Genomic DNA, 72,089 nt, shown 5'->3' on the forward strand with positions numbered 1-72,089 from the left:
ATATGTGGATGTAGTGTGAAAGTTGTGGGAGTCATGACCGTTTAAGAAAATTGAATATTTAGTGACAATCACAGCCTCTACAGTCTGTAGAGTCTGCTAGAGTGCGTGATGACATCACGCACTCTAGCATTTGAACAGTCCTCCCATAGACTTACATTGTAAAATAGAAAAATAGAAAAAAGTAGAATATTTTAAAAAGTAGAAATCAGATTGCTTATAAAAATACAAGCACGCATCTCCTAAAGAAGCCGGACAGTGGAAAGTTTGAACGGAGTCTCTAGGTGAAAGTATGTGGAAGGAGTTAGGTGCCGAAGAAATGTACGGTGGGGAATATTATCTGCAATACTAGAAAGGTGCATTTTCTGGAGAAAATGCGTGTGATTGCTGAGCGTGCAAACTGTTGCTCGTGACAGCCCATAGTAACGAATACCTAGCATATGTGGTGTGTGTAGGCACGTGTGTGCGTGGGCGTGTCCGTGTGCGTGTTTCTTAACATGACTGACCGTGTATCGTCTGTTTAAATTGAAACGGCTGAACCAAAGTATATGTGTATGTAATGTTAAAACTGTGGGAAATGTGGCAGTTTAAAACACATCTTTGAAGGAGCTGTAATGAGTGTCCAAGTGATAAGTAATGATGTTAGAAATGTACTAAAATGTAAAAATAGTGAGAAGAAAAGGGTGAGCAAATGTGTAAAAGACACATTAAAATGGAGAAGAGTGAAAAAATGAGAAGTGTGTGTGTCCAACAACGTGAGTGAGAAATGCTGGAAGGTACTAGAAGTATGAAAAGTAGGAAGAGTAAGAAGGCAGTGACAAGTAGTAATGTTAGAAATGTACTAAAATGTAATAATACTAATAAGTAAAAAAGGTATAAAAATGTGCAGTTGGTAGGAAGAGTAGGAAGGCTTATGTGAAAAGCTGGAAGGTACTGGTAGTATGAAGAGTAGGAAAGCAGTGACAAGTAATAATGTTAGAAATGTACTAAAATGTAATAATACTAACAAGTAAAAAAGGTATGAAAGTATGTAAAAGACATGTTGAAATGGAGAAGAGTGAAATAAGCAGAAGAGCTGCATGTGTAAGAGAGCAGCAGAAACTACTGTGAAATAGAGTGGAAATGTACTAAAATATACTAAAATGTAACAATACTAAGAAGTAAAAAGGTATAAAAATGTGCAGCTGGTAGGAAGAGTAGGAAGGCTTATGTGAAAAGCTGGAAGGTACTAGTAGTATGAAGAGTAGGAAGGCAGTGACAAGTAATAATTTTAGAAATGTACTAAAATGTAATAATACTAAGAAGTAAAAAAGGTATGAAAATATGTAAAAGACATGTTGAAATGGAGAAGAGTGAAATAAGCACAAGAGCTGCATGTGTAAGAGAGCAGCAGAGCAGCAGAAACTACTGTGAAAGAGTGGAAATGTACTAAAATGTACTAAAATGTAACAATACTAAGAAGCAAAAAGGTATAAAAATATGTAGTTGGTAGGAAGACTATGAAGGCGAACAAACTATCTGTTAGGAAGGCTGATGTGAAAAGCTGGAGGGTACTAGTAGTATGAAGAGTAGGAAGGCAGTGACAAGTAATAATGTTAAAAATGTACTAAAATGTATTAATACTAACAAGTAAAAAAGGTATGAAAATATGTTAAAGATATGTTGAAATGGAGAAGAGTGAAATAAGCAGAAGAGCTGCATGTGTAAGAGAGCAGCAGAGCAGCAGAAACTACTGTGAAAAAGAGTGGAACACTAGTGTCAAACAAACGTTAATATCTCAAAAACTATACATCGCATCGCTTATATATTGACATTGTGAGTGAGAGCAGAAGCAGCTGAAGGGTTTGGTGTATAATATGTGTATGTAGTATTAAAGTTGTGTGAACTGTCACAGTTTAAAAATGTGTGAATTTAGTAAAAAGTACAGCCTGTAAAGTCTGCTAGAGTGAATTGTGACATCACGCACTCTAGCGTAGCTCCATAGGCTGCCATTATAAAGGTTTAAAAAAGTATAAAACTTAAACTGTGATTACTCAAAAAGTACAAAAGGTATGAAAAAGCTGAATAAGAGTAATAAAGTACTAAAAGTGGTGACCCGTTTAAAGTTTGAATGGAGTGTCTAGCTTAAAGTATGAAAGAGTAGTTAGAGTTCAAAGAGGGCATGGTTTGAACATTCCGCCCATAGACTCCCATTGTAAAAAAAAGTCGAAAAAAGTAGAATAGTTTAAAAAGTAGAATAGATATCAAAAAGTTGAATACACGCGCCTATGTCCTAAACAAGCTGAACATTTTAAAGTTTGAACGGAGTTTCTAGCTAAAAGTATGAAGGAGGAGATAGGTGCCAAAAAAGTGTACGGATTAATAATAATAATAATAATAATAATAATAATAATAATAAATAGTGGGAATATTATACCTGTGATTGCTGAGTCAGCAATCACACAATAATAATAATAAATAGTGGGAATATTATACCTGTGATTGCTGAGTCAGCAATCACACAACTAGAAAGGTGCATTTTCTGGAGAAAATGCGTGTGATTGCTGAGAGTGCAAACTGTGGCACTGGTGCAGTTTAGTGTGGGTACAGCTCACCCTTTCTGTTGGCTGTCTGTGACTGGTCTATCACTCTCCTCTTTCCCTCTTTCTTATCCTATGGCTGTATCTATGTCACATATTTCTGTCTGTGTGTGTGTGTGTGTGTGTGTGTGCGTGCGGGTGGATGTGTACGTACCAGCAGCTGTATGTGTGTGTGTGTGTGTGTGTGTGTGTGTGTGTGCGCGTGTTTTTGAACATGACTGTGGATCATCTGTTCAAACTGAAACGGCTGAAGCAAAGTATAATATGTGTATGTAATGTTAAAACTGTGAGAAATGTGGCAGTTTAAAACACTTCTGTGAAGGAGCTGTAATGAGTGTTAAAGTGATAAGTACTAATGTTAGAAATGTACTAAAATTTCATAATAGTAACAAGTACAAAAGTAAGAAAATATGTAGGAAGGCTTATGTGTAAAATGTGGAAGGAGATAGTAGTATTTTGTAAAATCTGAAAGGTACAAGGAGTATGAATAGCAGGTATGAAAAGTTGGTATATATTCAGTGGAAAAAAACAGAAAATATGAAAGTGACAATTAATAATGTTAGAAATGTACTAAAATGTAACAGTACTAAGAAGTAAAAAGGTATAAAAATATGTAGTTGGTAGGAAGACTACGAAGGCTAACAAACTATCTGTTAGTAGGAAGGCTTATGTGAAAAGCTGGAAGGTACTAGTAGTATGAACAGTAGGAAAAGTAGGAAGGCTTATATTTAAAAGCTGAAAGGTACAAGAAGTATGAATAGTATGAAAAGTAGGTATATATTCAGTAGAAAAAAACAGAAAGTAAGAAAGTGACAAGTAATAATGTTAGAAAAGTACTAAAATGTAAAAAGAGTGGGAATGTTCTAAAATGTACTAAAATGTAACAGTACTAAGAAGTAAAAAGGTATAAAAATATGTAGTTGGTAGGAAGACTACGAAGGCTAAAAAAACGTTCTGTTAGTAGGAAGGCTTATGTGAAAAGCTGGAAGGTACTGGTAGTATGAAGAGTAGGAAGGCAGTGACAAGTAATAATGTTAGAAATGTACTAAAATGTAATAATACTAAGAAGTAAAAAAGGTATGAAAGTATGTAAAAGACACGTTGAAATGGAGAAGTGTGAAATAAGCAGAAGAGCTGCATGTGTAAGAGAGCAGCAGAAACTACTGTGAAATAGAGTGGAAATGTACTAAAATATACTAAAATGTAACTACTAAGAAGTAAAAAGGTATAAAAATGTGCAGCTGGTAGGAAGAGTAGGAAGGCTTATGTGAAAAGCTGGAAGGTACTAGTAGTATGAAGAGTAGGAAGGCAGTGACAAGTAATAATTTTAGAAATGTACTAAAATGTAATAATACTAAGAAGTAAAAAAGGTATGAAAATATGTAAAAGACATGTTGAAATGGAGAAGAGTGAAATAAGCAGAACAGCTGCATGTGTAAGAGAGCAGCAGAGCAGCAGAAACTACTGTGAAAAAGACTGGAACACTAGTGTCAAACAAACGTTAATATCTCAAAAACTATACATCGCATCGCTTATATATTGACATTGTGAGTGAGAGCAGAAGTAGCTGAAGGGTTTGATGTATAATATGTGTATGTAGTATTAAAGTTGTGTGAACTGCCACAGTTTTAAAATGTGTGAATTTAGTGAAAAGTATGGCCTGTAAAGTCTGCTAGAGTGAGTTGTGACATCACGCACTCTAGCGTAGCTCCATAGGGTCCCATTATAAAGGTTTAAAAAAGTATAAAACTTAAACTGTGATTACTCAAAAAGTACAAAGGGTATCAAAAAGCTGAATTAAATTGATAAAGTACTAAAAGTGGTGACCTGTTTAAAGTTTGAATGGAGTTTCTAGCTTAAAGTATGAAAGAGTAGTTAGAGTTCAAAGAGGGCATGGTTTGAACATTCCGCCCATAGACTCCCATTATAAAAAAAAGTAGAAAAAAGTAGAATAGTTTAAAAAGTATAAAAGATATCAAAAAGTTGAATACACCCGCGCATGTCCTAAACAAGCTGAACATTTTAAAGTTTGAATGGAGTTTCTAGCTGAAAGTATGAAGGAGGAGATAGGTGCCAAAAAAGTGTACGGAATAAAAATAATAATAATAAAGAGCGACAATATTATACCTGTGATTGCTGAGTCAGCAATCACACAACTAGAAAGGTGCATTTTCTGGAGAAAATGCGTGTGATTGCTGAGCGTGCAAACTGTGGCATATGTGGTGTGTGTAGGCACGTGTGGGCGTGGGTGTGTCCGTGTGCGTGTTTCTTAACATGACTGACCGTGGATCGTCTGTTTAAATTGAAACGGCTGAACCAAAGTATATGTGTATGTAATGTTAAAACTGTGGGAAATGTGGCAGTTTAAAACACTTCTTTGAAGGAGCTGTAATGAGTGTCCAAGTGATAAGTAATGATGTTAGAAATGTACTAAAATGTAAAAATAGTGAGAAGAAAAGGGTGAGCAAATGTGTAAAAGACACGTTAAAATGGAGAAGAGTGAAAAAATGAGAAGTGTGTGTGTCCAACAACGTGAGTGAGAGAAATGCTGGAAGGTAAGTATGAAAAGTAGGAAGAGTAAGAAGGCAGTGACAAGTAGTAATGTTAGAAATGTACTAAAATGTAATAATACTAACAAGTAAAAAGGTATGAAAATATGTAAAAGACATGTTAAAATGGAGAAGAGTGAAAAAAGGACAAGTGGAGAAGAGCTGCATGTGTAAGAGAGCAGCAGTGGAACAGAAAGTAGTGTGACAGAGTGGAGCCCTAGTGTCGAACAAACGTTAATAACTCAAAAACTATACATCATATTGCTTATATATTTACATTGTGAGTGAGAGCAGAAGTAGCTGAAGAGTTTAATATATAACATATGTATGTAATGTTAAAGTTGTGGAAGTGATTGAAGGTTAAAAGACAAAATCTGTTCAAAAAAGGCACACACAATATAGCACTGGTGTCGAACAAACATCCATATCTCAAAAACTACAAATCCCATCACTTAGATATTTACATTGTGATACACAGAAGAAGTATGTGAAGAGTTTGATATGTAATATAATTATGTAGTGTGAAAATTGTGGGAAGTACTACAGTTTAAATACTGCAAGTGTAAAAAGAAAAAGCTGTTTAAAGTAGTCAAAAAACTGTAAAGCAGTAGTGTTGAACAAACGTCCCTAACTCAAAAACTACAAGTGCTATCACTTAAATATTTACATTGTGAGTGACAGAAGAAATAGCCAAAGACTTTGATGTAAAATGTATGTCTGTAGTGTGAAAATTGTGGGAATAGTGACAGTTTTGAAAAGTGTACAAACAAGGCTGTTCAAAGGAGAGAAACGTACTGTAAAACACAGTTTTGCACTAGTGTTGAACAAACAGCCCTAACTCAAAAAGCATAAACATTATGGCTTAGATATTGACATTGTGAGTGGCAGAAGAAGTAGCAGAACAGTTTGATATCTAATATGTGGATGTAGTGTGAATGTTGTGGGAGTGATGACAGTTTAAGAAAATTGAATATTTAGTGACAATCACAGCCTCTACAGTCTGTAGAGTCTGCTAGAAAGCGTGATGACATCACACACTCTAGCGTTTGAACAGTCCTCCCATAGACTTACATTGTAAAATAGAAAAATAGAAAAAAGTAGAATATTTTAAAAAGTAGAAATCAGATTGCTTATAAAAATACAAGCACGCATCTCCTAAAGAAGCCGAACAGTGGAAAGTTTGAACGGAGTCTCTAGGTGAAAGTATGTGGAAGGAGTTAGGTGCCGAAGAAATGTACGGCGGGGAATATTATCTGCAATACTAGAAAGGTGCATTTTCTGGAGAAAATGCGTGTGATTGCTGAGCGTGCAAACTGTGGCACTGGTGCAGTTTAGTGTGGGTACAGCTCACCCTTTCTGTTGGCTGTCTGTGACTGGTCTATCACTCTCCTCTTTCCCTCTTTCTTATCCTATGGCTGTCATGGTATGTAGTGTTAAAGTTGTGGAAGTGGTTGAAGTTTCAAAGAAACAATCTGTTCAAAATAAGCACACCTGGTATAGCACTGGTGTTGAACAAACATTCATATCTCAAAAACTGAAAGATAGTCTATTAAAAAGCTAGAGAGTAGAGTGAGACAGACAGACAGACAGACAGAGAGAGTGTGTGTGTGGCCCCCCACGTGTGTATGAAAATGGACAAGTGCAGAGCGCTGCATTAGGAGACCAGCAGTGGCCCAAGTGGAGCTCAAACATTCATAATTCAAAAACTACAAATCCCATCACTTAGATGTTTACACTGTGAGAGAGAGCAGGACTGGCTGAACATTTTAATGTGTAAAATATGCATGTAGTGTTAACATTTTGGAAATTGTGACAGTTCAAATATGTGTAAACAGAAAAAAGCTGTTCATAACAGCCAAAAACAGTATAGCACTAGTGTTGAACAAACCATCATAGCTAAAAAACTACAAATCCCACAACTTAGGTATTTACATTGTGAGAGACAGAAGAAGTATGTGAACATTTTGATATATAATATATGTATGTAGTGTGTATTGTGGGAACTACTACAGTTTAAATACTGCATGTGTAAAAAGAAAAAGCTGTTTAAAATAGGCAAAATTACTGTAAAGCACTAGTGTTGAACAAACAGCCCTAACTCAAAAAGTATAAACGTTATGGCTTAGATATTGACATTGTGAGTGGCACAAGAAGTAGCTGAACAGTTTGATATCTAATATGTGGATGTAGTGTGAAAGTTGTGGGAGTCATGACAGTTTAAGAAAATTGAATATTTAATGAAAATCACAGCCTCTACAGTCTATAGAGTCTGCTAGAGTGTGTGATGACATCACGCGCTCTAGCGTAGCTCCATAGGCTGCCATTATAAAGATTGAAAAAAGTCTAAAACTTAAACTGTGATTACTCAAAAAGTACAAAGGGTATCAAAAAGCTGAATTAAAGTGATAAAGTACTAAAAGTGGTGACCTGTTTAAAGTTTGAATGGAGTTTGTAGCTGAAAGTATGAAAGAGTAGTTAGAGTTCAAACGGGGCATGGTTTGAACAGTCCTCCCATAGACTTACATTGTAAAATAGAAAAATAGAAAAAAGTAGAATATTTTAAAAAGTATAAAAGATATCAAAAAGTTGAATACAAGCACGCATGTCCTAAGCAAGCTGAACATTTTAAAGTTTGAACGGAGTCTCTAGGTGAAAGTATGTGGAAGGAGTTAGGTGCCGAAGAAATGTACAGTGGGGAATATTATCTGCAATACTAGAAAGGTGCATTTTCTGGAGAAAATGCGTGTGATTGCTGAGAGTGCAAACTGTGGCACTGGTGCAGTTTAGTGTGGGTACAGCTCACCCTTTCTGTTGGCTGTCTGTGACTGGTCTATCACTCTCCTCTTTCCCTCTTTCTTATCCTATGGCTGTATCTATGTCACATATTTCTGTCTGTGTGTGTGTGTGCGTGGGGGTGGATGTGTACGTACCAGCAGCTGTATGTGTGTGTCTGTGTGCGCGCGTGTTTTTGAACATGACTGTCTGTTCAAACTGAAACGGCTGAAGCAAAGTATAATATGTGTATGTAATGTTAAAACTGTGAGAAATGTGGCAGTTTAAAACACTTCTGTGAAGGAGCTGTAATGAGTGTCAAAGTGATAAGTAATAATGTTAGAAATGTACTAAAATTCATAATAGTAACAAGTACAAAAGTAAGAAAATATGTAGGAAGGCTTATGTGTAAAATGTGGAAGGAGATAGTAGGAAGACTATTTTGTCAAATCTGAAAGGTACAAGGAGTATGAATAGCAGGTATGAAAAGTAGGTATATATTCAGTGGAAAAAAACAGAAAATATGAAAGTGACAAGTAATCATGTTAGAAATGTACTAAAATGTAACAGTACTAAGAAGTAAAAAGGTATGAAAATATGTAGTTGGTAGGAAGACTATGAAGGCTAACAAACTATCTGTTAGTAGGAAGGCTTATGTGAAAAGCTGGAAGGTACTAGTAGTATGAACAGTAGGAAAAGTATGAAGGCTTATATATAAAAGCTGAAAGGTACAAGAAGTATGAATAGAATGAAGAGTAGGTATATATTCAGTAGAAAAAAAACAGAAAGTAATAAAGTGACAAGTAATAATGTTAGAAAAGTACTAAAATGTAAAAATACTAAGAAGTAAACAGGTATGAAAATATGTAGTTGTTAGGAAGACTATGAAGGCTAACAAACTATCTGTTATTAGGAAGGCTTATGTGAAAAGCTGGAAGGTACTAGTAGTATGAAGAGTAAGAAGGCAGTGGCAAGTAATAATGTTAGAAATGTACTAAAATGTAATAATACTAAGAAGTAAAAAAGGTATGAAAATATGTAAGACATGTTGAAATGGAGAAGAGTGAAATAAGCAGAAGAACAGCAGAAACTACTGTGAAAAAGAGTGGAACACTAGTGTCAAACAAAAGTTAATATCTCAAAAACTATACATCGCATCGCTTATATATTGACATTGTGAGTGAGAGCAGAAGTAGCTGAAGGGTTTGATGTATAATATGTGTATGTAGTATTAAAGTTGTGTGAACTGTCACAGTTTGAAAAAGTGTGAATTTAGTAAAAAGTAGTAGTAGTAGTTAGTAAAGTAAAGTCTGCTAGAGTGAATTGTGACATCACGCACTCTAGCGTAGCTCCATAAGCTGCCATTATAAAGTTTGAAAAAAGTATAAAACTTAAACTGCGATTACTCAAAAAGCACAAAAGTTGTCAAAAAGCTGAATTAAAGTGATAAAATACTAAAAGTGGTGACCCGTTTAAAGTTTGAATGAAGTTTCTAGCTTAAAGTATGAAAGAGTAGTTAAAGTTCAAAGAGGGCATGGTTTGAACATTCCGCCCATAGACTTCCATTATAAAAAAAAGTAGAAAAAAGTAGAATATCTTAAAAAGTAAAAGTCAAATCACTGAGAAAAATAATAGCACACCATTCCTGAAGAAGCTGAACATTTTAAAGTTTGAACGGAGTCTCTAGGTGAAAGTATGAAGGAGTTGAAACTCGGCAAAAAACGTACGGAATAATAATAATAATAATAATAATAATAATAATAATAAAGAGCGAGAATATTATACCTGTGATTGCTGGGGCAGCAATCACACAACTAGAAAGGTGCATTTTCTGGAGAAAATGCGTGTGATTGCTGAGCGTGCAAACGGTTGCTCGTGACAGCCCATAGTAACGAATACCTAGCATATGTGGTGTGTGTAGGCACGTGTGGGCGTGGGCGTGTGCGTGTTTCTTAACATGACTGACCGTGGATCGTCTGTTCAAATTGAAACGGCTGAACCAAAGTATAATATGTGTATGTAATGTTAAAACTGTGAGAAATGTGGCAGTTTAAAACACTTCTGTGAAGGAGCTGTAATGAGTGTCAAAGTGATAAGTAATAATGTTAGAAATGTACTAAAATTTCATAATAGTAACAAGTACAAAAGTAAGAAAATATGTAGGGAGGCTTATGTGTAAAAGGTGGAAGGAGATAGTAGGAAGACTATTTTGTAAAATCTGGAAGGTACAAGGAGTATGAATAGCAGGTATGAAGAGTAGATATATATTCAGTTGAAAAAAACAGAAAATACGAAAGTGACAAGTAATAATGTTAGAAATGTACTAAAATGTAACAGTACTAAGAAGTAAAAAGGTATAAAAATATGTAGTTGGTAGGAAGACTACGAAGGCTAACAAACTATCTGTTAGTAGGAAGGCTTATGTGAAAAGCTGGAAGGTACTAGTAGTATGAAGAGTAGGAAGGCAGTGACAAGTAATAATGTTAGAAATGTACTAAAATGTAATAATACTAACAAGTAAAAAAGGTATGAAAATATGTAAAAGACATGTTGAAATGAAGAAGAGTGAAATAAGCACAAGTGCTGCATGTGTAAGAGAGGAGGAGTGCAGCAGAAAATACTGTGAAATAGAGTGGGAATGTTCTAAAATGTACTAAAATGTAACAGTACTAAGAAGTAAAAAGGTATAAAAATATGTAGTTGGTAGGAAGACTACGAAGGCTAAAAAAACTTTCTGTTAGTAGGAAGGCTTATGTGAAAAGCTGGAAGGTACTGGTAGTATGAAGAGTAGGAAGGCAGTGACAAGTAATAATGTTAGAAATGTAGTAAAATGTAATAATACTAAGAAGTAAAAAATGTATGAAAGTATGTAAAAGACATGTTGAAATGGAGAAGAGTGAAATAAGCAGAAGAGCTGCATGTGTAAGAGAGCAGCAGAAACTACTGTGAAATAGAGTGGAAATGTACTAAAATATACTAAAATGTAACAATACTAAGAAGTAAAAAGGTATAAAAATGTGCAGCTGGTAGGAAGAGTAGGAAGGCTTATGTGAAAAGCTGGAAGGTACTAGTAGTATGAAGAGTAGGAAGGCAGTGACAAGTAATAATTTTAGAAATGTACTAAAATGTAATAATACTAAGAAGTAAAAAAGGTATGAAAATATGTAAAAGACATGTTGAAATGGAGAAGAGTGAAATAAGCACAAGAGCTGCATGTGTAAGAGAGCAGTAGAGCAGCAGAAACTACTGTGAAAGAGTGGAAATGTACTAAAATGTACTAAAATGTAACAATACTAAGAAGCAAAAAGGTATAAAAATATGTAGTTGGTAGGAAGACTATGAAGGCGAACAAACTATCTGTTAGGAAGGCTGATGTGAAAAGCTGGAGGGTACTAGTAGTATGAAGAGTAGGAAGGCAGTGACAAGTAATAATGTTAAAAATGTACTAAAATGTATTAATACTAACAAGTAAAAAAGGTATGAAAATATGTTAAAGATATGTTGAAATGGAGAAGAGTGAAATAAGCAGAAGAGCTGCATGTGTAAGAGAGCAGCAGAGCAGCAGAAACTACTGTGAAAAAGAGTGGAACACTAGTGTCAAACAAACGTTAATATCTCAAAAAGTATACATCGCATCGCTTATATATTGACATTGTGAGTGAGAGCAGAAGCAGCTGAAGGGTTTGATGTATAATATGTGTATGTAGTATTAAAGTTGTGTGAACTGTCACAGTTTAAAAATGTGTGAATTTAGTAAAAAGTACAGCCTGTAAAGTCTGCTAGAGTGAATTGTGACATCACGCACTCTAGCGTAGCTCCATAGGCTGCCATTATAAAGGTTGAAAAAAGCATAAAACTTAAACTGTGATTACTCAAAAAGTACAAAAGGTATGAAAAAGCTGAATAAGAGTAATAAAGTACTAAAAGTGGTGACCCGTTTAAAGTTTGAATGGAGTGTCTAGCTTTAAGTATGAAAGAGTAGTTAGAGTTCAAAGAGGGCATGGTTTGAACATTCCGCCCATAGACTCCCATTGTAAAAAAAAGTCGAAAAAAGTAGAATAGTTTAAAAAGTAGAATAGATATCAAAAAGTTGAATACACGCGCCTATGTCCTAAACAAGCTGAACATTTTAAAGTTTGAACGGAGTTTCTAGCTAAAAGTATGAAGGAGGAGATAGGTGCCAAAAAAGTGTACGGATTAATAATAATAATAATAATAATAACTAGAAAGGTGCATTTTCTGGAGAAAATGCGTGTGATTGCTGAGCGTGCAAACTGTTGCTCGTGACAGCCCATAGTAACGAATACCTAGCATATGTGGTGTGTGTAGGCACGTGTGTGCGTGGGCGTGTCCGTGTGCGTGTTTCTTAACATGACTGACCGTGTATCGTCTGTTTAAATTGAAACGGCTGAACCAAAGTATATGTGTATGTAATGTTAAAACTGTGGGAAATGTGGCAGTTTAAAACACATCTTTGAAGGAGCTGTAATGAGTGTCCAAGTGATAAGTAATGATGTTAGAAATGTACTAAAATGTAAAAATAGTGAGAAGAAAAGGGTGAGCAAATGTGTAAAAGACACATTAAAATGGAGAAGAGTGAAAAAATGAGAAGTGTGTGTGTCCAACAACGTGAGTGAGAAATGCTGGAAGGTACTAGAAGTATGAAAAGTAGGAAGAGTAAGAAGGCAGTGACAAGTAGTAATGTTAGAAATGTACTAAAATGTAATAATACTAATAAGTAAAAAAGGTATAAAAATGTGCAGTTGGTAGGAAGAGTAGGAAGGCTTATGTGAAAAGCTGGAAGGTACTGGTAGTATGAAGAGTAGGAAAGCAGTGACAAGTAATAATGTTAGAAATGTACTAAAATGTAATAATACTAACAAGTAAAAAAGGTATGAAAGTATGTAAAAGACATGTTGAAATGGAGAAGAGTGAAATAAGCAGAAGAGCTGCATGTGTAAGAGAGCAGCAGAAACTACTGTGAAATAGAGTGGAAATGTACTAAAATATACTAAAATGTAACAATACTAAGAAGTAAAAAGGTATAAAAATGTGCAGCTGGTAGGAAGAGTAGGAAGGCTTATGTGAAAAGCTGGAAGGTACTAGTAGTATGAAGAGTAGGAAGGCAGTGACAAGTAATAATTTTAGAAATGTACTAAAATGTAATAATACTAAGAAGTCAAAAAGGTATGAAAATATGTAAAAGACATGTTGAAAAGGAGATGAGTGAAATAAGCAGAAGAGCTGCATGTGTAAGAGAGCAGCAGAGCAGCAGAAACTACTGTGAAAGAGTGGAAATGTACTAAAATGTACTAAAATGTAACAATACTAAGAAGCAAAAAGGTATAAAAACATGTAGTTGGTAGGAAGACTATGAAGGCGAACAAACTATCTGTTAGGAAGGCTGATGTGAAAAGCTGGAGGGTACTAGTAGTATGAAGAGTAGGAAGGCAGTGACAAGTAATAATGTTAAAAATGTACTAAAATGTATTAATACTAACAAGTAAAAAAGGTATGAAAATATGTTAAAGATATGTTGAAATGGAGAAGAGTGAAATAAGCAGAACAGCTGCATGTGTAAGAGAGCAGCAGAGCAGCAGAAACTACTGTAAAAGAGACTGGAACACTAGTGTCAAACAAACGTTAATATCTCAAAAAGTATACATCGCATCGCTTATATATTGACATTGTGAGTGAGAGCAGAAGCAGCTGAAGGGTTTGATGTATAATATGTGTATGTAGTATTAAAATTGTGTGAACTGTCACAGTTTAAAAATGTGTGAATTTAGTAAAAAGTACAGCCTGTAAAGTCTGCTAGAGTGAATTGTGACATCACGCACTCTAGCGTAGCTCCATAGGCTGCCATTATAAAGGTTTAAAAAAGTATAAAACTTAAACTGTGATTACTCAAAAAGTACAAAAGGTATGAAAAAGCTGAATAAGAGTAATAAAGTACTAAAAGTGGTGACCCGTTTAAAGTTTGAATGGAGTGTCTAGCTTAAAGTATGAAAGATTAGTTAGAGTTCAAAGAGGGCATGGTTTGAACATTCCGCCCATAGACTCCCATTGTAAAAAAAAGTCGAAAAAAGTAGAATAGTTTAAAAAGTAGAATAGATATCAAAAAGTTGAATACACGCGCCTATGTCCTAAACAAGCTGAACATTTTAAAGTTTGAACGGAGTTTCTAGCTAAAAGTATGAAGGAGTAGATAGGTGCCAAAAAAGTGTACGGATTAATAATAATAATAATAATAATAATAATAAATAGTGGGAATATTATACCTGTGATTGCTGAGTCAGCAATCACACAACTAGAAAGGTGCATTTTCTGGAGAAAATGCGTGTGATTGCTGAACGTGCAAACTGTTGCTCGTGACAGCCCATAGTAACGAATACCTAGCACATGTGATGTGTGTAGGCACGTGTGTGTGTCGGCGTGTCCGTGTGCGTGTTTCTTAACATGACTGACCGTGTATCAAATTGAAACGGCTGAACCAAAGTATATGTGTATGTAATGTTAAAACTGTGGGAAATGTGGCAGTTTGTGTGTCCAACAACGTGAGTGAGAGAAATGCTGGAAGGTACTAGTAGTATGAAAAGTAGGAAGAGTAAGAAGGCAGTGACAAGTAGTAATGTTAGAAATGTAATAAAATGTAATAATACTAACAAGTAAAAAGGTATGAAAATATGTAAAAGACATGTTAAAATGGAGAAGAGTGAAAAAAGGACAAGTGGAGAAGAGCTGCATGTGTAAGAGAGCAGCAGTGGAACAGAAAGTAGTGTGACAGAGTGGAGCCCTAGTGTCGAACAAACGTTAATAACTCAAAAACTATACATCATATTGCTTATATATTTACATTGTGAGTGAGAGCAGAAGTAGCTGAAGAGTTTAATATATAACATATGTATGTAATGTTAAAGTTGTGGAAGTGATTGAAGGTTGAAAGACAAAATCTGTTCAAAAAAGGCACACACAATATAGCACTGGTGTCGAACAAACATCCATATCTCAAAAACTACAAATCCCATCACTTAGATATTTACATTGTGATACACAGAAGAAGTATGTGAAGAGTTTGATATATAATATAAGTACGTAGTGTTAAAATTGTGGGAGGTACTACAGTTTAAATACTGCAAGTGTAAAAAGAAAAAGCTGTTTAAAGTAGTCAAAAGACTGTAAAGCAGTAGTGTTGAACAAACGTCCCTAACTCAAAAACTACAAGTGCTATCACTTAGATATTTACATTGTGAGTGACAGAAGAAATAGCCAAAGACTTTGATGTAAAATATATGTCTGTAGTGTGAAAATTGTGGGAATAGTGACAGTTTTGACAAGTGTACAAGACAAGGCTGTTCAAAGGAGAGAAAAGTACTGTAAAACACAGTTTTGCACTAGTGTTGAACAAACGTCCCTAACTCAAAAAGTATAAAAGCTATGAGTTAGATATTGACATTGTGAGTGGCAGAAGAAGTAGCAGAACAGTTTGATATCTAATATGTGGATGTAGTGTGAATGTTGTGGGAGTGATGACAGTTTAAGAAAATTGAATATTTAGTGACAATCACAGCCTCTACAGTCTGTAGAGTCTGCTAGAGTGTGTGATGACATCACGCACTCTAGCGTTTGAACAGTCCTCCCATAGACTTACATTGTAAAACAGAAAAATAGAAAAAAGTAGAATATTTTAAAAAGTAGAAATCAGATTGCTTATAAAAATACAAGCACGCATCTCCTAAAGAAGCCGAACAGTGGAAAGTTTGAACGGAGTCTCTAGGTGGAAGTATGTGGAAGGAGTTAGGTGCCGAAGAAATGTACGGTGGGGAATATTATCTGCAATACTAGAAAGGTGCATTTTCTGGAGAAAATGCGTGTGATTGCTGAGCGTGCAAACTGTGGCACTGGTGCAGTTTAGTGTGGGTACAGCTCACCCTTTCTGTTGGCTGTCTGTGACTGGTCTATCACTCTCCTCTTTCCCTCTTTCTTATCCTATGGCTGTATCTATGTCACATATTTCTGTCTGTGTGTGTGTGTGTGTGTGTGTGTGTGTGTGCGCGTGTTTTTGAACATGACTGTGGATCGTCTGTTCAAACTGAAACGGCTGAACCAAAGTATAATATGTGTATGTAATGTTAAAACTGTGAGAAATGTGGCAGTTTAAAACACTTCTTTGAAGGAGCTGTAATGAGTGTCCAAGTGATAAGTAATGATGTTAGAAATGTACTAAAATGTAAAAATAGTGAGAAGAAAAGGGTGAGCAAATGTGTAAAAGACACATTAAAATGGAGAAGATTGAAAAAATGAGAAGTGTGTGTCCAACAACGTGAGTGAGAGAAATGTTGGAAGGTACTAGTAGTATGAAAAGTAGGAAGAGTAAGAAGGCAGTGACAAGTAATAATGTTAGAAATGTACTAAAATGTAATAATACTAATAAGTAAAAAAGGTATAAAAATGTGCAGTTGGTAGGAAGAGTAGGAAGGCTTATGTGAAAAGCTGGAAGGTACTGGTAGTATGAAGAGTAGGAAAGCAGTGACAAGTAATAATGTTAGAAATGTACTAAAATGTAATAATACTAAGAAGTAAAAAAGGTATGAAAGTATGTAAAAGACATGTTGAAATGGAGAAGAGTGAAATAAGCAGAAGAGCTGCATGTGTAAGAGAGCAGCAGAAACTACTGTGAAACAGAGTGGAAATGTACTAAAATATACTAAAATGTAACAATACTAAGAAGTAAAAAGGTATAAAAATGTGCAGCTGGTAGGAAGAGTAGGAAGGCTTATGTGAAAAGCTGGAAGGTACTAGTAGTATGAAGAGTAGGAAGGCAGTGACAAGTAATAATTTTAGAAATGTACTAAAATGTAATAATACTAAGAAGTCAAAAAGGTATGAAAATATGTAAAAGACATGTTGAAAAGGAGATGAGTGAAATAAGCACAAGAGCTGCATGTGTAAGAGAGCAGCAGAGCAGCAGAAACTACTGTGAAAGAGTGGAAATGTACTAAAATGTACTAAAATGTAACAATACTAAGAAGCAAAAAGGTATAAAAATATGTAGTTGGTAGGAAGACTATGAAGGCGAACAAACTATCTGTTAGGAAGGCTTATGTGAAAAGCTGGAGGGTACTAGTAGTATGAAGAGTAGGAAGGCAGTGACAAGTAATAATGTTAGAAATGTACTAAAATGTATTAATACTAACAAGTAAAAAAGGTATGAAAATATGTTAAAGATATGTTGAAATGGAGAAGAGTGAAATAAGCAGAACAGCTGCATGTGTAAGAGAGCAGCAGAGCAGCAGAAACTACTGTGAAAAAGACTGGAACACTAGTGTCAAACAAACGTTAATATCTCAAAAAGTATACATCGCATCGCTTATATATTGACATTGTGAGTGAGAGCAGAAGCAGCTGAAGGGTTTGATGTATAATATGTGTATGTAGTATTAAAGTTGTGTGAACTGTCACAGTTTTAAAATGTGTGAATTTAGTAAAAAGTGCAGCCTGTAAAGTCTGCTAGAGTGAATTGTGACATCACGCACTCTAGCGTAGCTCCATAGGGTCCCATTATAAAGGTTGAAAAAAGTATAAAACGTAAACTGCGATTACTCAAAAAGTACAAAAGGTATGAAAAAGCTGAATTAAAGTGATAAAGTACTAAAAGTGGTGACCCGTTTAAAGTTTGAATGGAGTTAATAGCTTAAAGTATGAAAGAGTAGTTAGAGTTCAAAGAGGGCATGGTTTTAACATTCCGCCCATAGACTTCCATTATAAAAAAAAGTAGAAAAAAGTAGAATAGTTTAAAAAGTAGAATAGATATCAAAAAGTTGAATACACGCGCCTATGTCCTAAACAAGCTGAACATTTTAAAGTTTGAACGGAGTTTCTAGCTAAAAGTATGAAGGAGTAGATAGGTGCCAAAAAAGTGTACGGATTAATAATAATAATAATAATAATAACTAGAAAGGTGCATTTTCTGGAGAAAATGCGTGTGATTGCTGAGCGTGCAAACTGTTGCTCGTGACAGCCCATAGTAACGAATACCTAGCATATGTGGTGTGTGTAGGCACGTGTGGGCGTGGGCGTGTGCGTGTTTCTTAACATGACTGACCGTGGATCGTCTGTTCAAATTGAAACGGCTGAACCAAAGTATAATATGTGTATGTAATGTTAAAACTGTGAGAAATGTGGCAGTTTAAAACACTTCTGTGAAGGAGCTGTAATGAGTGTCAAAGTGATAAGTAATAATGTTAGAAATGTACTAAAATTTCATAATAGTAACAAGTACAAAAGTAAGAAAATATGTAGGGAGGCTTATGTGTAAAAGGTGGAAGGAGATAGTAGGAAGACTATTTTGTAAAATCTGGAAGGTACAAGGAGTATGAATAGCAGGTATGAAGAGTAGATATATATTCAGTTGAAAAAAACAGAAAATACGAAAGTGACAAGTAATAATGTTAGAAATGTACTAAAATGTAACAGTACTAAGAAGTAAAAAGGTATAAAAATATGTAGTTGGTAGGAAGACTACGAAGGCTAACAAACTATCTGTTAGTAGGAAGGCTTATGTGAAAAGCTGGAAGGTACTAGTAGTATGAAGAGTAGGAAGGCAGTGACAAGTAATAATGTTAGAAATGTACTAAAATGTAATAATACTAACAAGTAAAAAAGGTATGAAAATATGTAAAAGACATGTTGAAATGGAGAAGAGTGAAATAAGCACAAGTGCTGCATGTGTAAGAGAGGAGGAGTGCAGCAGAAAATACTGTGAAATTGAGTGGGAATGTTCTAAAATGTACTAAAATGTAACAGTACTAAGAAGTAAAAAGGTATAAAAATATGTAGTTGGTAGGAAGACTACGAAGGCTAACAAACTATTTGTTAGTAGGAAGGCTTATGTGAAAAGCTGGAAGGTACTAGTAGTATGAAGAGTAGGAAGGCAGTGACAAGTAATAATGTTAGAAATGTACTAAAATGTAATAATACTAACAAGTAAAAAAGGTATGAAAATATGTAAAAGACATGTTGAAATGAAGAAGAGTGAAATAAGCACAAGTGCTGCATGTGTAAGAGAGGAGGAGTGCAGCAGAAAATACTGTGAAATAGAGCGGGAATGTTCTAAAATGTACTAAAATGTAACAGTACTAAGAAGTAAAAAGGTATAAAAATATGTAGTTGGTAGGAAGACTACGAAGGCTAAAAAAACTTTCTGTTAGTAGGAAGGCTTATGTGAAAAGCTGGAAGGTACTGGTAGTATGAAGAGTAGGAAGGCAGTGACAAGTAATAATGTTAGAAATGTACTAAAATGTAATAATACTAACAAGTAAAAAAGGTATGAAAGTATGTAAAAGACACGTTGAAATGAAGAAGAGTGAAATAAGCAGAACAGCTGCATGTGTAAGAGAGCAGCAGAGCAGCAGAAACTACTGTGAAAAAGACTGGAACACTAGTGTCAAACAAACGTTAATATCTCAAAAAGTATACATCGCATCGCTTATATATTGACATTGTGAGTGAGAGCAGAAGCAGCTGAAGGGTTTGATGTATAATATGTGTATGTAGTATTAAAATTGTGTGAACTGTCACAGTTTTAAAATGTGTGAATTTAGTAAAAAGTGCAGCCTGTAAAGTCAGCTAGAGTGAATTGTGACATCACGCACTCTAGCGTAGCTCCATAGGGTCCCATTATAAAGGTTGAAAAAAGTATAAAACGTAAACTGCGATTACTCAAAAAGTACAAAAGGTATGAAAAAGCTGAATTAAAGTGATAAAGTACTAAAAGTGGTGACCCGTTTAAAGTTTGAATGGAGTTAATAGCTTAAAGTATGAAAGAGTAGTTAGAGTTCAAAGAGGGCATGGTTTTAACATTCCGCCCATAGACTTCCATTGTAAAAAAAAGTAGAAAAAAGTAGAATAGTTTAAAAAGTAGAATAGATATCAAAAAGTTGAATACACGCGCCTATGTCCTAAACAAGCTGAACATTTTAAAGTTTGAACGGAGTTTCTAGCTAAAAGTATGAAGGAGTAGATAGGTGCCAAAAAAGTGTACGGATTAATAATAATAATAATAATAATAATAATAATAAATAGTGGGAATATTATACCTGTGATTGCTGAGTCAGCAATCACACAATAATAATAAATAGTGGGAATATTATACCTGTGATTGCTGAGTCAGCAATCACACAACTAGAAAGGTGCATTTTCTGGAGAAAATGCGTGTGATTGCTGAGCGTGCAAACTGTGGCACTGGTGCAGTTTAGTGTGGGTACAGCTCACCCTTTCTGTTGGCTGTCTGTGACTGGTCTATCACTCTCCTCTTTCCCTCTTTCTTATCCTATGGCTGTATCTATGTCACATATTTCTGTCTGTGTGTGTGTGTGTGTGTGTGTGTGTGTGTGTGTGTGCGTGCGGGTGGATGTGTACGTACCAGCAGCTGTATGTGTGTGTGTGTGTGTGTGTGTGTGTGCGCGCGTGTTTTTGAACATGACTGTGGATCGTCTGTTCAAACTGAAACGGCTGAAGCAAAGTATAATATGTGTATGTAATGTTAAAACTGTGAGAAATGTGGCAGTTTAAAACACTTCTGTGAAGGAGCTGTAATGACTGTCAAAGTGATAAGTAATAATGTTAGAAATGTACTAAAATTTCATAATAGTAACAAGTACAAAAGTAAGAAAATATGTAGGAAGGCTTATGTGTAAAAGGTGGAAGGAGATAGTAGGAAGGCTATTTTTTAAAATCTGAAAGGAATAAGGAGTATGAATAGCAGGTATGAAGAGTAGGTATATATTCAGTAGAAAAAAACAGAAAGTAAGAAAGTGGCAAGTATGAAAATATGTAAAAGACATGTTAAAATGGAGAAGAGTGAAAAAAGGACAAGTGGAGAAGAGCTGCATGTGTAAGAGAGCAGCAGTGGAACAGAAAGTAGTGTGACAGAGTGGAGCCCTAGTGTCGAACAAACGTTAATAACTCAAAAACTATACATCATATTGCTTATATATTTACATTGTGAGTGAGAGCAGAAGTAGCTGAAGAGTTTAATATATAACATATGTATGTAATGTTAAAGTTGTGGAAGTGATTGAAGGTTAAAAGACAAAATCTGTTCAAAAAAGGCACACACAATATAGCACTGGTATCGAACAAACATCCATATCTCAAAAACTACAAATCCCATCACTTAGATATTTACATTGTGATACACGGAAGAAGTATGTGAAGAGTTTGATATATAATATAAGTATGTAGTGTGAAAATTGTGGGAGGTACTACAGTTTAAATACTGCAAGTGTAAAAAGAAAAAGCTGTTTAAAGTAGTCAAAAGACTGTAAAGCAGTAGTGTTGAACAAACGTCCCTAACTCAAAAACTACAAGTGCTATCACTTAGATATTTACATTGTGAGTGACAGAAGAAATAGCCAAAGAATTTGATGTAAAATATATGTCTGTAGTGTGAAAATTGTGGGAATAGTGACAGTTTAGAAAAGTGTACAAGACAAGGCTGTTCAAAGGAGAGAAAAGTACTGTAAAACACAGTTTTGCACTAGTGTTGAACAAACGTCCCTAACTCAAAACATATAAAAGCTATGAGTTAGATATTGACATTGTGAGTGGCAGAAGAAGTAGCTGAACAGTTTGATAACTAATATGTGGATGTAGTGTGAAAGTTGTGGGAGTCATGACTGTTTAAGAAAATTGAATATTTAGTGACAATCACAGCCTCTACAGTCTGTAGAGTCTGCTAGAGTGCGTGATGACATCACGCACTCTAGCATTTGAACAGTCCTCCCATAGACTTACATTGTAAAATAGAAAAATAGAAAAAAGTAGAATATTTTAAAAAGTAGAAATCAGATTGCTTAGAAAAATACAAGCACGCATCTCCTAAAGAAGCCGAACAGTGGAAAGTTTGAACGGAGTCTCTAGGTGAAAGTATGTGGAAGGAGTTAGGTGCCGAAGAAATGTACGGTGGGGAATATTATCTGCAATACTAGAAAGGTGCATTTTCTGGAGAAAATGCGTGTGATTGCTGAGCGTGCAAACTGTGGCACTGGTGCAGTTTAGTGTGGGTACAGCTCACCCTTTCTGTTGGCTGTCTGTGACTGGTCTATCACTCTCCTCTTTCCCTCTTTCTTATCCTATGGCTGTATCTATGTCACATATTTCTGTCTGTGTGTGTGTGTGTGTGTGTGTGTGTGTGTGTGTGTGTGCGCGTGTTTTTGAACATGACTGTGGATCGTCTGTTCAAACTGAAACGGCTGAAGCAAAGTATAATATGTGTATGTAATGTTAAAACTGTGAGAAATGTGGCAGTTTAAAACACTTCTGTGAAGGAGCTGTAATGACTGTCAAAGTGATAAGTAATAATGTTAGAAATGTACTAAAATTTCATAATAGTAACAAGTACAAAAGTAAGAAAATATGTAGGAAGGCTTATGTGTAAAAGGTGGAAGGAGATAGTAGGAAGGCTATTTTTTAAAATCTGAAAGGAATAAGGAGTATGAATAGCAGGTATGAAGAGTAGGTATATATTCAGTAGAAAAAAACAGAAAGTAAGAAAGTGGCAAGTATGAAAATATGTAAAAGACATGTTAAAATGGAGAAGAGTGAAAAAAGGACAAGTGGAGAAGAGCTGCATGTGTAAGAGAGCAGCAGTGGAACAGAAAGTAGTGTGACAGAGTGGAGCCCTAGTGTCGAACAAACGTTAATAACTCAAAAACTATACATCATATTGCTTATATATTTACATTGTGAGTGAGAGCAGAAGTAGCTGAAGAGTTTAATATATAACATATGTATGTAATGTTAAAGTTGTGGAAGTGATTGAAGGTTAAAAGACAAAATCTGTTCAAAAAAGGCACACACAATATAGCACTGGTATCGAACAAACATCCATATCTCAAAAACTACAAATCCCATCACTTAGATATTTACATTGTGATACACGGAAGAAGTATGTGAAGAGTTTGATATATAATATAAGTATGTAGTGTGAAAATTGTGGGAGGTACTACAGTTTAAATACTGCAAGTGTAAAAAGAAAAAGCTGTTTAAAGTAGTCAAAAGACTGTAAAGCAGTAGTGTTGAACAAACGTCCCTAACTCAAAAACTACAAGTGCTATCACTTAGATATTTACATTGTGAGTGACAGAAGAAATAGCCAAAGAATTTGATGTAAAATATATGTCTGTAGTGTGAAAATTGTGGGAATAGTGACAGTTTAGAAAAGTGTACAAGACAAGGCTGTTCAAAGGAGAGAAAAGTACTGTAAAACACAGTTTTGCACTAGTGTTGAACAAACGTCCCTAACTCAAAAAGTATAAAAGCTATGAGTTAGATATTGACATTGTGAGTGGCAGAAGAAGTAGCTGAACAGTTTGATATCTAATATGTGGATGTAGTGTGAAAGTTGTGGGAGTCATGACCGTTTAAGAAAATTGAATATTTAGTGACAATCACAGCCTCTACAGTCTGTAGAGTCTGCTAGAGTGCGTGATGACATCACGCACTCTAGCATTTGAACAGTCCTCCCATAGACTTACATTGAAAAATAGAAAAATAGAAAAAAGTAGAATATTTTAAAAAGTAGAAATCAGATTGCTTATAAAAATACAAGCACGCATCTCCTAAAGAAGCCGGACAGTGGAAAGTTTGAACGGAGTCTCTAGGTGAAAGTATGTGGAAGGAGTTAGGTGCCGAAGAAATGTACGGTGGGGAATATTATCTGCAATACTAGAAAGGTGCATTTTCTGGAGAAAATGCGTGTGATTGCTGAGCGTGCAAACTGTGGCACTGGTGCAGTTTAGTGTGGGTACAGCTCACCCTTTCTGTTGGCTGTCTGTGACTGGTCTATCACTCTCCTCTTTCCCTCTTTCTTATCCTATGGCTGTATCTATGTCACATATTTCTGTGTGTGTGTGTGTGTGTGTGTGTGTGTGCGTGTGCGTGTTTTTGAACATGACTGTGGATCGTCTGTTCAAACTGAAACGGCTGAACCAAAGTATAATATGTGTATGTAATGTTAAAACTGTGAGAAATGTGGCAGTTTAAAACACTTCTGTGAAGGAGCTGTAATGAGTGTCAAAGTGATAAGTAATAATGTTAGAAATGTACTAAAATTTCATAATAGTAACAAGTACAAAAGTAAGAAAATATGTAGGAAGGCTTATGTGTAAAAGGTGGAAGGAGATAGTAGGAAGACTATTTTGTAAAATCTGAAAGGAATAAGGAGTATGAATAGCAGGTATGAAGAGTAGGTATATATTCAGTAGAAAAAAACAAAGTAAGAAAGTGGCAAGTATGAAAATATGTAAAAGACATGTTAAAATGGAGAAGAGTGAAAAAAGGACAAGTGGAGAAGAGCTGCATGTGTAAGAGAGCAGCAGTGGAACAGAAAGTAGTGGTAGTAGTAGAGTGGAGCCCTAGTGTCGAACAAACGTTAATAACTCAAAAACTATACATCATATTGCTTATATATTTACATTGTGAGTGAGAGCAGAAGTAGCTGAAGAGTTTAATATATAACATATGTATGTAATGTTAAAGTTGTGGAAGTGATTGAAGGTTAAAAGACAAAATCTGTTCAAAAAAGGCACACACAATATAGCACTGGTGTCGAACAAACATCCATATCTCAAAAACTACAAATCCCATCACTTAGATATTTACATTGTGATACACGGAAGAAGTATGTGAAGAGTTTGATATATAATATAAGTATGTAGTGTGAAAATTGTGGGAGGTACTACAGTTTAAATACTGCAAGTGTAAAAAGAAAAAGCTGTTTAAAGTAGTCAAAAGACTGTAAAGCAGTAGTGTTGAACAAACGTCCCTAACTCAAAAACTACAAGTGCTATCACTTAGATATTTACATTGTGAGTGACAGAAGAAATAGCCAAAGACTTTGATGTAAAATATATGTCTGTAGTGTGAAAATTGTGGGAATAGTGACAGTTTAGAAAAGTGTACAAGACAAGGCTGTTCAAAGGAGAGAAAAGTACTGTAAAACACAGTTTTGCACTAGTGTTGAACAAACGTCCCTAACTCAAAAAGTATAAAAGCTATGAGTTAGATATTGACATTGTGAGTGGCAGAAGAAGTAGCAGAACAGTTTGATATCTAATATGTGGATGTAGTGTGAAAGTTGTGGGAGTCATGACCATTTAAGAAAATTGAATATTTAGTGAAAATCACAGCCTCTACAGTCTGTAGAGTCTGCTAGAGTGCGTGATGACATCACACACTCTAGCATTTGAACAGTCCTCCCATAGACTTACATAGTAAAATAGAAAAATAGAAAAAAGTAGAATATTTTAAAAAGTAGAAATCAGATTGCTTATAAAAATACAAGCACGCATCTCCTAAAGAAGCCGAACAGTGGAAAGTTTGAACGGAGTCTCTAGGTGAAAGTATGTGGAAGGAGTTAGGTGCCGAAGAAATGTACGGTGGGGAATATTATCTGCAATACTAGAAAGGTGCATTTTCTGGAGAAAATGCGTGTGATTGCTGAGCGTGCAAACTGTGGCACTGGTGCAGTTTAGTGTGGGTACAGCTCACCCTTTCTGTTGGCTGTCTGTGACTGGTCTATCACTCTCCTCTTTCCCTCTTTCTTATCCTATGGCTGTCATGGTATGTAGTGTTAAAGTTGTGGAAGTGGTTGAAGTTTCAAAGAAACAATCTGTTCAAAATAAGCACACCTGGTATAGCACTGGTGTTGAACAAACATTCATATCTCAAAAACTGAAAGATAGTCTATTAAAAAGCTAGAGAGTAGAGTGAGACAGACAGACAGACAGACAGAGAGAGTGTGTGTGTGGCCCCCCACGTGTGTATGAAAATGGACAAGTGCAGAGCGCTGCATTAGGAGACCAGCAGTGGCCCAAGTGGAGCTCAAACATTCATAATTCAAAAACTACAAATCCCATCACTTAGATGTTTACACTGTGAGAGAGAGCAGGACTGGCTGAACATTTTAATGTGTAAAATATGCATGTAGTGTTAACATTTTGGAAATTGTGACAGTTCAAATATGTGTAAACAGAAAAAAGCTGTTCATAACAGCCAAAAACAGTATAGCACTAGTGTTGAACAAACCATCATAGCTAAAAAACTACAAATCCCACAACTTAGGTATTTACATTGTGAGAGACAGAAGAAGTATGTGAACATTTTGATATATAATATATGTATGTAGTGTGTATTGTGGGAACTACTACAGTTTAAATACTGCATGTGTAAAAAGAAAAAGCTGTTTAAAATAGGCAAAATTACTGTAAAGCACTAGTGTTGAACAAACAGCCCTAACTCAAAAAGTATAAACGTTATGGCTTAGATATTGACATTGTGAGTGGCACAAGAAGTAGCTGAACAGTTTGATATCTAATATGTGGATGTAGTGTGAAAGTTGTGGGAGTCATGACAGTTTAAGAAAATTGAATATTTAATGAAAATCACAGCCTCTACAGTCTGTAGAGTCTGCTAGAGTGTGTGATGACATCACGCGCTCTAGCGTAGCTCCATAGGCTGCCATTATAAAGATTGAAAAAAGTCTAAAACTTAAACTGTGATTACTCAAAAAGTACAAAGGGTATCAAAAAGCTGAATTAAAGTGATAAAGTACTAAAAGTGGTGACCTGTTTAAAGTTTGAATGGAGTTTGTAGCTGAAAGTATGAAAGAGTAGTTAGAGTTCAAACGGGGCATGGTTTGAACAGTCCTCCCATAGACTTACATTGTAAAATAGAAAAATAGAAAAAAGTAGAATATTTTAAAAAGTATAAAAGATATCAAAAAGTTGAATACAAGGACGCATGTCCTAAGCAAGCTGAACATTTTAAAGTTTGAACGGAGTCTCTAGGTGAAAGTATGTGGAAGGAGTTAGGTGCCGAAGAAATGTACAGTGGGGAATATTATCTGCAATACTAGAACGGTGCATTTTCTGGAGAAAATGCGTGTGATTGCTGAGCGTGCAAACTGTTGCTCGCGACAGCCCATAGTAACGAATACCTAGCATATGTGGTGTGTGTAGGCACGTGTGTGTGTGGGCGTGTCCGTGTGCGTGTTTCTTAACATGACTGACCGTGTATTTTCTGTTCAAATTAAAACGGCTGAACCAAAGTATATGTGTATGTAATGTTAGAACTGTGGGAAATGTGGCAGTTTAAAACACTTCTTTGAAGGAGCTGTAATGAGTGTCCAAGTGATAAGTAATGATGTTAGAAATGTACTAAAATGTAAAAATAGTGAGAAGAAAAGGGTGAGCAAATGTGTAAAAGACACATTAAAATGGAGAAGATTGAAAAAATGAGAAGTGTGTGTCCAACAACGTGAGTGAGAGAAATGTTGGAAGGTACTAGTAGTATGAAAAGTAGGAAGAGTAAGAAGGCAGTGACAAGTAATAATGTTAGAAATGTACTAAAATGTAATAATACTAATAAGTAAAAAAGGTATAAAAATGTGCAGTTGGTAGGAAGAGTAGGAAGGCTTATGTGAAAAGCTGGAAGGTACTGGTAGTATGAAGAGTAGGAAAGCAGTGACAAGTAATAATGTTAGAAATGTACTAAAATGTAATAATACTAACAAGTAAAAAAGGTATGAAAGTATGTAAAAGACATGTTGAAATGGAGAAGAGTGAAATAAGCAGAAGAGCTGCATGTGTAAGAGAGCAGCAGAAACTACTGTGAAATAGAGTGGAAATGTACTAAAATATACTAAAATGTAACAATACTAAGAAGTAAAAAGGTATAAAAATGTGCAGCTGGTAGGAAGAGTAGGAAGGCTTATGTGAAAAGCTGGAAGGTACTAGTAGTATGAAGAGTAGGAAGGCAGTGACAAGTAATAATTTTAGAAATGTACTAAAATGTAATAATACTAAGAAGTCAAAAAGGTATGAAAATATGTAAAAGACATGTTGAAAAGGAGATGAGTGAAATAAGCAGAAGAGCTGCATGTGTAAGAGAGCAGCAGAGCAGCAGAAACTACTGTGAAAGAGTGGAAATGTACTAAAATGTACTAAAATGTAACAATACTAAGAAGCAAAAAGGTATAAAAACATGTAGTTGGTAGGAAGACTATGAAGGCGAACAAACTATCTGTTAGGAAGGCTGATGTGAAAAGCTGGAGGGTACTAGTAGTATGAAGAGTAGGAAGGCAGTGACAAGTAATAATGTTAAAAATGTACTAAAATGTATTAATACTAACAAGTAAAAAAGGTATGAAAATATGTTAAAGATATGTTGAAATGGAGAAGAGTGAAATAAGCAGAACAGCTGCATGTGTAAGAGAGCAGCAGAGCAGCAGAAACTACTGTGAAAGAGACTGGAACACTAGTGTCAAACAAACGTTAATATCTCAAAAAGTATACATCGCATCGCTTATATATTGACATTGTGAGTGAGAGCAGAAGCAGCTGAAGGGTTTGATGTATAATATGTGTATGTAGTATTAAAGTTGTGTGAACTGTCACAGTTTTAAAATGTGTGAATTTAGTAAAAAGTGCAGCCTGTAAAGTCTGCTAGAGTGAATTGTGACATCACGCACTCTAGCGTAGCTCCATAGGGTCCCATTATAAAGGTTGAAAAAAGTATAAAACGTAAACTGCGATTACTCAAAAAGTACAAAAGGTATGAAAAAGCTGAATTAAAGTGATAAAGTACTAAAAGTGGTGACCCGTTTAAAGTTTGAATGGAGTTAATAGCTTAAAGTATGAAAGAGTAGTTAGAGTTCAAAGAGGGCATGGTTTTAACATTCCGCCCATAGACTTCCATTGTAAAAAAAAGTAGAAAAAAGTAGAATAGTTTAAAAAGTAGAATAGATATCAAAAAGTTGAATACACGCGCCTATGTCCTAAACAAGCTGAACATTTTAAAGTTTGAACGGAGTTTCTAGCTAAAAGTATGAAGGAGTAGATAGGTGCCAAAAAAGTGTACGGATTAATAATAATAATAATAACTAGAAAGGTGCATTTTCTGGAGAAAATGCGTGTGATTGCTGAGTGTGCAAACTGTGGCACTGGTGCAGTTTAGTGTGGGTACAGCTCACCCTTTCTGTTGGCTGTCTGTGACTGGTCTATCACTCTCCTCTTTCCCTCTTTCTTATCCTATGGCTGTATCTATGTCACATATTTCTGTGTGTGTGTGTGTGTGTGTGCGTGTGCGTGCGGGTGGATGTGTACGTACCAGCAGCTGTATGTGTGTGTGTGTGTATGTGTGTGTGTGTGTGTGTCTGCGCGCGTGTTTTTGAACATGACTGTGGATCGTCTGTTCAAACTGAAACGGCTGAAGCAAAGTATAATACGTGTATGTAATGTTAAAACTGTGAGAAATGTGGCAGTTTAAAACACTTCTGTGAAGCTGTAATGAGTGTCAAAGTGATAAATAATAATGTTAGAAATGTACTAAAATTTCATAATAATAAGTACAAAAGTAAGAAAGGTATGAAAATATGTAAAAGACATGTTGAAATGGAGAAGAGTGAAATAAGCACAAGAGCTGCATGTGTAAGAGAGCAGCAGAGCAGCAGAAACTACTGTGAAATAGAGTGGAAATGTACTAAAATATACTAAAATGTAACAATACTAAGAAGTAAAAAGGTATAAAAATGTGCAGCTGGTAGGAAGAGTAGGAAGGCTTATGTGAAAAGCTGGAAGGTACTAGTAGTATGAAGAGTAGGAAGGCAGTGACAAGTAATAATTTTAGAAATGTACTAAAATGTAATAATACTAACAAGTAAAAAAGGTATGAAAATATGTAAAAGACATGTTGAAATGGAGAAGAGTGAAATAAGCAGAAGAGAAACTACTGTGAGAAAGAGTGGAAATGTACTAAAATATACTAAGGTACTAGTAGTATGAACAGTAGGAAAAGTAGGAAGGCTTATATATAAAAGCTGGAAGGTACAAGAAGTATGAATAATATGAAGAGTAGGTATATATTCAGTAGAAAAAACAGAAAATACGAAAGTGACAAGTAATAATGTTAGAAATGTACTAAAATGTAATAATACTAAGAAGTAAAAAAGGTATGAAAATATGTAAAAGACATGTTGAAATGGAGAAGAGTGAAATAAGCAGAAGAACTGCATGTGTAAGAGAGCAGCAGTGCAGCAGAAACTACTGTGAAAAAGAGTGGAAATGTACTAAAATATATTAAAATGTAACAATACTAAGAAGTAAAAAGGTATAAAAAATGTGCAGTTGGTAGGAAGAGTAGGAAGGCTTATGTGAAAAGCTGGAAGGTACAAGAAGTATGACGCATGAAGAGTGTATATATATTCATTTGAAAAAACAGAAAATACGAAGGTGACAAGTAATAGTTAGAAATGTACTAAAATTTAACAGTACTAAGAAGTAAAGAGGTATAAAAATGTGCAGTTGGTAGGAAGACTATGAAGGTGAAGGGCATCAGGACAGATAGTTAGTAGGAAGGGTTATGTGAAAAGCTGGAGGGTACTAGTAGTATGAAGAGTAGGAAGGCAGTGACAAGTAATAATGTTAGAAATGCACTAAAATGTAATAATACTAACAAGTAAAAAGGTATGAAAATATGTAAAAGACATGTTAAAATGGAGAAGAGTGAAATAAGCAGAAGAGCTGCATGTGTAAGAGAGCAGCAGAAACTACTGTGAAATAGAGTGGAACACTAGCGTCAAACAAACGTTAATAACTCAAAAACTATACATCATATTGCTTATATATTTACATTGTGAGTGAGAGCAGAAGTAGCTGAAGAGTTTAATATATAACATATGTATGTAATGTTAAAGTTGTGGAAGTGATTGAAGGTTGAAAGACAAAATCTGTTCAAAAAAGGCACACACAATATAGCACTGGTGTCGAACAAACATCCATATCTCAAAAACTACAAATCCCATCACTTAGATATTTACATTGTGATACACAGAAGAAGTATGTGAAGAGTTTGATATATAATATAATTATGTAGTGTGAAAATTGTGGGAAGTACTACAGTTTAAATACTGCAAGTGTAAAAAGAAAAAGCTGTTTAAAGTAGTCAAAAGACTGTAAAGCAGTAGTGTTGAACAAACGTCCCTAACTCAAAAACTACAAGTGCTATCACTTAGATATTTACATTGTGAGTGACAGAAGAAATAGCCAAAGACTTTGATGTAAAATGTATGTCTGTAGTGTGAAAATTGTGGGAATAGTGACAGTTTTGAAAAGTGTACAAGACAAGGCTGTTCAAAGGAGAGAAAAGTACTGTAAAACACAGTTTTGCACTAGTGTTGAACAAACGTCCCTAACTCAAAAAGTATAAAAGCTATGAGTTAGATATTGACATTGTGAGTGGCAGAAGAAGTAGCAGAACAGTTTGATATCTAATATGTGGATGTAGTGTGAAAGTTGTGGGAGTCATGACCGTTTAAGAAAATTGAATATTTAGTGAAAATCACAGCCTCTACAGTCTGTAGAGTCTGCTAGAGTGTGTGATGACATCACGCACTCTAGCATTTGAACAGTCCTCCCATAGACTTACATTGTAAAATAGAAAAATAGAAAAAAGTAGAATATTTTAAAAAGTAGAAATCAGATTGCTTATAAAAATACAAGCACGCATCTCCTAAAGAAGCCGAACAGTGGAAAGTTTGAACGGAGTCTCTAGGTGAAAGTATGTGGAAGGAGTTAGGTGCCGAAGAAATGTACGGTGGGGAATATTATCTGCAATACTAGAAAGGTGCATTTTCTGGAGAAAATGCGTGTGATTGCTGAGCGTGCAAACGGTTGCTCGTGACAGCCCATAGTAACGAATACCTAGCATATGTGGTGTGTGTAGGCACGTGTGGGCGTGGGTGTGTCCGTGTGCGTGTTTCTTAACATGACTGACCGTGGATCGTCTGTTTAAATTGAAACGGCTGAACCAAAGTATATGTGTATGTAATGTTAAAACTGTGGGAAATGTGGCAGTTTAAAACACTTCTGTGAAGGAGCTGTAATGAGTGTCAAAGTGATAAGTAATAATGTTAGAAATGTACTAAAATTTCATAATAGTAACAAGTACAAAAGTAAGAGAATATGTAGGAAGGCTTATGTGTAAAAGGTGGAAGGAGATAGTAGGAAGACTATTTTGTAAAATCTGAAAGGAATAAGGAGTATGAATAGCAGGTATGAAGAGTAGGTATATATTCAGTAGAAAAAAACAGAAAGTAAGAAAGTGGCAAGTATGAAAATATGTAAAAGACATGTTAAAATGGAGAAGAGTGAAAAAAGGACAAGTGGAGAAGAGCTGCATGTGTAAGAGAGCAGCAGTGGAACAGAAAGTAGTGTGACAGAGTGGAGCCCTAGTGTTGAACAAACGTTAATAACTCAAAAACTATACATCATATTGCTTATATATTTACATTGTGAGTGAGAGCAGAAGTAGCTGAAGAGTTTAATATATAACATATGTATGTAATGTTAAAGTTGTGGAAGTGATTGAAGGTTAAAAGACAAAATCTGTTCAAAAAAGGCACACACAATATAGCACTGGTGTCGAACAAACATCCATATCTCAAAAACTACAAATCCCATCACTTAGATATTTACATTGTGATACACGGAAGAAGTATGTGAAGAGTTTGATATATAATATAAGTACGTAATGTGAAAATTGTGGGAGGTACTACAGTTTAAATACTGCAAGTGTAAAAAGAAAAAGCTGTTTAAAGTAGTCAAAAGACTGTAAAGCAGTAGTGTTGAACAAACGTCCCTAACTCAAAAACTACAAGTGCTATCACTTAGATATTTACATTGTGAGTGACAGAAGAAATAGCCAAAGACTTTGATGTAAAATATATGTCTGTAGTGTGAAAATTGTGGGAATAGTGACAGTTTAGAAAAGTGTACAAGACAAGGCTGTTCAAAGGAGAGAAAAGTACTGTAAAACACAGTTTTGCACTAGTGTTGAACAAACGTCCCTAACTCAAAAAGTATAAAAGCTATGAGTTAGATATTGACATTGTGAGTGGCAGAAGAAGTAGCAGAACAGTTTGATATCTAACATGTGGATGTAGTGTGAATGTTGTGGGAGTGATGACAGTTTAAAAAAATTGAATATTTAGTAAAAATCACAGCCTCTACAGTCTGTAGAGTCTGCTAGAGTGAGTGATGACATCACGCACTCTAGCGTTCGAACAGTCCTCCCATAGACTTACATTGTAAAACAGAAAAATAGAAAAAAGTAGAATATTTTAAAAAGTAGAAATCAGATTGCTTATAAAAATACAAGCACGCATCTCCTAAAGAAGCCGAACAGTGGAAAGTTTGAACAGAGTCTCTAGGTGAAAGTATGTGGAAGGAGTTAGGTGCCGAAGAAATGTACGGTGGGGAATATTATCTGCAATACTAGAAAGGTGCATTTTCTGGAGAAAATGCGTGTGATTGCTGAGCGTGCAAACGGTTGCTCGTGACAGCCCATAGTAACGAATACCTAGCATATGTGGTGTGTGTAGGCACGTGTGGGCGTGGGTGTGTCCGTGTGCGTGTTTCTTAACATGACTGACCGTGGATCGTCTGTTTAAATTGAAACGGCTGAACCAAAGTATATGTGTATGTAATGTTAAAACTGTGGGAAATGTGGCAGTTTAAAACACTTCTGTGAAGGAGCTGTAATGAGTGTCAAAGTGATAAGTAATAATGTTAGAAATGTACTAAAATTTCATAATAGTAACAAGTACAAAAGTAAGAGAATATGTAGGAAGGCTTATGTGTAAAAGGTGGAAGGAGATAGTAGGAAGACTATTTTGTAAAATCTGAAAGGAATAAGGAGTATGAATAGCAGGTATGAAGAGTAGGTATATATTCAGTAGAAAAAAACAGAAAGTAAGAAAGTGGCAAGTATGAAAATATGTAAAAGACATGTTAAAATGGAGAAGAGTGAAAAAAGGACAAGTGGAGAAGAGCTGCATGTGTAAGAGAGCAGCAGTGGAACAGAAAGTAGTGTGACAGAGTGGAGCCCTAGTGTTGAACAAACGTTAATAACTCAAAAACTATACATCATATTGTTTATATATTTACATTGTGAGTGAGAGCAGAAGTAGCTGAAGAGTTTAATATATAACATATGTATGTAATGTTAAAGTTGTGGAAGTGATTGAAGGTTAAAGACAAAATCTGTTCAAAAAAGGCACACAAGGAAAAGCACTGGTGTCGAACAAACATCCATATCTCAAAAACTACAAATCCCATCACTTAGATATTTACATTGTGATACACAGAAGAAGTATGTGAAGAGTTTGATATGTAATATAATTATGTAGTGTGAAAATTGTGGGAGGTACTACAGTTTAAATACTGCAAGTGTAAAAAGAAAAATCTGTTTAAAGTAGTCAAAAAACTGTAAAGCAGTAGTGTTGAACAAACGTCCCTAACTCAAAAACTACAAGTGCTATCACTTAGATATTTACATTGTGAGTGACAGAAGAAATAGCCAAAGACTTTGATGTAAAATATATGTCTGTAGTGTAAAAATTGTGGGAATAGTGACAGTTTTGAAAAGTGTACAAGACAAGGCTGTTCAAAGGAGAGAAAAGTACTGTAAAACAGTTTTGCACTAGTGTTGAACAAACGTCCCTAACTCAAAAAGTATAAAAGCTATGAGTTAGATATTTACATTGTGAGTGTCAGAAGAAGTAGCTGAACAGTTTGATATCTAATATGTGGATGTAGTGTGAAAGTTGTGGGAGTCATGACCGTTTAAGAAAATTGAATATTTAGTGAAAATCACAGCCTCTACAGTCTGTAGAGTCTGCTAGAGTGTGTGATGACATCACGCACTCTAGCATTTGAACAGTCCTCCCATAGACTTACATTGTAAAATAGAAAAATAGAAAAAAGTAGAATATTTTAAAAAGTAGAAATCAGATTGCTTATAAAAATACAAGCATGCATCTCCTAAAGAAGCCGAACAGTGGAAAGTTTGAACGGAGTCTCTAGGTGAAAGTATGTGGAAGGAGTTAGGTGCTGAAGAAATGTACGGTGGGGAATATTATCTGCAATACTAGAAAGGTGCATTTTCTGGAGAAAATGCATGTGATTGCTGAGTGTGCAAACTGTTGCTCGTGACAGCCCATAGTAACGAATACCTAGCATATGTGGTGTGTGTAGGCACGTGTGGGCGTGGGCGTGTGCGTGTTTCTTAACATGACTGACCGTGGATCGTCTGTTCAAATTGAAACGGCTGAACCAAAGTATAATATGTGTATGTAATGTTAAAACTGTGAGAAATGTGGCAGTTTAAAACACTTCTGTGAAGGAGCTGTAATGAGTGTCAAAGTGATATGTAATAATGTTAGAAATGTACTAAAATTTCATAATAGTAACAAGTACAAAAGTAAGAAAATATGTAGGGAGGCTTATGTGTAAAAGGTGGAAGGAGATAGTAGGAAGACTATTTTGTAAAATCTGGAAGGTACAAGGAGTATGAATAGCAGGTATGAAGAGTAGATATATATTCAGTTGAAAAAAACAGAAAATACGAAAGTGACAAGTAATAATGTTAGAAATGTACTAAAATGTAACAGTACTAAGAAGTAAAAAGGTATAAAAATATGTAGTTGGTAGGAAGACTACGAAGGCTAACAAACTATCTGTTAGTAGGAAGGCTTATGTGAAAAGCTGGAAGGTACTAGTAGTATGAAGAGTAGGAAGGCAGTGACAAGTAATAATGTTAGAAATGTACTAAAATGTAATAATACTAACAAGTAAAAAAGGTATGAAAATATGTAAAAGACATGTTGAAATGAAGAAGAGTGAAATAAGCACAAGTGCTGCATGTGTAAGAGAGGAGGACTGCAGCAGAAAATACTGTGAAATAGAGTGGGAATGTTCTAAAATGTACTAAAATGTAACAGTACTAAGAAGTAAAAAGGTATAAAAATATGTAGTTGGTAGGAAGACTACGAAGGCTAAAAAAACTTTCTGTTAGTAGGAAGGCTTATGTGAAAAGCTGGAAGGTACTGGTAGTATGAAGAGTAGGAAGGCAGTGACAAGTAATAATGTTAGAAATGTACTAAAATGTAATAATACTAAGAAGTAAAAAAGGTTTGAAAGTATGTAAAAGACACGTTGAAATGGAGAAGAGTGAAATAAGCAGAAGAGCTGCATGTGTAAGAGAGCAGCAGAAACTACTGTGAAATAGAGTGGAAATGTACTAAAATATACTAAAATGTAACAATACTAAGAAGTAAAAAGGTATAAAAATGTGCAGCTGGTAGGAAGAGTAGGAAGGCTTATGTGAAAAGCTGGAAGGTACTAGTAGTATGAAGAGTAGGAAGGCAGTGACAAGTAATAATTTTAGAAATGTACTAAAATGTAATAATACTAACAAGTAAAAAAGGTATGAAAATATGTAAAAGACATGTTGAAATGGAGAAGAGTGAAATAAGCAGAACAGCTGCATGTGTAAGAGAGCAGCAGAGCAGCAGAAACTACTGTGAAAAAGACTGGAACACTAGTGTCAAACAAACATTAATATCTCAAAAAGTATACATCGCATCGCTTATATATTGACATTGTGAGTGAGAGCAGAAGTAGCTGAAGGGTTTGATGTATAATATGTGTATGTAGTATTAAAGTTGTGTTAACTGTCACAGTTTTAAAATGTGTGAATTTAGTAAAAAGTACAGCCTGTAAAGTCTGCTAGAGTGAATTGTGACATCACGCACTCTAGCGTAGCTCCATAGGGTCCCATTATAAAGGTTGAAAAAAGTATAAAACGTAAACTGCGATTACTCAAAAAGTACAAAAGGTATCAAAAAGCTGAATTAAAGTGATAAAGTACTAAAAGTGGTGACCCGTTTAAAGTTTGAATGGAGTTAATAGCTTAAAGTATGAAAGAGTAGTTAGAGTTCAAAGAGGGCATGGTTTTAACATTCCGCCCATAGACTTCCATTGTAAAAAAAAGTAGAAAAAAGTAGAATAGTTTAAAAAGTAGAATAGATATCAAAAAGTTGAATACACGCGCCTATGTCCTAAACAAGCTGAACATTTTAAAGTTTGAACGGAGTTTCTAGCTAAAAGTATGAAGGAGTAGATAGGTGCCAAAAAAGTGTACGGATTAATAATAATAATAATAATAATAATAATAATAAATAGTGGGAATATTATACCTGTGATTGCTGAGTCAGCAATCACACAATAATAACTAGAAAGGTGCATTTTCTGGAGAAAATGCGTGTGATTGCTGAGCGTGCAAACTGTGGCACTGGTGCAGTTTAGTGTGGGTACAGCTCACCCTTTCTGTTGGCTGTCTGTGACTGGTCTATCACTCTCCTCTTTCCCTCTTTCTTATCCTATGGCTGTATCTATGTCACATATTTCTGTCTGTGTGTGTGTGTGTGTGTGTGTGTGTGTGTGTGTGCGCGTGTTTTTGAACATGACTGTGGATCGTCTGTTCAAACTGAAACGGCTGAACCAAAGTATAATATGTGTATGTAATGTTAAAACTGTGAGAAATGTGGCAGTTTAAAACACTTCTGTGAAGGAGCTGTAATGAGTGTTAAAGTGATAAGTACTAATGTTAGAAATGTACTAAAATTTCATAATAGTAACAAGTACAAAAGTAAGAAAATATGTAGGAAGGCTTATGTGTAAAAGGTGGAAGGAGATAGTAGGAAGACTATTTTGTAAAATCTGAAAGGTATAAGGAGTATGAATAGCAGGTATGAAGAGTAGGTATATATTCAGTAGAAAAAAACAGAAAGTAAGAAAGTGGCAAGTATGAAAATATGTAAAAGACATGTTAAAATGGAGAAGAGTGAAAAAAGGACAAGTGGAGAAGAGCTGCATGTGTAAGAGAGCAGCAGTGGAAAGTAGTGTGACAGAGTGGAGCCCTAGTGTCGAACAAACGTTAATAACTCAAAAACTATACATCATATTGCTTATATATTTATATTGTGAGTGAGAGCAGAAGTAGCTGAAGAGTTTAATATATAACATATGTATGTAATGTTAAAGTTGTGGAAGTGATTGAAGGTTGAAAGACAAAATCTGTTCAAAAAAGGCACACACAATATAGCACTGGTGTCGAACAAACATCCATATCTCAAAAACTACAAATCCCATCACTTAGATATTTACATTGTGATACACAGAAGAAGGATGTGAAGAGTTTGATATATAATATAAGTATGTAGTGTGAAAATTGTGGGAGGTACTACAGTTTAAATACTGCAAGTGTAAAAAGAAAAAGTTGTTTAAAGTAGTCAAAATACTGTAAAGCAGTAGTGTTGAACAAACGTCCCTAACTCAAAAACTACAAGTGCTATCACTTAGATATTTACATTGTGAGTGACAGAAGAAATAGCCAAAGACTTTGATGTAAAATATATGTCTGTAGTGTGAAAATTGTGGGAATAGTGACAGTTTAGAAAAGTGTACAAGACAAGGCTGTTCAAAGGAGAGAAAAGTACTGTAAAACACAGTTTTGCACTAGTGTTGAACAAACGTCCCTAACTCAAGAAGTATAAAAGCTATGAGTTAGATATTGACATTGTGAGTGGCAGAAGAAGTAGCAGAACAGTTTGATATCTAATATGTGGATGTAGTGTGAATGTTGTGGGAGTGATGACAGTTTAAGAAAATTGAATATTTAGTAAAAATCACAGCCTCTACAGTCTGTAGAATCTGCTAGAGTGCGTGATGACATCACGCACTCTAGCGTTTTAACAGTCCTCCCATAGACTTACATTGTAAAACAGAAAAATAGAAAAAAGTAGAATATTTTAAAAAGTAGAAATCAGATTGCTTATAAAAATACAAGCACGCATCTCCTAAAGAAGCCGAACAGTGGAAAGTTTGAACGGAGTCTCTAGGTGAAAGTATGTGGAAGGAGTTAGGTGCCGAAGAAATGTACGGTGGGGAATATTATCTGCAATACTAGAAAGGTGCATTTTCTGGAGAAAATGCGTGTGATTGCTGAGCGTGCAAACGGTTGCTCGTGACAGCCCATAGTAACGAATACCTAGCATATGTGGTGTGTGTAGGCACGTGTGGGCGTGGGCGTGTGCGTGTTTCTTAACATGACTGACCGTGGATCGTCTGTTCAAATTGAAACGGCTGAACCAAAGTATAATATGTGTATGTAATGTTAAAACTGTGAGAAATGTGGCAGTTTAAAACACTTCTGTGAAGGAGCTGTAATGAGTGTCAAAGTGATAAGTAATAATGTTAGAAATGTACTAAAATTTCATAATAGTAACAAGTACAAAAGTAAGAAAATATGTAGGGAGGCTTATGTGTAAAAGGTGGAAGGAGATAGTAGGAAGACTATTTTGTAAAATCTGGAAGGTACAAGGAGTATGAATAGCAGGTATGAAGAGTAGATATATATTCAGTTGAAAAAAACAGAAAATACGAAAGTGACAAGTAATAATGTTAGAAATGTACTAAAATGTAACAGTACTAAGAAGTAAAAAGGTATAAAAATATGTAGTTGGTAGGAAGACTACGAAGGCTAACAAACTATCTGTTAGTAGGAAGGCTTATGTGAAAAGCTGGAAGGTACTAGTAGTATGAAGAGTAGGAAGGCAGTGACAAGTAATAATGTTAGAAATGTACTAAAATGTAATAATACTAACAAGTAAAAAAGGTATGAAAATATGTAAAAGACATGTTGAAATGAAGAAGAGTGAAATAAGCACAAGTGCTGCATGTGTAAGAGAGGAGGAGTGCAGCAGAAAATACTGTGAAATAGAGTGGGAATGTTCTAAAATGTACTAAAATGTAACAGTACTAAGAAGTAAAAAGGTATAAAAATATGTAGTTGGTAGGAAGACTACGAAGGCTAAAAAAACTTTCTGTTAGTAGGAAGGCTTATGTGAAAAGCTGGAAGGTACTGGTAGTATGAAGAGTAGGAAGGCAGTGACAAGTAATAATGTTAGAAATGTACTAAAATGTAATAATACTAAGAAGTAAAAAAGGTATGAAAGTATGTAAAAGACACGTTGAAATGGAGAAGAGTGAAATAAGCACAAGAGCTGCATGTGTAAGAGAGCAGCAGAAACTACTGTGAAATAGAGTGGAAATGTACTAAAATATACTAAAATGTAACAATACTAAGAAGTAAAAAGGTATAAAAATGTGCAGCTGGTAGGAAGAGTAGGAAGGCTTATGTGAAAAGCTGGAAGGTACTAGTAGTATGAAGAGTAGGAAGGCAGTGACAAGTAATAATTTTAGAAATGTACTAAAATGTAATAATACTAAGAAGTAAAAAAGGTATGAAAATATGTAAAAGACATGTTGAAACGGAGAAGAGTGAAATAAGCACAAGAGCTGCATGTGTAAGAGAGCAGCAGAGCAGCAGAAACTACTGTGAAAGAGTGGAAATGTACTAAAATGTACTAAAATGTAACAGTACTAAGAAGCAAAAAGGTATAAAAACATGTAGTTGGTAGGAAGAGTAGGAAGGCGAACAAACTATCTGTCCTGATGCCCCTCCTGGGCATCAGGACAGATAGTTAGTAGGAAGGCTGATGTGAAAAGCTGGAGGGTACTAGTAGTATGAAGAGTAGGAAGGCAGTGACAAGTAATAATGTTAGAAATGTACTAAAATGTATTAATACTAACAAGTAAAAAAGGTATGAAAATATGTTAAAGATATGTTGAAATGGAGAAGAGTGAAATAAGCAGAACAGCTGCATGTGTAAGAGAGCAGCAGAGCAGCAGAAACTACTGTGAAAAAGACTGGAACACTAGTGTCAAACAAACGTTAATATCTCAAAAAGTATACATCGCATCGCTTATATATTGACATTGTGAGTGAGAGCAGAAGCAGCTGAAGGGTTTGATGTATAATATGTGTATGTAGTATTAAAGTTGTGTGAACTGTCACAGTTTTAAAATGTGTGAATTTAGTAAAAAGTGCAGCCTGTAAAGTCTGCTAGAGTGAGTTGTGACATCACGCACTCTAGCGTAGCTCCATAGGGTCCCATTATAAAGGTTGAAAAAAGTATAAAACGTAAACTGCGATTACTCAAAAAGTACAAAAGGTATGAAAAAGCTGAATTAAAGTGATAAAGTACTAAAAGTGGTGACCCGTTTAAAGTTTGAATGGAGTTAATAGCTTAAAGTATGAAAGAGTAGTTAGAGTTCAAAGAGGGCATGGTTTTAACATTCCGCCCATAGACTTCCATTGTAAAAAAAAGTAGAAAAAAGTAGAATAGTTTAAAAAGTAGAATAGATATCAAAAAGTTGAATACACGCGCCTATGTCCTAAACAAGCTGAACATTTTAAAGTTTGAACAGAGTCTCTAGCTAAAAGTATGAAGGAGTAGATAGGTGCCAAAAAAGTGTACGGATTAATAATAATAATAACTAGAAAGGTGCATTTTCTGGAGAAAATGCGTGTGATTGCTGAGCGTGCAAACTGTGGCATATGTGGTGTGTGTAGGCACGTGTGGGCGTGGGTGTGTCCGTGTGCGTGTTTCTTAACATGACTGACCGTGGATCGTCTGTTTAAATTGAAACGGCTGAACCAAAGTATATGTGTATGTAATGTTAAAACTGTGGGAAATGTGGCAGTTTGAAACACTTCTTTGAAGGAGCTGTAATGAGTGTCCAAGTGATAAGTAATGATGTTAGAAATGTACTAAAATGTAAAAATAGTGAGAAGAAAAGGGTGAGCAAATGTGTAAAAGACACGTTAAAATGGAGAAGAGTGAAAAAATGAGAAGTGTGTGTGTCCAACAACGTGAGTGAGAGAAATGCTGGAAGGTAAGTATGAAAAGTAGGAAGAGTAAGAAGGCAGTGACAAGTAGTAATGTTAGAAATGTACTAAAATGTAATAATACTAACAAGTAAAAAGGTATGAAAATATGTAAAAGACATGTTAAAATGGAGAAGAGTGAAAAAAGGACAAGTGGAGAAGAGCTGCATGTGTAAGAGAGCAGCAGTGGAACAGAAAGTAGTGTGACAGAGTGGAGCCCTAGTGTCGAACAAACGTTAATAACTCAAAAACTATACATCATATTGCTTATATATTTACATTGTGAGTGAGAGCAGAAGTAGCTGAAGAGTTTAATATATAACATATGTATGTAATGTTAAAGTTGTGGAAGTGATTGAAGGTTAAAAGACAAAATCTGTTCAAAAAAGGCACACACAATATAGCACTGGTATCGAACAAACATCCATATCTCAAAAACTACAAATCCCATCACTTAGATATTTACATTGTGATACACGGAAGAAGTATGTGAAGAGTTTGATATATAATATAAGTACGTAGTGTGAAAATTGTGGGAGGTACTACAGTTTAAATACTGCAAGTGTAAAAAGAAAAAGCTGTTTAAAGTAGTCAAAAGACTGTAAAGCAGTAGTGTTGAACAAACGTCCCTAACTCAAAAACTACAAGTGCTATCACTTAGATATTTACATTGTGAGTGACAGAAGAAATAGCCAAAGAATTTGATGTAAAATATATGTCTGTAGTGTGAAAATTGTGGGAATAGTGACAGTTTAGAAAAGTGTACAAGACAAGGCTGTTCAAAGGAGAGAAAAGTACTGTAAAACACAGTTTTGCACTAGTGTTGAACAAACGTCCCTAACTCAAAAAGTATAAAAGCTATGAGTTAGATATTGACATTGTGAGTGGCAGAAGAAGTAGCTGAACAGTTTGATATCTAATATGTGGATGTAGTGTGAAAGTTGTGGGAGTCATGACCGTTTAAGAAAATTGAATATTTAGTGACAATCACAGCCTCTACAGTCTGTAGAGTCTGCTAGAGTGCGTGATGACATCACGCACTCTAGCATTTGAACAGTCCTCCCATAGACTTACATTGAAAAATAGAAAAATAGAAAAAAGTAGAATATTTTAAAAAGTAGAAATCAGATTGCTTATAAAAATACAAGCACGCATCTCCTAAAGAAGCCGGACAGTGGAAAGTTTGAACGGAGTCTCTAGGTGAAAGTATGTGGAAGGAGTTAGGTGCCGAAGAAATGTACGGTGGGGAATATTATCTGCAATACTAGAAAGGTGCATTTTCTGGAGAAAATGCGTGTGATTGCTGAGCGTGCAAACTGTGGCATATGTGGTGTGTGTAGGCACGTGTGGGCGTGGGTGTGTCCGTGTGCGTGTTTCTTAACATGACTGACCGTGGATCGTCTGTTTAAATTGAAACGGCTGAACCAAAGTATATGTGTATGTAATGTTAAAACTGTGGGAAATGTGGCAGTTTAAAACACTTCTTTGAAGGAGCTGTAATGAGTGTCCAAGTGATAAGTAATGATGTTAGAAATGTACTAAAATGTAAAAATAGTGAGAAGAAAAGGGTGAGCAAATGTGTAAAAGACACGTTAAAATGGAGAAGAGTGAAAAAATGAGAAGTGTGTGTGTCCAACAACGTGAGTGAGAGAAATGCTGGAAGGTAAGTATGAAAAGTAGGAAGAGTAAGAAGGCAGTGACAAGTAGTAATGTTAGAAATGTACTAAAATGTAATAATACTAACAAGTAAAAAGGTATGAAAATATGTAAAAGACATGTTAAAATGGAGAAGAGTGAAAAAAGGACAAGTGGAGAAGAGCTGCATGTGTAAGAGAGCAGCAGTGGAACAGAAAGTAGTGTGACAGAGTGGAGCCCTAGTGTCGAACAAACGTTAATAACTCAAAAACTATACATCATATTGCTTATATATTTACATTGTGAGTGAGAGCAGAAGTAGCTGAAGAGTTTAATATATAACATATGTATGTAATGTTAAAGTTGTGGAAGTGATTGAAGGTTAAAAGACAAAATCTGTTCAAAAAAGGCACACACAATATAGCACTGGTATCGAACAAACATCCATATCTCAAAAACTACAAATCCCATCACTTAGATATTTACATTGTGATACACGGAAGAAGTATGTGAAGAGTTTGATATATAATATAAGTACGTAGTGTGAAAATTGTGGGAGGTACTACAGTTTAAATACTGCAAGTGTAAAAAGAAAAAGCTGTTTAAAGTAGTCAAAAGACTGTAAAGCAGTAGTGTTGAACAAACGTCCCTAACTCAAAAACTACAAGTGCTATCACTTAGATATTTACATTGTGAGTGACAGAAGAAATAGCCAAAGACTTTGATGTAAAATATATGTCTGTAGTGTGAAAATTGTGGGAATAGTGACAGTTTAGAAAAGTGTACAAGACAAGGCTGTTCAAAGGAGAGAAAAGTACTGTAAAACACAGTTTTGCACTAGTGTTGAACAAACGTCCCTAACTCAAAAAGTATAAAAGCTATGAGTTAGATATTGACATTGTGAGTGGCACAAGAAGTAGCTGAACAGTTTGATATCTAATATGTGGATGTAGTGTGAAAGTTGTGGGAGTGATGACCGTTTAAGAAAATTGAATATTTAGTGACAATCACAGCCTCTACAGTCTGTAGAGTCTGCTAGAGTGCGTGATGACATCACGCACTCTAGCGTTCGAACAGTCCTCCCATAGACTTACATTGTAAAACAGAAAAATAGAAAAAAGTAGAATATTTTAAAAAGTAGACATCAGATTGCTTATAAAAATACAAGCACGCATCTCCTAAAGAAGCCGAACAGTGGAAAGTTTGAACGGAGTCTCTAGGTGAAAGTATGTGGAAGGAGTTAGGTGCCGAAGAAATGTACGGTGGGGAATATTATCTGCAATACTAGAAAGGTGCATTTTCTGGAGAAAATGCGTGTGATTGCTGAGCGGGCAAACTGTGGCACTGGTGCAGTTTAGTGTGGGTACAGCTCACCCTTTCTGTTGGCTGTCTGTGACTGGTCTATCACTCTCCTCTTTCCCTTTTTCTTATCCTATGGCTGTCATGGTATGTAGTGTTAAAGTTGTGGAAGTGGTTGAAGTTTCAAAGAAACAATCTGTTCAAAATAAGCACACCTGGTATAGCACTGGTGTTGAACAAACATTCATATCTCAAAAACTGAAAGATAGTCTATTAAAAAGCTAGAGAGTAGGGTGAGACAGACAAACAGACAGACAGAGAGAGTGTGTGTGTGGCCCCCCACGTGTGTATGAAAATGGACAAGTGCAGAGCGCTGCATTAGGAGACCAGCAGTGGCCCAAGTGGAGCTCAAACGTTCATAATTCAAAAACTACAAATCCCATCACTTAGATGTTTACACTGTGAGAGAGAGCAGGACTGGCTGAACATTTTAATGTGTAAAATATGCATGTAGTGTTAACATTTTGGAAATTGTGACAGTTCAAATATGTGTAAACAGAAAAAAGCTGTTCATAACAGCCAAAAACAGTATAGCACTAGTGTTGAACAAACCATCATAGCTAAAAAACTACAAATCCCACAACTTAGGTATTTACATTGTGAGAGACAGAAGAAGTATGTGAACATTTTGATATATAATATATGTATGTAGTGTGTATTGTGGGAACTACTACAGTTTAAATACTGCATGTGTAAAAAGAAAAAGCTGTTTAAAATAGGCAAAATTACTGTAAAGCACTAGTGTTGAACAAACAGCCCTAACTCAAAAAGTATAAACGTTATGGCTTAGATATTGACATTGTGAGTGGCACAAGAAGTAGCTGAACAGTTTGATATCTAATATGTGGATGTAGTGTGAAAGTTGTGGGAGTCATGACCGTTTAAGAAAATTGAATATTTAATGAAAATCACAGCCTCTACAGTCTGTAGAGTCTGCTAGAGTGTGTGATGACATCACGCGCTCTAGCGTAGCTCCATAGGCTGCCATTATAAAGATTGAAAAAAGTCTAAAACTTAAACTGTGATTACTCAAAAAGTACAAAGGGTATCAAAAAGCTGAATTAAAGTGATAAAGTACTAAAAGTGGTGACCTGTTTAAAGTTTGAATGGAGTTTGTAGCTGAAAGTATGAAAGAGTAGTTAGAGTTCAAACGGGGCATGGTTTGAACAGTCCTCCCATAGACTTACATTGTAAAATAGAAAAATAGAAAAAAGTAGAATATTTTAAAAAGTATAAAAGATATCAAAAAGTTGAATACAAGCACGCATGTCCTAAGCAAGCTGAACATTTTAAAGTTTGAACGGAGTCTCTAGGTGAAAGTATGTGGAAGGAGTTAGGTGCCGAAGAAATGTACAGTGGGGAATATTATCTGCAATACTAGAAAGGTGCATTTTCTGGAGAAAATGCGTGTGATTGCTGAGCGTGCAAACTGTTGCTCGTGACAGCCCATAGTAACGAATACCTAGCATATGTGGTGTGTGTAGGCACGTGTGTGCGTGGGCGTGTCCGTGTGCGTGTTTCTTAACATGACTGACCGTGTATCGTCTGTTTAAATTGAAACGGCTGAACCAAAGTATATGTGTATGTAATGTTAAAACTGTGGGAAATGTGGCAGTTTAAAACACATCTTTGAAGGAGCTGTAATGAGTGTCCAAGTGATAAGTAATGATGTTAGAAATGTACTAAAATGTAAAAATAGTGAGAAGAAAAGGGTGAGCAAATGTGTAAAAGACACATTAAAATGGAGAAGAGTGAAAAAATGAGAAGTGTGTGTGTCCAACAACGTGAGTGAGAAATGCTGGAAGGTACTAGAAGTATGAAAAGTAGGAAGAGTAAGAAGGCAGTGACAAGTAGTAATGTTAGAAATGTACTAAAATGTAATAATACTAATAAGTAAAAAAGGTATAAAAATGTGCAGTTGGTAGGAAGAGTAGGAAGGCTTATGTGAAAAGCTGGAAGGTACTGGTAGTATGAAGAGTAGGAAAGCAGTGACAAGTAATAATGTTAGAAATGTACTAAAATGTAATAATACTAACAAGTAAAAAAGGTATGAAAGTATGTAAAAGACATGTTGAAATGGAGAAGAGTGAAATAAGCAGAAGAGCTGCATGTGTAAGAGAGCAGCAGAAACTACTGTGAAATAGAGTGGAAATGTACTAAAATATACTAAAATGTAACAATACTAAGAAGTAAAAAGGTATAAAAATGTGCAGCTGGTAGGAAGAGTAGGAAGGCTTATGTGAAAAGCTGGAAGGTACTAGTAGTATGAAGAGTAGGAAGGCAGTGACAAGTAATAATTTTAGAAATGTACTAAAATGTAATAATACTAAGAAGTCAAAAAGGTATGAAAATATGTAAAAGACATGTTGAAAAGGAGATGAGTGAAATAAGCAGAAGAGCTGCATGTGTAAGAGAGCAGCAGAGCAGCAGAAACTACTGTGAAAGAGTGGAAATGTACTAAAATGTACTAAAATGTAACAATACTAAGAAGCAAAAAGGTATAAAAACATGTAGTTGGTAGGAAGACTATGAAGGCGAACAAACTATCTGTTAGGAAGGCTTATGTGAAAAGCTGGAAGGTACTAGTAGTATGAAGAGTAGGAAGGCAGTGACAAGTAATAATGTTAAAAATGTACTAAAATGTATTAATACTAACAAGTAAAAAAGGTATGAAAATATGTTAAAGATATGTTGAAATGGAGAAGAGTGAAATAAGCAGAACAGCTGCATGTGTAAGAGAGCAGCAGAGCAGCAGAAACTACTGTAAAAGAGACTGGAACACTAGTGTCAAACAAACGTTAATATCTCAAAAAGTATACATCGCATCGCTTATATATTGACATTGTGAGTGAGAGCAGAAGCAGCTGAAGGGTTTGATGTATAATATGTGTATGTAGTATTAAAGTTGTGTGAACTGTCACAGTTTAAAAATGTGTGAATTTAGTAAAAAGTACAGCCTGTAAAGTCTGCTAGAGTGAATTGTGACATCACGCACTCTAGCGTAGCTCCATAGGCTGCCATTATAAAGGTTTAAAAAAGTATAAAACTTAAACTGTGATTACTCAAAAAGTACAAAAGGTATGAAAAAGCTGAATAAGAGTAATAAAGTACTAAAAGTGGTGACCCGTTTAAAGTTTGAATGGAGTGTCTAGCTTAAAGTATGAAAGAGTAGTTAGAGTTCAAAGAGGGCATGGTTTTAACATTCCGCCCATAGACTTCCATTGTAAAAAAAAGTAGAAAAAAGTAGAATAGTTTAAAAAGTAGAATAGATATCAAAAAGTTGAATACACGCGCCTATGTCCTAAACAAGCTGAACATTTTAAAGTTTGAACGGAGTTTCTAGCTAAAAGTATGAAGGAGTAGATAGGTGCCAAAAAAGTGTACGGATTAATAATAATAATAATAATAATAATAATAACTAGAAAGGTGCATTTTCTGGAGAAAATGCGTGTGATTGCTGAGCGTACAAACTGTGGCATATGTGGTGTGTGTAGGCACGTGTGGGCGTGGGTGTGTCCGTGTGCGTGTTTCTTAACATGACTGACCGTGGATCGTCTGTTTAAATTGAAACGGCTGAACCAAAGTATATGTGTATGTAATGTTAAAACTGTGGGAAATGTGGCAGTTTGAAACACTTCTTTGAAGGAGCTGTAATGAGTGTCCAAGTGATAAGTAATGATGTTAGAAATGTACTAAAATGTAAAAATAGTGAGAAGAAAAGGGTGAGCAAATGTGTAAAAGACACGTTAAAATGGAGAAGAGTGAAAAAATGAGAAGTGTGTGTGTCCAACAACGTGAGTGAGAGAAATGCTGGAAGGTAAGTATGAAAAGTAGGAAGAGTAAGAAGGCAGTGACAAGTAGTAATGTTAGAAATGTACTAAAATGTAATAATACTAACAAGTAAAAAGGTATGAAAATATGTAAAAGACATGTTAAAATGGAGAAGAGTGAAAAAAGGACAAGTGGAGAAGAGCTGCATGTGTAAGAGAGCAGCAGTGGAACAGAAAGTAGTGTGACAGAGTGGAGCCCTAGTGTCGAACAAACGTTAATAACTCAAAAACTATACATCATATTGCTTATATATTTACATTGTGAGTGAGAGCAGAAGTAGCTGAAGAGTTTAATATATAACATATGTATGTAATGTTAAAGTTGTGGAAGTGATTGAAGGTTAAAAGACAAAATCTGTTCAAAAAAGGCACACACAATATAGCACTGGTATCGAACAAACATCCATATCTCAAAAACTACAAATCCCATCACTTAGATATTTACATTGTGATACACGGAAGAAGTATGTGAAGCGTTTGATATATAATATAAGTATGTAGTGTAAAAATTGTGGGAGGTACTACAGTTTAAATACTGCAAGTGTAAAAAGAAAAAGCTGTTTAAAGTAGTCAAAAGACTGTAAAGCAGTAGTGTTGAACAAACGTCCCTAACTCAAAAACTACAAGTGCTATCACTTAGATATTTACATTGTGAGTGACAGAAGAAATAGCCAAAGAATTTGATGTAAAATATATGTCTGTAGTGTGAAAATTGTGGGAATAGTGACAGTTTAGAAAAGTGTACAAGACAAGGCTGTTCAAAGGAGAGAAAAGTACTGTAAAACACAGTTTTGCACTAGTGTTGAACAAACGTCCCTAACTCAAAAAGTATAAAAGCTATGAGTTAGATATTGACATTGTGAGTGGCAGAAGAAGTAGCTGAACAGTTTGATATCTAATATGTGGATGTAGTGTGAAAGTTGTGGGAGTCATGACAGTTTAAGAAAATTGAATATTTAGTGACAATCACAGCCTCTACAGTCTGTAGAGTCTGCTAGAGTGCGTGATGACATCACGCACTCTAGCATTTGAACAGTCCTCCCATAGACTTACATTGTAAAATAGAAAAATAGAAAAAAGTAGAATATTTTAAAAAGTAGAAATCAGATTGCTTATAAAAATACAAGCACGCATCTCCTAAAGAAGCCGGACAGTGGAAAGTTTGAACGGAGTCTCTAGGTGAAAGTATGTGGAAGGAGTTAGGTGCCGAAGAAATGTACGGTGGGGAATATTATCTGCAATACTAGAAAGGTGCATTTTCTGGAGAAAATGCGTGTGATTGCTGAGCGGGCAAACGGTTGCTCGTGACAGCCCATAGTAACGAATACCTAGCATATGTGGTGTGTGTAGGCACGTGTGGGCGTGGGTGTGTCCGTGTGCGTGTTTCTTAACATGACTGACCGTGGATCGTCTGTTTAAATTGAAACGGCTGAACCAAAGTATATGTGTATGTAATGTTAAAACTGTGGGAAATGTGGCAGTTTAAAACACTTCTGTGAAGGAGCTGTAATGAGTGTCAAAGTGATAAGTAATAATGTTAGAAATGTACTAAAATTTCATAATAGTAACAAGTACAAAAGTAAGAGAATATGTAGGAAGGCTTATGTGTAAAAGGTGGAAGGAGATAGTAGGAAGACTATTTTGTAAAATCTGAAAGGAATAAGGAGTATGAATAGCAGGTATGAAGAGTAGGTATATATTCAGTAGAAAAAAACAGAAAGTAAGAAAGTGGCAAGTATGAAAATATGTAAAAGACATGTTAAAATGGAGAAGAGTGAAAAAAGGACAAGTGGAGAAGAGCTGCATGTGTAAGAGAGCAGCAGTGGAACAGAAAGTAGTGTGACAGAGTGGAGCCCTAGTGTTGAACAAACGTTAATAACTCAAAAACTATACATCATATTGTTTATATATTTACATTGTGAGTGAGAGCAGAAGTAGCTGAAGAGTTTAATATATAACATATGTATGTAATGTTAAAGTTGTGGAAGTGATTGAAGGTTAAAGACAAAATCTGTTCAAAAAAGGCACACAAGGAAAAGCACTGGTGTCGAACAAACATCCATATCTCAAAAACTACAAATCCCATCACTTAGATATTTACATTGTGATACACGGAAGAAGTATGTGAAGAGTTTGATATATAATATAATTATGTAGTGTGAAAATTGTGGGAGGTACTACAGTTTAAATACTGCAAGTGTAAAAAGAAAAATCTGTTTAAAGTAGTCAAAAAACTGTAAAGCAGTAGTGTTGAACAAACGTCCCTAACTCAAAAACTACAAGTGCTATCACTTAGATATTTACATTGTGAGTGACAGAAGAAATAGCCAAAGACTTTGATGTAAAATATATGTCTGTAGTGTAAAAATTGTGGGAATTGTGACAGTTTTGAAAAGTGTACAAGACAAGGCTGTTCAAAGGAGAGAAAAGTACTGTAAAACAGTTTTGCACTAGTGTTGAACAAACATCCCTAACTCAAAAAGTATAAAAGCTATGAGTTAGATATTTACATTGTGAGTGTCAGAAGAAGTAGCTGAACAGTTTGATATCTAATATGTGGATGTAGTGTGAAAGTTGTGGGAGTCATGACCGTTTAAGAAAATTGAATATTTAGTGAAAATCACAGCCTCTACAGTCTGTAGAGTCTGCTAGAGTGTGTGATGACATCACGCACTCTAGCATTTGAACAGTCCTCCCATAGACTTACATTGTAAAACAGAAAAATAGAAAAAAGTAGAATATTTTAAAAAGTAGAAATCAGATTGCTTATAAAAATACAAGCACACATCTCCTAAAGAAGCTGAACAGTGGAAAGTTTGAACGGAGTCTCTAGGTGAAAGTATGTGGAAGGAGTTAGGTGCCGAAGAAATGTACGGTGGGGAATATTATCTGCAATACTAGAAAGGTGCATTTTCTGGAGAAAATGCGTGTGATTGCTGAACGTGCAAACTGTTGCTCGTGACAGCCCATAGTAACGAATACCTAGCATATGTGATGTGTGTAGGCACGTGTGTGTGTCGGCGTGTCCGTGTGCGTGTTTCTTAACATGACTGACCGTGTATCAAATTGAAACGGCTGAACCAAAGTATATGTGTATGTAATGTTAAAACTGTGGGAAATGTGGCAGTTTGTGTGTCCAACAACGTGAGTGAGAGAAATGCTGGAAGGTACTAGTAGTATGAAAAGTAGGAAGAGTAAGAAGGCAGTGACAAGTAGTAATGTTAGAAATGTACTAAAATGTAATAATACTAACAAGTAAAAAGGTATGAAAATATGTAAAAGACATGTTAAAATGGAGAAGAGTGAAAAAAGGACAAGTGGAGAAGAGCTGCATGTGTAAGAGAGCAGCAGTGGAACAGAAAGTAGTGGTAGTAGTAGAGTGGAGCCCTAGTGTCGAACAAACGTTAATAACTCAAAAACTATACATCATATTGCTTATATATTTACATTGTGAGTGAGAGCAGAAGTAGCTGAAGAGTTTAATATATAACATATGTATGTAATGTTAAAGTTGTGGAAGTGATTGAAGGTTAAAAGACAAAATCTGTTCAAAAAAGGCACACACAATATAGCACTGGTGTCGAACAAACATCCATATCTCAAAAACTACAAATCCCATCACTTAGATATTTACATTGTGATACACAGAAGAAGTATGTGAAGAGTTTGATATATAATATAAGTACGTAGTGTTAAAATTGTGGGAGGTACTACAGTTTAAATACTGCAAGTGTAAAAAGAAAAAGCTGTTTAAAGTAGTCAAAAGACTGTAAAGCAGTAGTGTTGAACAAACGTCCCTAACTCAAAAACTACAAGTGCTATCACTTAGATATTTACATTGTGAGTGACAGAAGAAATAGCCAAAGACTTTGATGTAAAATATATGTCTGTAGTGTGAAAATTGTGGGAATAGTGACAGTTTTGACAAGTGTACAAGACAAGGCTGTTCAAAGGAGAGAAAAGTACTGTAAAACACAGTTTTGCACTAGTGTTGAACAAACGTCCCTAACTCAAAAAGTATAAAAGCTATGAGTTAGATATTGACATTGTGAGTGGCAGAAGAAGTAGCAGAACAGTTTGATATCTAATATGTGGATGTAGTGTGAATGTTGTGGGAGTGATGACAGTTTAAGAAAATTGAATATTTAGTGACAATCACAGCCTCTACAGTCTGTAGAGTCTGCTAGAGTGTGTGATGACATCACGCACTCTAGCGTTTGAACAGTCCTCCCATAGACTTACATTGTAAAACAGAAAAATAGAAAAAAGTAGAATATTTTAAAAAGTAGAAATCAGATTGCTTATAAAAATACAAGCACGCATCTCCTAAAGAAGCCGAACAGTGGAAAGTTTGAACGGAGTCTCTAGGTGAAAGTATGTGGAAGGAGTTAGGTGCCGAAGAAATGTACGGTGGGGAATATTATCTGCAATACTAGAAAGGTGCATTTTCTGGAGAAAATGCGTGTGATTGCTGAGAGTGCAAACTGTGGCACTGGTGCAGTTTAGTGTGGGTACAGCTCACCCTTTCTGTTGGCTGTCTGTGACTGGTCTATCACTCTCCTCTTTCCCTCTTTCTTATCCTATGGCTGTCATGGTATGTAGTGTTAAAGTTGTGGAAGTGGTTGAAGTTTCAAAGAAACAATCTGTTCAAAATAAGCACACCTGGTATAGCACTGGTGTTGAACAAACATTCATATCTCAAAAACTGAAAGATAGTCTATTAAAAAGCTAGAGAGTAGAGTGAGACAGACAGACAGACAGACAGAGAGAGTGTGTGTGTGGCCCCCCACGTGTGTATGAAAATGGACAAGTGCAGAGCGCTGCATTAGGAGAGCAGCAGTGGCCCAAGTGGAGCTCAAACGTTCATAATTCAAAAACTACAAATCCCATCACTTAGATGTTTACACTGTGAGAGAGAGCAGGACTGGCTGAACATTTTAATGTGTAAAATATGCATGTAGTGTTAACATTTTGGAAATTGTGACAGTTCAAATATGTGTAAACAGAAAAAAGCTGTTCATAACAGCCAAAAACAGTATAGCACTAGTGTTGAACAAGCCATCATAGCTAAAAACCTACAAATCCCACAACTTAGGTATTTACATTGTGAGAGACAGAAGAAGTATGTGAACATTTTGATATATAATATATGTATGTAGTGTGTATTGTGGGAACTACTACAGTTTAAATACTGCATGTGTAAAAAGAAAAAGCTGTTTAAAATAGGCAAAATTACTGTAAAGCACTAGTGTTGAACAAACAGCCCTAACTCAAAAAGTATAAACGTTATGGCTTAGATATTGACATTGTGAGTGGCACAAGAAGTAGCTGAACAGTTTGATATCTAATATGTGGATGTAGTGTGAATGTTGTGGGAGTGATGACAGTTTAAGAAAATTGAATATTTAATGAAAATCACAGCCTCTACAGTCTGTAGAGTCTGCTAGAGTGAGTGATGACATCAGGTGCTCTAGCGTAGCTCCATAGGCTGCCATTATAAAGATTGAAAAAAGTCTAAAACTTAAACTGTGATTACTCAAAAAGTACAAAAGATATCAAAAAGCTGAATTAAAGTGATAAAGTACTAAAAGTGGTGACCTGTTTAAAGTTTGAATGGAGTTTATAGCTGAAAGTATGAAAGAGTAGTTAGAGTTAAAACGGGGCATGGTTTGAACAGTCCTCCCATAGACTTACATTGTAAAACAGAAAAATAGAAAAAAGTAGAATATTTTAAAAAGTAGAAATCAGATTGCTTAGAAAAATACAAGCACGCATCTCCTAAAGAAGCCGAACAGTGGAAAGTTTGAACGGAGTCTCTAGGTGAAAGTATGTGGAAGGAGTTAGGTGCCGAAGAAATGTACGGTGGGGAATATTATCTGCAATACTAGAAAGGTGCATTTTCTGGAGAAAATGCGTGTGATTGCTGAGCGTGCAAACTGTTGCTCGTGACAGCCCATAGTAACGAATACCTAGCATATGTGGTGTGTGTAGGCACGTGTGGGCGTGGGCGTGTGCGTGTTTCTTAACATGACTGACCGTGGATCGTCTGTTCAAATTGAAACGGCTGAACCAAAGTATAATATGTGTATGTAATGTTAAAACTGTGAGAAATGTGGCAGTTTAAAACACTTCTGTGAAGGAGCTGTAATGAGTGTCAAAGTGATAAGTAATAATGTTAGAAATGTACTAAAATTTCATAATAGTAACAAGTACAAAAGTAAGAAAATATGTAGGGAGGCTTATGTGTAAAAGGTGGAAGGAGATAGTAGGAAGACTATTTTGTAAAATCTGGAAGGTACAAGGAGTATGAATAGCAGGTATGAAGAGTAGATATATATTCAGTTGAAAAAAACAGAAAATACGAAAGTGACAAGTAATAATGTTAGAAATGTACTAAAATGTAACAGTACTAAGAAGTAAAAAGGTATAAAAATATGTAGTTGGTAGGAAGACTACGAAGGCTAACAAACTATCTGTTAGTAGGAAGGCTTATGTGAAAAGCTGGAAGGTACTAGTAGTATGAAGAGTAGGAAGGCAGTGACAAGTAATAATGTTAGAAATGTACTAAAATGTAATAATACTAACAAGTAAAAAAGGTATGAAAATATGTAAAAGACATGTTGAAATGAAGAAGAGTGAAATAAGCACAAGTGCTGCATGTGTAAGAGAGGAGGAGTGCAGCAGAAAATACTGTGAAATAGAGTGGGAATGTTCTAAAATGTACTAAAATGTAACAGTACTAAGAAGTAAAAAGGTATAAAAATATGTAGTTGGTAGGAAGACTACGAAGGCTAACAAACTATCTGTTAGTAGGAAGGCTTATGTGAAAAGCTGGAAGGTACTAGTAGTATGAAGAGTAGGAAGGCAGTGACAAGTAATAATGTTAGAAATGTACTAAAATGTAATAATACTAACAAGTAAAAAAGGTATGAAAATATGTAAAAGACATGTTGAAATGAAGAAGAGTGAAATAAGCACAAGTGCTGCATGTGTAAGAGAGGAGTGCAGCAGAAAATACTGTGAAATAGAGTGGGAATGTTCTAAAATGTACTAAAATGTAACAGTACTAAGAAGTAAAAAGGTATAAAAATATGTAGTTGGTAGGAAGACTACGAAGGCTAACAAACTATCTGTTAGTAGGAAGGCTTATGTGAAAAGCTGGAAGGTACTAGTAGTATGAAGAGTAGGAAGGCAGTGACAAGTAATAATGTTAGAAATGTACTAAAATGTAATAATACTAACAAGTAAAAAAGGTATGAAAATATGTAAAAGACATGTTGAAATGAAGAAGAGTGAAATAAGCACAAGTGCTGCATGTGTAAGAGAGGAGGAGTGCAGCAGAAAATACTGTGAAATAGAGTGGGAATGTTCTAAAATGTACTAAAATGTAACAGTACTAAGAAGTAAAAAGGTATAAAAATATGTAGTTGGTAGGAAGACTACGAAGGCTAACAAACTATCTGTTAGTAGGAAGGCTTATGTGAAAAGCTGGAAGGTACTAGTAGTATGAAGAGTAGGAAGGCAGTGACAAGTAATAATGTTAGAAATGTACTAAAATGTAATAATACTAACAAGTAAAAAAGGTATGAAAATATGTAAAAGACATGTTGAAATGAAGAAGAGTGAAATAAGCACAAGTGCTGCATGTGTAAGAGAGGAGGAGTGCAGCAGAAAATACTGTGAAATAGAGTGGGAATGTTCTAAAATGTACTAAAATGTAACAGTACTAAGAAGTAAAAAGGTATAAAAATATGTAGTTGGTAGGAAGACTACGAAGGCTAAAAAAACTTTCTGTTAGTAGGAAGGCTTATGTGAAAAGCTGGAAGGTACTGGTAGTATGAAGAGTAGGAAGGCAGTGACAAGTAATAATGTTAGAAATGTAGTAAAATGTAATAATACTAAGAAGTAAAAAATGTATGAAAGTATGTAAAAGACATGTTGAAATGGAGAAGAGTGAAATAAGCAGAAGAGCTGCATGTGTAAGAGAGCAGCAGAAACTACTGTGAAATAGAGTGGAAATGTACTAAAATATACTAAAATGTAACAATACTAAGAAGTAAAAAGGTATAAAAATGTGCAGCTGGTAGGAAGAGTAGGAAGGCTTATGTGAAAAGCTGGAAGGTACTAGTAGTATGAAGAGTAGGAAGGCAGTGACAAGTAATAATTTTAGAAATGTACTAAAATGTAATAATACTAACAAGTAAAAAAGGTATGAAAATATGTAAAAGACATGTTGAAATGGAGAAGAGTGAAATAAGCACAAGAGCTGCATGTGTAAGAGAGCAGCAGAGCAGCAGAAACTACTGTGAAAGAGTGGAAATGTACTAAAATGTACTAAAATGTAACAATACTAAGAAGCAAAAAGGTATAAAAATATGTAGTTGGTAGGAAGACTATGAAGGCGAACAAACTATCTGTTAGGAAGGCTGATGTGAAAAGCTGGAGGGTACTAGTAGTATGAAGAGTAGGAAGGCAGTGACAAGTAATAATGTTAAAAATGTACTAAAATGTATTAATACTAACAAGTAAAAAAGGTATGAAAATATGTTAAAGATATGTTGAAATGGAGAAGAGTGAAATAAGCAGAAGAGCTGCATGTGTAAGAGAGCAGCAGAGCAGCAGAAACTACTGTGAAAAAGAGTGGAACACTAGTGTCAAACAAACGTTAATATCTCAAAAACTATACATCGCATCGCTTATATATTGACATTGTGAGTGAGAGCAGAAGCAGCTGAAGGGTTTGGTGTATAATATGTGTATGTAGTATTAAAGTTGTGTGAACTGTCACAGTTTAAAAATGTGTGAATTTAGTAAAAAGTACAGCCTGTAAAGTCTGCTAGAGTGAATTGTGACATCACGCACTCTAGCGTAGCTCCATAGGCTGCCATTATAAAGGTTTAAAAAAGTATAAAACTTAAACTGTGATTACTCAAAAAGTACAAAAGGTATGAAAAAGCTGAATAAGAGTAATAAAGTACTAAAAGTGGTGACCCGTTTAAAGTTTGAATGGAGTGTCTAGCTTAAAGTATGAAAGAGTAGTTAGAGTTCAAAGAGGGCATGGTTTGAACATTCCGCCCATAGACTCCCATTGTAAAAAAAAGTCGAAAAAAGTAGAATAGTTTAAAAAGTAGAATAGATATCAAAAAGTTGAATACACGCGCCTATGTCCTAAACAAGCTGAACATTTTAAAGTTTGAACGGAGTTTCTAGCTAAAAGTATGAAGGAGGAGATAGGTGCCAAAAAAGTGTACGGATTAATAATAATAATAATAATAATAATAATAATAATAATAAATAGTGGGAATATTATACCTGTGATTGCTGAGTCAGCAATCACACAATAAATAGTGGGAATATTATACCTGTGATTGCTGAGTCAGCAATCACACAACTAGAAAGGTGCATTTTCTGGAGAAAATGCGTGTGATTGCTGAGCGTGCAAACTGTGGCATATGTGGTGTGTGTAGGCACGTGTGGGCGTGGGTGTGTCCATGTGCGTGTTTCTTAACATGACTGACCGTGGATCGTCTGTTTAAATTGAAACGGCTGAACCAAAGTATATGTGTATGTAATGTTAAAACTGTGGGAAATGTGGCAGTTTAAAACACTTCTTTGAAGGAGCTGTAATGAGTGTCCAAGTGATAAGTAATGATGTTAGAAATGTACTAAAATGTAAAAATAGTGAGAAGAAAAGGGTGAGCAAATGTGTAAAAGACACGTTAAAATGGAGAAGAGTGAAAAAATGAGAAGTGTGTGTGTCCAACAACGTGAGTGAGAGAAATGCTGGAAGGTAAGTATGAAAAGTAGGAAGAGTAAGAAGGCAGTGACAAGTAGTAATGTTAGAAATGTACTAAAATGTAATAATACTAACAAGTAAAAAGGTATGAAAATATGTAAAAGACATGTTAAAATGGAGAAGAGTGAAAAAAGGACAAGTGGAGAAGAGCTGCATGTGTAAGAGAGCAGCAGTGGAACAGAAAGTAGTGTGACAGAGTGGAGCCCTAGTGTCGAACAAACGTTAATAACTCAAAAACTATACATCATATTGCTTATATATTTACATTGTGAGTGAGAGCAGAAGTAGCTGAAGAGTTTAATATATAACATATGTATGTAATGTTAAAGTTGTGGAAGTGATTGAAGGTTAAAAGACAAAATCTGTTCAAAAAAGGCACACACAATATAGCACTGGTATCGAACAAACATCCATATCTCAAAAACTACAAATCCCATCACTTAGATATTTACATTGTGATACACGGAAGAAGTATGTGAAGCGTTTGATATATAATATAAGTATGTAGTGTAAAAATTGTGGGAGGTACTACAGTTTAAATACTGCAAGTGTAAAAAGAAAAAGCTGTTTAAAGTAGTCAAAAGACTGTAAAGCAGTAGTGTTGAACAAACGTCCCTAACTCAAAAACTACAAGTGCTATCACTTAGATATTTACATTGTGAGTGACAGAAGAAATAGCCAAAGAATTTGATGTAAAATATATGTCTGTAGTGTGAAAATTGTGGGAATAGTGACAGTTTAGAAAAGTGTACAAGACAAGGCTGTTCAAAGGAGAGAAAAGTACTGTAAAACACAGTTTTGCACTAGTGTTGAACAAACGTCCCTAACTCAAAAAGTATAAAAGCTATGAGTTAGATATTGACATTGTGAGTGGCAGAAGAAGTAGCTGAACAGTTTGATATCTAATATGTGGATGTAGTGTGAAAGTTGTGGGAGTCATGACAGTTTAAGAAAATTGAATATTTAGTGACAATCACAGCCTCTACAGTCTGTAGAGTCTGCTAGAGTGCGTGATGACATCACGCACTCTAGCATTTGAACAGTCCTCCCATAGACTTACATTGTAAAATAGAAAAATAGAAAAAAGTAGAATATTTTAAAAAGTAGAAATCAGATTGCTTATAAAAATACAAGCACGCATCTCCTAAAGAAGCCGGACAGTGGAAAGTTTGAACGGAGTCTCTAGGTGAAAGTATGTGGAAGGAGTTAGGTGCCGAAGAAATGTACGGTGGGGAATATTATCTGCAATACTAGAAAGGTGCATTTTCTGGAGAAAATGCGTGTGATTGCTGAGCGTGCAAACTGTGGCACTGGTGCAGTTTAGTGTGGGTACAGCTCACCCTTTCTGTTGGCTGTCTGTGACTGGTCTATCACTCTCCTCTTTCCCTCTTTCTTATCCTATGGCTGTCATGGTATGTAGTGTTAAAGTTGTGGAAGTGGTTGAAGTTTCAAAGAAACAATCTGTTCAAAATAAGCACACCTGGTATAGCACTGGTGTTGAACAAACATTCATATCTCAAAAACTGAAAGATAGTCTATTAAAAAGCTAGAGAGTAGAGTGAGACAGACAGACAGACAGACAGAGAGAGTGTGTGTGTGGCCCCCCACGTGTGTATGAAAATGGACAAGTGCAGAGCGCTGCATTAGGAGACCAGCAGTGGCCCAAGTGGAGCTCAAACATTCATAATTCAAAAACTACAAATCCCATCACTTAGATGTTTACACTGTGAGAGAGAGCAGGACTGGCTGAACATTTTAATGTGTAAAATATGCATGTAGTGTTAACATTTTGGAAATTGTGACAGTTCAAATATGTGTAAACAGAAAAAAGCTGTTCATAACAGCCAAAAACAGTATAGCACTAGTGTTGAACAAACCATCATAGCTAAAAAACTACAAATCCCACAACTTAGGTATTTACATTGTGAGAGACAGAAGAAGTATGTGAACATTTTGATATATAATATATGTATGTAGTGTGTATTGTGGGAACTACTACAGTTTAAATACTGCATGTGTAAAAAGAAAAAGCTGTTTAAAATAGGCAAAATTACTGTAAAGCACTAGTGTTGAACAAACAGCCCTAACTCAAAAAGTATAAACGTTATGGCTTAGATATTGACATTGTGAGTGGCACAAGAAGTAGCTGAACAGTTTGATATCTAATATGTGGATGTAGTGTGAAAGTTGTGGGAGTCATGACAGTTTAAGAAAATTGAATATTTAATGAAAATCACAGCCTCTACAGTCTGTAGAGTCTGCTAGAGTGTGTGATGACATCACGCGCTCTAGCGTAGCTCCATAGGCTGCCATTATAAAGATTGAAAAAAGTCTAAAACTTAAACTGTGATTACTCAAAAAGTACAAAGGGTATCAAAAAGCTGAATTAAAGTGATAAAGTACTAAAAGTGGTGACCTGTTTAAAGTTTGAATGGAGTTTGTAGCTGAAAGTATGAAAGAGTAGTTAGAGTTCAAACGGGGCATGGTTTGAACAGTCCTCCCATAGACTTACATTGTAAAATAGAAAAATAGAAAAAAGTAGAATATTTTAAAAAGTATAAAAGATATCAAAAAGTTGAATACAAGCACGCATGTCCTAAGCAAGCTGAACATTTTAAAGTTTGAACGGAGTCTCTAGGTGAAAGTATGTGGAAGGAGTTAGGTGCCGAAGAAATGTACAGTGGGGAATATTATCTGCAATACTAGAAAGGTGCATTTTCTGGAGAAAATGCGTGTGATTGCTGAGCGTGCAAACTGTGGCACTGGTGCAGTTTAGTGTGGGTACAGCTCACCCTTTCTGTTGGCTGTCTGTGACTGGTCTATCACTCTCCTCTTTCCCTCTTTCTTATCCTATGGCTGTATCTATGTCACATATTTCTGTCTGTGTGTGTGTGTGTGTGTGTGTGTGTGTGTGCGCGCGTGTTTTTGAACATGACTGTGGATCGTCTGTTCAAACTGAAACGGCTGAAGCAAAGTATAATATGTGTATGTAATGTTAAAACTGTGAGAAATGTGGCAGTTTAAAACACTTCTGTGAAGGAGCTGTAATGACTGTCAAAGTGATAAGTAATAATGTTAGAAATGTACTAAAATTTCATAATAGTAACAAGTACAAAAGTAAGAAAATATGTAGGAAGGCTTATGTGTAAAAGGTGGAAGGAGATAGTAGGAAGGCTATTTTTTAAAATCTGAAAGGAATAAGGAGTATGAATAGCAGGTATGAAGAGTAGGTATATATTCAGTAGAAAAAAACAGAAAGTAAGAAAGTGGCAAGTATGAAAATATGTAAAAGACATGTTAAAATGGAGAAGAGTGAAAAAAGGACAAGTGGAGAAGAGCTGCATGTGTAAGAGAGCAGCAGTGGAACAGAAAGTAGTGTGACAGAGTGGAGCCCTAGTGTCGAACAAACGTTAATAACTCAAAAACTATACATCATATTGCTTATATATTTACATTGTGAGTGAGAGCAGAAGTAGCTGAAGAGTTTAATATATAGCATATGTATGTAATGTTAAAGTTGTGGAAGTGATTGAAGGTTAAAAGACAAAATCTGTTCAAAAAAGGCACACACAATATAGCACTGGTATCGAACAAACATCCATATCTCAAAAACTACAAATCCCATCACTTAGATATTTACATTGTGATACACGGAAGAAGTATGTGAAGAGTTTGATATATAATATAAGTACGTAGTGTGAAAATTGTGGGAGGTACTACAGTTTAAATACTGCAAGTGTAAAAAGAAAAAGCTGTTTAAAGTAGTCAAAAGACTGTAAAGCAGTAGTGTTGAACAAACGTCCCTAACTCAAAAACTACAAGTGCTATCACTTAGATATTTACATTGTGAGTGACAGAAGAAATAGCCAAAGACTTTGATGTAAAATATATGTCTGTAGTGTGAAAATTGTGGGAATAGTGACAGTTTAGAAAAGTGTACAAGACAAGGCTGTTCAAAGGAGAGAAAAGTACTGTAAAACACAGTTTTGCACTAGTGTTGAACAAACGTCCCTAACTCAAAAAGTATAAAAGCTATGAGTTAGATATTGACATTGTGAGTGGCACAAGAAGTAGCTGAACAGTTTGATATCTAATATGTGGATGTAGTGTGAAAGTTGTGGGAGTGATGACCGTTTAAGAAAATTGAATATTTAGTGACAATCACAGCCTCTACAGTCTGTAGAGTCTGCTAGAGTGCGTGATGACATCACGCACTCTAGCGTTCGAACAGTCCTCCCATAGACTTACATTGTAAAACAGAAAAATAGAAAAAAGTAGAATATTTTAAAAAGTAGACATCAGATTGCTTATAAAAATACAAGCACGCATCTCCTAAAGAAGCCGAACAGTGGAAAGTTTGAACGGAGTCTCTAGGTGAAAGTATGTGGAAGGAGTTAGGTGCCGAAGAAATGTACGGTGGGGAATATTATCTGCAATACTAGAAAGGTGCATTTTCTGGAGAAAATGCGTGTGATTGCTGAACGTGCAAACTGTTGCTCGTGACAACCCATAGTAACGAATACCTAGCATATGTGGTGTGTGTAGGCACGTGTGTGTGTCGGCGTGTCCGTGTGCGTGTTTCTTAACATGACTGACCGTGTATCAAATTGAAACGGCTGAACCAAAGTATATGTGTATGTAATGTTAAAACTGTGGGAAATGTGGCAGTTTGTGTGTCCAACAACGTGAGTGAGAGAAATGCTGGAAGGTACTAGTAGTATGAAAAGTAGGAAGAGTACGAAGGCAGTGACAAGTAGTAATGTTAGAAATGTACTAAAATGTAATAATACTAACAAGTAAAAAGGTATGAAAATATCTAAAAGACATGTTGAAATGGAGAAGAGTGAAAAAAGGACAAGTGGAGAAGAGCTGCATGTGTAAGAGAGCAGCAGTGGAACAGAAAGTAGTGGTAGTAGTAGAGTGGAGCCCTAGTGTCGAACAAACGTTAATAACTCAAAAACTATACATCATATTGCTTATATATTTACATTGTGAGTGAGAGCAGAAGTAGCTGAAGAGTTTAATATATAGCATATGTATTTAATGTTAAAGTTGTGGAAGTGATTGAAGGTTAAAAGACAAAATCTGTTCAAAAAAGGCACACACAATATAGCACTGGTGTCGAACAAACATCCATATCTCAAAAACTACAAATCCCATCACTTAGATATTTACATTGTGATACACAGAAGAGGTATGTGAAGAGTTTGATATATAATATAAGTATGTAGTGTGAAAATTGTGGGAGGTACTACAGTTTAAATACTGCAAGTGTAAAAAGAAAAAGCTGTTTAAAGTAGTCAAAAGACTGTAAAGCAGTAGTGTTGAACAAACGTCCCTAACTCAAAAACTACAAGTGCTATCACTTAGATATTTACATTGTGAGTGACAGAAGAAATAGCCAAAGACTTTGATGTAAAATATATGTCTGTAGTGTGAAAATTGTGGGAATAGTGACAGTTTTGAAAAGTGTACAAGACAAGGCTGTTCAAAGGAGAGAAAAGTACTGTAAAACACAGTTTTGCACTAGTGTTGAACAAACAGCCCTAACTCAAAAAGTATAAACATTATGGCTTAGATATTGACATTGTGAGTGGCAGAAGAAGTAGCAGAACAGTTTGATATCTAATATGTGGATGTAGTGTGAATGTTGTGGGAGTGATGACAGTTTAAGAAAATTGAATATTTAGTGACAATCACAGCCTCTACAGTCTGTAGAGTCTGCTAGAGTGCGTGATGACATCACGCACTCTAGTGTTCGAACAGTCCTCCCATAGACTTACATTGTAAAACAGAAAAATAGAAAAAAGTAGAATATTTTAAAAAGTAGAAATCAGATTGCTTATAAAAATACAAGCACGCATCTCCTAAAGAAGCCGAACAGTGGAAAGTTTGAACGGAGCCTCTAGGTGAAAGTATGTGGAAGGAGTTAGGTGCCGAAGAAATGTACGGTGGGGAATATTATCTGCAATACTAGAAAGGTGCATTTTCTGGAGAAAATGCGTGTGATTGCTGAGCGTGCAAACTGTGGCACTGGTGCAGTTTAGTGTGGGTACAGCTCACCCTTTCTGTTGGCTGTCTGTGACTGGTCTATCACTCTCCTCTTTCCCTCTTTCTTATCCTATGGCTGTATCTATGTCACATATTTCTGTCTGTGTGTGTGTGTGCGTGGGGGTGGATGTGTACATACCAGCAGCTGTATGTTTGTGTGTGTGCACGCGTGTTTTCGAACATGACTGTCTGTTCAAACTGAAACGGCTGAAGCAAAGTATAATATGTGTATGTAATGTTAAAACTGTGAGAAATGTGGCAGTTTAAAACACTTCTGTGAAGGAGCTGTAATGAGTGTCAAAGTGATAAGTAATAATGTTAGAAATGTACTAAAATTTCATAATAGTATATGTAGGAAGGCTTATGTGTAAAAGGTGGAAGGAGATAGTTAGTAGGAAGGCTATTTTGTAAAATCTGAAAGGTACAAGGAGTATGAATAGCAGGTATGAAGACTATGAAGAGTAGGTATATATTCAGTAGAAAAAAACAGAAAGTAAGAAAGTGACAAGTAATAATGTTATTAAAGTACTAAAATGTAAAAATACTAACAAGTAAAAAAGGTATGAAAATATGTAAAAGACATGTTGAAATGAAGAAGAGTGAAATAAGCACAAGTGCTGCATGTGTAAGAGAGGAGTGCAGCAGAAAATACTGTTAAATAGAGTGGGAATGTTCTAAAATGTACTAAAATGTAACAGTACTAAGAAGTAAAAAGGTATAAAAATATGTAGTTGGTAGGAAGACTACGAAGGCTAAAAAAACTTTCTGTTAGTAGGAAGGCTTATGTGAAAAGCTGGAAGGTACTGGTAGTATGAAGAGTAGGAAGGCAGTGACAAGTAATAATGTTAGAAATGTAGTAAAATGTAATAATACTAAGAAGTAAAAAAGGTATGAAAGTATGTAAAAGACACGTTGAAATGGAGAAGAGTGAAATAAGCAGAAGAGCTGCATGTGTAAGAGAGCAGCAGAAACTACTGTGAAAGAGTGGAAATGTACTAAAATATACTAAAATGTAACAGTACTAAGAAGTAAAAAGGTATAAAAATGTGCAGTTGGTAGGAAGAGTAGGAAGGCTTATGTGAAAAGCTGGAAGGTACTAGTAGTATGAAGAGTAGGAAGGCAGTGACAAGTAATAATGTTAGAAATGTACTAAAATGTAATAATACTAACAAGTAAAAAAGGTATGAAAATATGTAAAAGACATGTTGAAATGAAGAAGAGTGAAATAAGCACAAGTGCTGCATGTGTAAGAGAGGAGGAGTGCAGCAGAAAATACTGTGAAATAGAGTGGGAATGTTCTAAAATGTACTAAAATGTAAGAGTACTAAGAAGTAAAAAGGTATAAAAATATGTAGTTGGTAGGAAGACTACGAAGGCTAAAAAAACTTTCTGTTAGTAGGAAGGCTTGTGTGAAAAGCTGGAAGGTACTGGTAGTATGAAGAGTAGGAAGGCAGTGACAAGTAATAATGTTAGAAATGTACTAAAATGTAATAATACTAACAAGTAAAAAAGGTATGAAAGTATGTAAAAGACACGTTGAAATGGAGAAGAGTGAAATAAGCACAAGAGCTGCATGTGTAAGAGAGCAGCAGAAACTACTGTGAAATAGAGTGGAAATGTACTAAAATATACTAAAATGTAACAATACTAAGAAGTAAAAAGGTATAAAAATGTGCAGCTGGTAGGAAGAGTAGGAAGGCTTATGTGAAAAGCTGGAAGGTACAAGTAGTATGAACAGTAGGAAGAGTAGGAAGGCTTATATATAAAAGCTGAAAGGTACAAGAAGTATGAATAGTAAGAAGAGTGGATATATATTCAGTAGAAAAAACAGAAAATACGAAAGTGACAAGTAATAATGTTAGAAATGTACTAAAATGTAATAACACTAAGAAGTAAAAAAGGTATGAAAATATGTAAAAGACATGTTGAAATGGAGAAGAGTGAAAAAAGCAGAAGAGCTGCATGTGTAAGAGTGCAGCAGAAACTACTGTGAAATAGAGTGGAAATGTACTAAAATATACTAAAATGTAACAATACTAAGAAGTAAAAAGGTATAAAAATGTGCAGCTGGTAGGAAGAGTAGGAAGGCTTATGTGAAAAGCTGGAAGGTACTAGTAGTATGAAGAGTAGGAAGGCAGTGACAAGTAATAATGTTAGAAATGTACTAAAATGTAATAATACTAAGAAGTAAAAAAGGTATAAAAATGTGCAGTTGATAGGAAGAGTAGGAAGGCTTATGTGAAAAGCTGGAAGGTAGTAGTAGTATGAAGAGTAGGAAGGCAGTGACAAGTAATAATTTTAGAAATGTACTAAAATGTAATAATACTAAGAAGTAAAAAAGGTATGTAAAAGACATGTTGAAATGGAGAGGAGTGAAATAAGCACGAGAGCTGCATGTGTAAGAGAGCAGAGCAGCAGAAACTACTGTGAAAAAGAGTGGAAATGTACTAAAATGTAAAAATACTAAGAAGTAAAAAGGTATAAAAATATGTAGTTGATAGGAAGACTACGAAGGAGAACAAACTATCTGTTAGTAGGAAGGCTTATGTGAAAAGCTGGAAGGTACTAGTAGTATGAAGAGTAGGAAGGCAGTGGCAAGTAATAATGTTAGAAATGTACTAAAATGTAATAATACTAACAAGTAAAAAAGGTATGAAAGTATGTAAAAGACACGTTGAAATGGAGAAGATTGAAATAAGCAGAAGAGCTGCATGTGTAAGAGAGCAGCAGAAACTACTGTGAAATAGAGTGGAAATGTACTAAAATATACTAAAATGTAACAGTACTAAGAAGTAAAAAGGTATAAAAATGTGCAGTTGGTAGGAAGAGTAGGAAGGCTTATGTGAAAAGCTGGAAGGTACTAGTAGTATGAACAGTAGGAAGAGTAGGAAGGCTTATATATAAAAGATGAAAGGTACAAAAAGAATGAATAGTATGAAGAGTAGTTATATATTCAGTAGAAAAAAACAGAAAATACGAAAGTGACAAGTAATAGTTAGAAATGTACTAAAATGTAACAGTACTAAGAAGTAAAAAGGTATAAAAATATGTAGTTGATAGGAAGACTACGAAGGCTAACAAACTATCTGTTAGTAGGAAGGCTTATGTGAAAAGCTGGAAGGTACTGGCAGTATGAAGAGTAGGAAGGCAGTGACAAGTAATAATGTTAGAAATGTACTAAAATGTAATAATACTAAGAAGTAAAAAGCAGCAGAAACTACTGTGAAATAGAGTGGAACACTAATGTCAAACAAACGTTAATATCTCAAAAACTATACATCGCATCGCTTATATATTGACATTGTGAGTGAGAGCAGAAGTAGCTGAAGGGTTTGATGTATAATATGTGTATGTAGTATTAAAGTTGTGTGAACTGCCACAGTTTTAAAATGTGTGAATTTAGTGAAAAGTATGGCCTGTAAAGTCTGCTAGAGTGAGTTGTGACATCACGCACTCTAGCGTAGCTCCATAGGGTCCCATTATAAAGGTTTAAAAAAGTATAAAACTTAAACTGTGATTACTCAAAAAGTACAAAGGGTATCAAAAAGCTGAATTAAAGTGATAAAGTACTAAAAGTGGTGACCTGTTTAAAGTTTGAATGGAGTTTCTAGCTTAAAGTATGAAAGAGTAGTTAAAGTTCAAAGAGGGCATGGTTTGAACATTCCGCCCATAGACTCCCATTATAAAAAAAAGTAGAAAAAAGTAGAATAGTTTAAAAAGTATAAAAGATATCAAAAAGTTGAATACACCCGCGCATGTCCTAAACAAGCTGAACATTTTAAAGTTTGAATGGAGTTTCTAGCTGAAAGTATGAAGGAGGAGATAGGTGCCAAAAAAGTGTACGGAATAAAAATAATAATAATAAAGAGCGACAATATTATACCTGTGATTGCTGAGTCAGCAATCACACAACTAGAAAGGTGCATTTTCTGGAGAAAATGCGTGTGATTGCTGAGCGTGCAAACTGTGGCATATGTGGTGTGTGTAGGCACGTGTGGGCGTGGGTGTGTCCGTGTGCGTGTTTCTTAACATGACTGACCGTGGATCGTCTGTTTAAATTGAAACGGCTGAACCAAAGTATATGTGTATGTAATGTTAAAACTGTGGGAAATGTGGCAGTTTAAAACACTTCTTTGAAGGAGCTGTAATGAGTGTCCAAGTGATAAGTAATGATGTTAGAAATGTACTAAAATGTAAAAATAGTGAGAAGAAAAGGGTGAGCAAATGTGTAAAAGACACGTTAAAATGGAGAAGAGTGAAAAAATGAGAAGTGTGTGTGTCCAACAACGTGAGTGAGAGAAATGCTGGAAGGTAAGTATGAAAAGTAGGAAGAGTAAGAAGGCAGTGACAAGTAGTAATGTTAGAAATGTACTAAAATGTAATAATACTAACAAGTAAAAAGGTATGAAAATATGTAAAAGACATGTTAAAATGGAGAAGAGTGAAAAAAGGACAAGTGGAGAAGAGCTGCATGTGTAAGAGAGCAGCAGTGGAACAGAAAGTAGTGTGACAGAGTGGAGCCCTAGTGTCGAACAAACGTTAATAACTCAAAAACTATACATCATATTGCTTATATATTTACATTGTGAGTGAGAGCAGAAGTAGCTGAAGAGTTTAATATATAACAAAAATATGTAATGTTAAAGTTGTGGAAGTGATTGAAGGTTAAAAGACAAAATCTGTTCAAAAAAGGCACACACAATATAGCACTGGTGTCGAACAAACATCCATATCTCAAAAACTACAAATCCCATCACTTAGATATTTACATTGTGATACACAGAAGAAGTATGTGAAGAGTTTGATATGTAATATAATTATGTAGTGTGAAAATTGTGGGAAGTACTACAGTTTAAATACTGCAAGTGTAAAAAGAAAAAGCTGTTTAAAGTAGTCAAAAAACTGTAAAGCAGTAGTGTTGAACAAACGTCCCTAACTCAAAAACTACAAGTGCTATCACTTAAATATTTACATTGTGAGTGACAGAAGAAATAGCCAAAGACTTTGATGTAAAATGTATGTCTGTAGTGTGAAAATTGTGGGAATAGTGACAGTTTAGAAAAGTGTACAAACAAGGCTGTTCAAAGGAGAGAAAAGTACTGTAAAACACAGTTTTGCACTAGTGTTGAACAAACAGCCCTAACTCAAAAAGTATAAACATTATGGCTTAGATATTGACATTGTGAGTGGCAGAAGAAGTAGCAGAACAGTTTGATATCTAATATGTGGATGTAGTGTGAATGTTGTGGGAGTGATGACAGTTTAAGAAAATTGAATATTTAGTAAAAATCACAGCCTCTACAGTCTGTAGAGTCTGCTAGAGTGAGTGATGACATCACGCACTCTAGCGTTCGAACAGTCCTCCCATAGACTTACATTGTAAAACAGAAAAATAGAAAAAAGTAGAATATTTTAAAAAGTAGAAATCAGATTGCTTATAAAAATACAAGCACGCATCTCCTAAAGAAGCCGAACAGTGGAAAGTTTGAACGGAGTCTCTAGGTGAAAGTATGTGGAAGGAGTTAGGTGCCGAAGAAATGTACGGTGGGGAATATTATCTGCAATACTAGAAAGGTGCATTTTCTGGAGAAAATGCGTGTGATTGCTGAGCGTGCAAACTGTTGCTCATGACAGCCCATAGTAACGAATACCTAGCATATGTGGTGTGTGTAGACACGTGTGTGTGTGTGGGCGTGTGCGTGTTTCTTAACATGACTGACCGTGGATCGTCTGTTCAAATTGAAACGGCTGAACCAAAGCATAATATGTGTATGTAATGTTAAAACTGTGGGAAATGTGGCAGTTTAAAACACTTCTTTGAAGGAGTTGTAATGAGTGTCCAAGTGATAAGTAATAATGTTAGAAATGTACTAAAATGTAATAATACTAAGAAGTAAAAAAGGTATGAAAATATGTAAGACATGTTGAAATGGAGAAGAGTGAAATAAGCACAAGAGCTGCATATGTAAGAGAGCAGCAGTGCAGCAGAAACTACTGTGAAAAAGAGTGGAAATGTACTAAAATATACTAAAATGTAACAGTACTAAGAAGTAAAAAGGTATAAAAATATGTAGTTGGTAGGAAGACTACGAAGGCTAAAAGAACTTTCTGTTAGTAGGAAGGCTTATGTGAAAAGCTGGAAGGTATTGGTAGTATGAAGAGTAGGAAGGCAGTGACAAGTAATAATGTTAGAAATGTACTAAAATGTAATAATACTAAGAAGTAAAAAAGGTATGAAAGTATGTAAAAGACACGTTGAAATGGAGAAGAGTGAAATAAGCAGAAGAGCTGCATGTGTAAGAGAGCAGCAGAAACTACTGTGAAATAGAGTGGAAATGTACTAAAATATACTACAATGTAACAATACTAAGAAGTAAAAAGGTATAAAAATGTGCAGCTGGTAGGAAGAGTAGGAAGGCTTATGTGAAAAGCTGGAAGGTACTAGTAGTATGAAGAGTAGGAAGGCAGTGACAAGTAATAATTTTAGAAATGTACTAAAATGTAATAATACTAATAAGTAAAAAAGGTATGAAAATATGTAAAAGACATGTTGAAATGGAGAAGAGTGAAATAAGCACAAGAGCTGCATGTGTAAGAGAGCAGCAGAGCAGCAGAAACTACTGTGAAAGAGTGGAAATGTACTAAAATGTACTAAAATGTAACAATACTAAGAAGCAAAAAGGTATAAAAATATGTAGTTGGTAGGAAGAGTAGGAAGGCGAACAAACTATCCAGGCATCAGGACAGATAGTTAGTAGGAAGGTTGATGTGAAAAGCTGGAGGGTACTAGTAGTATGAAGAGTAGGAAGGCAGTGACAAGTAATAATGTTAAAAATGTACTAAAATGTATTAATACTAACAAGTAAAAAAGGTATGAAAATATGTTAAAGATATGTTGAAATGGAGAAGAGTGAAATAAGCAGAACAGCTGCATGTGTAAGAGAGCAGCAGAGCAGCAGAAACTACTGTGAAAAAGACTGGAACACTAGTGTCAAACAAACGTTAATATCTCAAAAAGTATACATCGCATCGCTTATATATTGACATTGTGAGTGAGAGCAGAAGCAGCTGAAGGGTTTGATGTATAATATGTGTATGTAGTATTAAAGTTGTGTGAACTGTCACAGTTTTAAAATGTGTGAATTTAGTAAAAAGTGCAGCCTGTAAAGTCAGCTAGAGTGAATTGTGACATCACGCACTCTAGCGTAGCTCCATAGGGTCCCATTATAAAGGTTGAAAAAAGTATAAAACGTAAACTGCGATTACTCAAAAAGTACAAAAGGTATGAAAAAGCTGAATTAAAGTGATAAAGTACTAAAAGTGGTGACCCGTTTAAAGTTTGAATGGAGTTAATAGCTTAAAGTATGAAAGAGTAGTTAGAGTTCAAAGAGGGCATGGTTTTAACATTCCGCCCATAGACTTCCATTGTAAAAAAAAGTAGAAAAAAGTAGAATAGTTTAAAAAGTAGAATAGATATCAAAAAGTTGAATACACGCGCCTATGTCCTAAACAAGCTGAACATTTTAAAGTTTGAACGGAGTTTCTAGCTAAAAGTATGAAGGAGTAGATAGGTGCCAAAAAAGTGTACGGATTAATAATAATAATAATAATAATAATAATAATAATAATAATAAATAGTGGGAATATTATACCTGTGATTGCTGAGTCAGCAATCACACAACTAGAAAGGTGCATTTTCTGGAGAAAATGCGTGTGATTGCTGAGCGTGCAAACTGTGGCACTGGTGCAGTTTAGTGTGGGTACAACTCACCCTTTCTGTTGGCTGTCTGTGGCTGGTCTATCACTCTCCTCTTTCCCTCTTTCTTAT

Source organism: Centroberyx gerrardi, chromosome 23 (genome assembly GCF_048128805.1).
Source record: "Centroberyx gerrardi isolate f3 chromosome 23, fCenGer3.hap1.cur.20231027, whole genome shotgun sequence".
NCBI lineage: Eukaryota > Metazoa > Chordata > Actinopteri > Beryciformes > Berycidae > Centroberyx > Centroberyx gerrardi.